The sequence below is a fragment of the Lemur catta genome, chromosome 26 (assembly GCF_020740605.2).
Source record: "Lemur catta isolate mLemCat1 chromosome 26, mLemCat1.pri, whole genome shotgun sequence".
In the NCBI taxonomy this organism is placed as follows: Eukaryota; Metazoa; Chordata; class Mammalia; order Primates; family Lemuridae; genus Lemur; species Lemur catta.
The window spans coordinates 7,405,708-7,477,796 of NC_059153.1; the positions used below are offsets into that span (position 1 = coordinate 7,405,708).

Here is a 72,089-nt window from a genome sequence, read left to right on the forward strand (position 1 = left end):
AGGGCTGGCATTTCACCTCCCTGTGGACTCCTCGTAATCACCAAAAGGAATTTGAGGGCAAATTTAGAAACCTTGCTGAAAATATGTTAGCCCCCATGAAGGAGAAATACGGATTGCTGATACTGTTCTTGTCTAATAAAGAGAGCCCTGGAACAAACGCAAATGCCGCATCAGTGAGCACCGGACTGCCACGATACAGAATCACTGCTATAAAAGTCATCTAATCTGTGGAAGGACAGTTTCTTGCTGAATAAATACACATGTGAAACTGTCACTAAGCTTATAGGCAAAGGCAGTTTAAACAATTGAATAAATATGAAAATGTTTGTCATTTAAAAAATAGATTCTAGAAAAGAATTAAAGGGTACAGATAACAGACATTTCTGGGTGAGTATAAATATTTGATTTTTCTTAGGGATTTGGGCTAGAAGAAGTTTCATTCTTGTTTCTTTTACAAATTATTAGAAAGATACACAATGATACTATTAAGGCTTTTCAAACCAAAATGCTAAAGCAAAAGAAATAAACTGCAGGAGAAGTGCACAAGTTTATGGGAAAAGGCTGAAAGGTCGCACATGGCTTCATCGTAAAGAATTGCATTCAGAGAAAAAAAACCAGAACAAATGGACTCGGTATTTGCGGCCTAAACTTTCAGTTGCAAAGAGAGTTACAAAGCATTGTAGATTATTTGCTTATGAAATTACCCTTACAGGGCTACATGGCAAAACTTTAAAATGACTAGATTTTATCATTCATTCAGCAAATAATTATTGAACACCTGTTCTGGGCCACATACTTTTCTTGGTGGTTGGCATATTCTTGTATCAATGAACAAAACAGAAAAAAAAAATCCCTGATCTTTTGGAGCTTACATGTCAAAGTTTCCGTTAAAAAAATGACAAAGCCTGTAACATTATTCTGCCTCTGAACAAATCTATAGTGAATTTGCAGTCATGTTCTTTAATAAACACATCTTGGAAGATCTAGTGAAAGTCAACTCAAGTATCAGGAAGATTAATTGCCTCTAGATAGAGTTAAAAACTAGTATATCTATTTGGAAAATATTGATAGGTTCAAAGAGAGGGTTAACAAAATCATGGAACATGTTACAGGCACAGCCCCTCCTCTCAAAGGTGACTGCTGTGGCCTGAGTTGTGACCCATGAGAGCATCTACTGTTTTAGGTCGTAAAATACACATACAGCTCTGAGGTGTTTAAATATTTTTAATAAAAGTGAAGAATTAGGGAGGATAATGAGAAAGAGATCGTCTTTAACATGTAAATCTTTTAAAGAGATCTTTTGGAAAGAGTACAGATCCTCTTGGATGGCCAGAGATACAAAGTTGTAAAAAATTAAGAGGCAGTTTAGCGAAATTCTAAAACCAACCAACCAAGCAAACAAAAAACGTGAGAAAACCCAGGTGGGGCATGGAGGGCCCAGCTGAGTGCTAAGAGAGGAGACAGATAGTTCAAAGCAAAAAAATACAAAACAGAAAAAATGAGACACAAAAATAGAAGATCGAGAGAAAAATCCAGAGAAAAGGACACCTGAGAAACACCATGGAAACGGGGGTGGCACCAGCTCAGGGAACAGGTGAGGGACGCATGTTGGAGCAAGGAGACATCCAGGGATGTGCACGTAACACCTGCAGGGGCTGCGGCTTGCAGATGTGCCTGTAGGGCTGGTTGTGACTGAACCGTGTTTTCATTTAAGAGCAAAAGAAGCCAGGCATGGGCCTGTGAGAAAAGAATGTTTCTGTCCTTCTACTTGGAAATGCCATCGTCTGGCAGGAAAACAAGGACTCCAAAGGCCCCGGTTAGAGGAGGGGTCAATGGACTGGGAGAGGCGGTGGTGGCAACTGGCGACTTTGATTAGAGATTTCAACCCACGATTGGGCTCATCACTGAACTGATTTTTTTTTTTTTTTTTTTTTGAGACAGAGTCTCGCTCTGTGGCCCGGGCTAGAGTGAGTGTCATGGTGTCAGCCTCACTCACAGCAACCTTCAGAGTCCTGGGCTCAAGCGATCCTCCTGCCTCAGCCTCCCCAGTAGCTGGGACTACAGGCATGCACCACCATGCCTGGCTAATTTTTTCTCTATGTATTTTTAGCTGTCCAAATCATTTCTTTCTATTTTTAGTAGACACAGGGTTTTGCTCTCACTCAGGCTGGTCTCCAACTCCTGACCTCGAGCGATCCTCCCGCCTCGGCCTCCCAGAGTGCCGGGATCACAGGCGTGAGCCACCGCGCCCGTTCTGAACTGATTTTTATCTCCCCAGCCCCCCACTCAGCTGGAACTGACGGTGTGTGACCAACTGCAGCAGCCAGGGAACAATGGCTCCGAGGAGAGAGAGTCACAACGTCCAGCGGTCAGTGTCCTTTGGTTTCCTCAGGGAACACGGGAGGCCAAGGACACTTAGCTTTGCCAGGTGACGTGAGAGCCGGTCACTGTCAGGGGACCCACCCGAGAGTCCCGCGCAGGCTGCCGTGTTGGGGGAGGGTTGGGACCTGGCCAAGCCCAGAGGGCCCTCGTGGGGGCGGCACATGCTGGGCAAGGGTGAACCTGTGTATAGGCTGGGGGCGACCTGGGAACAGTGTCCCTCTCCAAAAGCCACCGTCACAGGCCGGGCCGTCACCCGGCAACACCGGGATGGCATCTGACACTTCGTTCGCTTGTGCGTCGGGGCGTCGTGAGCACTGTCGGTGGCGTCCTTTACCGCCCCGAATGGACTCAGTGTGCTGCCGGCGGTCCCTCTGGCTCTTGTTCCCACCCAGGTAGGTGACACCAGCCGCACCCGGGACTGCTGAGCGCCGGGTTCACCAGAACAACTGAAGAAGAGTTGTTTTTACAAAGAAGACCCTACGAAAATTGCAAATTCCCTTTTGCATAGTCTCACATTAAGAAGAGGTCACCGGTCGGCCACGGTTTCTCAAAAACCGCGGGGGGCCCGCGGCCGTCTTTATTTAGACCCGATTTCTCAAATCTGTCCCTCGGTCGCACTTGCGAGGCTGCGGGGTTTTCCGCGCCTCTCAGCACCGTTTCTCATGTTGACACAGAGGTTTGGCCGTGGGCAGCTGTCACCGCCGGGCTGCGGGGTCATAAAGAGACCCCCGAGCACACGCGGCCCGGCCAGCAACCAGCTGCCGTCTGTTCCTACGCTAGAAAGATCCGGTTCAGAGAGAACCGGGGCGACACTCCCTGCCGAAGCCATTGATCGCTGATCAGAGAGTCCCTGCCAGCAGTCAGGCACCCTGGCTGGCCTTTCCTCAACAGACATTTTTGTTTGTTTATTTTTATGTAAACTGCCTCAGAGAAACTTTTGTTTGCAGATTCCTGGAACTCCAGCCCAGCCGGCCATCCGAGTCCTCCGTCCGCTCACAAGGCTGTGCTGGAAACTAACCTGTCACGGTGGGACTGAGCCCGAGGGAGGTGCCACAAAGTGAAACTGGCTTCTGGATCTGCCGGGTGAGAGTGAAAGTAAAGGTCACTTTTTGGTAAGCCGCTCTGAGTCTCAGTAAAAGCGGAACCCGGTGCGGGGGAAGAGCGTGGGACTTGAAGGTCAGGGGGAAAATTTGGTGGCTACGGTGACTCCTGTGGCTTGTGAATGGACTCCACGCTGTGTCACCGGACGCTTCGATGAGTCTGGATGGGGAGGGGCAAGAAAGCAGGTTCTGAGGTGTGAGGAAAGTTCAGGAAGCTTGATGATCAGACGTGCCGTGAGAGGACACAGCAGGGTGGCCGTGCCCAGGCTTTAGTTAGTGCCTGGAGGGACCCAGCAGGGTTGGCCACGAAACCACAGGCGCTCCGTGCAGGACGGCCGGGCTCCTGCGGCTCGCGGTGGAACATCTGGTTACGGGGCATCGTTTTGTGTCTCATGTGTTTAAAATTAGTTTCTAAGAATTATGTTGTGTGCCTTTAAGTCAAACAAACTCCCCAAAATAAAAGACAATAGTTATTCTTTTTTTTTTTTTTTTTGACAGAGTCTCACTCTATTGACCGGGCTAGAGTGCCGTGGCATCAGCCTCGCTCACAGCAACCTCAAACTACTGGGCTCAAGCGATCCTCCTGCCTCAGCCTCCTAAGTAGCTCGGATTACAGGCATGCGCCACCATGCCCAGATAATTTTCTTGTATATATTTTAGTTGTTTGGCTAATTTCTTTCTATTTTTAGTAGAGACAGGGTCTCGCTCTTGCTCAGGCTGGTCTCGAACTCCTGACCTCAAGCGATCCTCCCACCTCAGCCTCCCGAGTAGCTGGGACTACAGGCATGCGCCACCATGCCCGGCTCATTTTCTTTTCTATGTAGTTTTAGCTGTCCATATAATTTCTTTCTATTTTTATTAGAGACGGTGTCCGGCTCTTGCTCAGGCTGGTCTCGAACTCCTGACCTCGAGTGATCCTCCTGCCTCAGCCTCTCAGAGTACTAGGATTGTAGGCGTGAGCCACCACGCCTGGCCTCTCTGAGGTTTTTATCAAAGACATTTCCATTGAGGTAAAAACCTGGCCAATTTCCAGTCTCCAGACATACAAATCTCATGCTGGGAGACAATACCAATCCTTCCCAGACAAATGATAAATTGGTTCTTGGGAAAATTCTAATCTGGTCTTTTTTCCAGTGGTATCTCCCAAATACTTCTTAGCATGTGGTTGCAGCTTTAGAAGTGATTGTTGCTTTGAATCCAAGAGCTTATGTAAGCATAAAGTATTAAAAAAAGACATATATGAAGATGGACTCTAGGGATCTTCTTGGGCCTTGTGTCCCAGCCAGGCCTCAGAGAATGGAAAGTCCATTGCATGGATGTTGTTTGCATGGGAGAGGTTTTTCCAGAAGGTGTTTTAGAGAGTGTGGCTGAAGGCACAAGTTTTCCCAAAGTCCCTTGTCTTAAATCTCTGTGGATTTATCAATCCAATAAAAGTTCATTTTGTTTAATATGTTACATATAAACACATGGTTGAGAAGCTACTTTCTTAGTGTGGAAAGAGAAGAAACTTAATTAAGCTGTTGGACAGAAACCCAGGGTGGCTTTGATGTTCTTGTAAGGCTGGTGGCAGGCACCCTCCCCTCCCCAGTGGAAAAAGAAGAGGCCCACCAGACCCAGCAGGAACGATGCCTGCCACCAGCCTTACTCAGGGATGCCTGTCTTTATGAGAAAGCGGCAGACAGCGTTAACTTCCCTGCAAGGTGGACAGTAACTGTGTCCATGGTCCTTTATTCTGCATTTTCAGAATAGCTTACTTTTGGGCAGGTAAGAAGGGGGTTAAAAATAAAGAGGCCAAAAGAATTGTAAAAATGCTGATGATATCACAAAAGAGATCATTTTAGTTTTCGCTTACCGCTTGCGTAGTCCAACAAAAACATCTGCCTGTCACCCCATAAATGTCCCTGCACTTCTCTTCCCTTTATGAGCAAAATAATGGAGCTTTACGGGACTTTTAATAGCCAGCAGCTGTCTGGCTGCTCAGTGCTGCATCTGGGAGGCAGCGTGCTGTTCACACGGAGGGAAAAAAGACAAAACTATTGTTTGGTTTTCTTAAAGGACGCCAGTGGTTTACATAAAGACATTTGAATGGTTTGAATAGGAGGAAAGACACAGGAGCTCCTTATGTGCCCGTGAGAACCGGTATATTGTTAGCAGAAGGCAAGGAGGGAGTGATGTCATTCGCCTGTGTTTAAGAGCAGGTGACCGACTGCCATTGGGAGCGACTTTCATGCCAGGCGACACGGGCACTTCATGAGAACCTGGGTTCATCCTACTCTTCTGAGATGACCTCTACTTCAGGCTAAAATGAATCATAATAGTTTTCCTTCTCATGCCTGTAATCCTGGCACTCTGGGAGGCCGAGGTGGGAGGATCGCTCGAGGTCAGGAGTTCGAGACCAGCCTGAGCAAGAGCGAGACCCCGTCTCTACTAAAAATAGAAAGAAATTAGCTGGACAACTAAAAATATATATAGAAAAAATGAGCTGGGCATGGTGGCACATGCCTGTAGTCCCAGCTACTCGGGAGGCTGAGGCAGGAGGATTGCTTGAGCCCAGGAGTCTGAGGTTGCTGTGAGCTAGGCTGACGCCACGGCACTCACTCTAGCCTGGGCAACAGAGTGAGACTCTGTCTCAAAAAAAAAAAAAAAAAGTTTTACTTCCAAGGTTATAATTGTAATTTTCTGCATGCACGATCATTTTTTTTTTTAAATATACTTCTTAAAAGAATTGTTTGGACAGGGAAACATCTGCTGTCGAGAAATTAAAATGAAGAACTAGGATCATTATAAGAGTACTTCAAACAAAAAAAAAAAAAACGATGACCCCAGGATCATAACAGGTGGAATGGGGCTGCCTTTAAAATGATATGCTTCCAGGCTATGTGAAAGTGAAACATAAAAACTACAAAATACTGTATTTATGTTGATAATCCCCCACGCTGAGAATCAAAGTTGTTTCCTCCACTCCTTGACTTTTCTTATGAAAGCTTGCTTGGGATGACAACCATAATATCAATATATTAATATAATGTGTCAGGAGATGGCAAGTGCTACCCTTGCCGAATCTACAATGTTGCAATTACTGTAAAAAGGTGACTCAGGTGCTCGCCGCTCTGCTCCTGCCATTTCCTCTCATCTGCCCCCTCTCTGCCTTCTCCCCCAGGTCCCCTGAGACCAAGACGCGACGGCAGCTCATCCCTCAGCCCCGCATCCTTCCTTCCGAGCCCCGGATCACGCAGACCTTACAGGTAACTTGAAAGGCATCTTCTGGGCATTTTAGATTACTATCAAAGGCCCCAACTCTCTCTCTCTCCCTTAGAAATACGGGTTTTTGACCACTAGAGAAAAAAGTATGTTACCTACTAAATTCTGTACAATCTTCATCATTAGTAGATACAGAGAATCGGAACATTAATAAGCATCGCCGGGAAGAGGGGGCTGTAAGGTGGGATGCAGGAGCCCGTACAAGTCCCTACGATCCTCTGCACGGAGGGAAGTGGCCGTGGGAGTCCGAGCTTGGGGCGAGGTGACCCCGGCCCCTGGGGAAGCAGGGGTCTCCCCTCGCCCCTCCCTCCCTCCTCTCCCTTTCTTCCTCCTTCCCTTCATTTTTCTCTTTCTTTCTTTTCTTCTCCCTTTCATTCTTTCTTTTTTGAACTATAACATGTAGTCAAACATGTTTTTCTGCTACCAAAGGAGCATGGGGCATCTTCTGTCCTAGAAATTGTTCAACATCATCTATTTTCTATGTTTCCATGATGCTGATGGTATCCTGGAAGTTTTTGATAGAATCAGTTAGTCCTCAGACTGTTCCTGTGAGGCAAATTTGAGTTTTACTGAAGTTTTATAAAAATGTCCACGAGATGGGTCGAGGCCTGTTGCAGACCCACGACGCCCAGGGCTGCCTCGCCGTGTGCTGGCTCTTCCCTCGGGGTGGAGGGAACCGCGTTGAGCCGGGGAGACCCGCAAACACACCGCGCAGAGTCGTGAAGAGCGGCACACGGAGAAATGCTGAGTCGTACACAATTAAAGGCTAAAATGCTTGTTAAAATACTGAATGGAACCGGCTGAGGGGAAAGGGAGAAATCAATATGTCTGTATTTATCCAAGCCCTATTCTTCCACATTGCCAGTCGGTTTCAGACACCATTGCTACGCTAGCCTGTTAGTGACCCCATCCCCAAATCGTAATGGCCTCTCTCGTCCAACCATGATTTTCATATCGGAAATACGCGTGGGTCTCTTTTAATGAAACGATTCTCACAGAGAACCCGAGCAGATGCCCCAGACAGGGTCTGGGAGTCCTAGTTTAAGAAACATTGATGTGTTAATAGAAACCTAATTATTACTTCTTTACATTATCTTTCGCCCAAAAGATGTTGCACGACAGAAGTTCTGTCTTTCTAAACAGAGACGCTGGCCTGTGGACGGCACTCCCGGCCGCTCAGTCCTCACTCGGGATGCCCACCGGACGTCCTTCTTCTGTGCCACAGGCCCGGGGCAGAGGCCGAGGTGGACGGGTCACTGGTCTTTTTTTTTGAGACAGAGTCTCGCTTTGTCACCTGGGCTAGAGTGCCGTGGCGTCAGCCTCGCTCACAGCAACCTCAGACTCCTGGGCTCAAGCGATCCTCCTGCCTCAGCCTCCCCAGTAGCTGGGACTACAGGCATGCACCACCATGCCCGGCTAATTTTTCTATATATATTTGTAGCTGTCCATATAATTTCTTTCTATTTTTAGTAGAGACGGGGGTCTCGCTCTTGCTCAGGCTGGTCTCGAACTCCTGACCTTGAGCGATCCTCCCGCCTCAGCCTCCCAGAGTGCTGGGATGACAGGCGTGAGCCACCGTGCCTGGCCTCGGTCACTGGTCTTGACGCCAGCACTCGACTCTCCTGCCACCACACCTCTGTGCACACTCTGCCTTCAGTCTGGAATACTCTCCCCTTCTCTTATTCCATCTTTCTCCTCATTTTCCCTTTGCCAGAAATTGGGTCCAACAGCTTCTTCTTGCACCCTGTCCTAACCTCTAGCAATCTACTTTCCTCGGATTTCTCAGAGCAGTTTATCTGTGTCTCCCTTATGTGGCAAAACATCCCACTGTATATTGTACTTAGCTGTGTGCATGGCCTTGCGCTTCTAAACTGCAAACAGCTACAGCGTAGGATCCGCATCTGATTCTTCTCCTGCAAGCATGTAGCACGGTATCGTGCACATAAAAGGTGCCAAATAAGAAATCAAAGACATAACTCTGGGGCCCAACAAGTAGAGTGAAGCTTGAGCAAAACCTTGAAAGATTGGAAGAATGTGGAAAGCGGCTGAGGAAGGAATTTTTTCATAAGGAACTTAGTCAACTTCTTGCTCTATATCTGAGCTAAGGATTAAACAAATCAGGAGGAAAGATACAGCTACTTCTTCACCTTATTCCTAAAACAGAGTTGTTTCCTAGGAGAAAATTTGTGCCATTAAAGAGAAATCAAACTAAGTATCAAGGTTTGTCAATGGAAATTTGCCAAAGACTTTATAAATCAAATAACCTTCATTATCTACCATGATTCTTGTCCCTCACTGTCACCTCATCTGTTTCTGTCTTTTCTGCAAGGCTCCACCTGATAGGTGCTCGTCCACTCTAATAAACTCACCATCTTTGTCAGAAAACAGAGGAGCTCTCATTAGAATATCACTATGAGAGGCTTATAACTTCTAAACAAAGTGTTGTTATTACCTTTCAGAGTCTTCATATGGGGTGGTGAACACCACCAGTTTCTCATCTTTGTTCATGAGCTGTCCGCACGGAATCTAAAAGAAAAAAAAAAAATGAAGGACGTGAGGCTCAGACGTGTCTCAAATGAAGTTTACTATGTCAGTCACTGAACGAAAAAACACCTGTTAAATTAATGCATTTTTTTTTTCATCAAAAGCCATGTTTTTATTCTCATGTCTTGTTTTCAGCCCGGCCAGATGCGAGAAGACAGACCACGAGCTCACCTTCTGCCGGGTCCTAATCAAAGGTAAAACACTGGGTGTAAACACAGGCTCGGGGCTTTCAGTTAAGGAAGATGCTCATGACAGGTAGAAATTGTCCAGGAGCAAATGAGAGAAAGCCAGACATTCCAACACAGGGAGTGGAAAAGTTGTCCAAGTTGTCAGATGGATGTGTTTGTAGTTTAATTAACTGCAGGACAGAAATGAGTTCTCCAGAAATGACCCAGGACACCAACAGCCTTCTTTGTGGAAGGCCGTTCACACCAGCTTTTTCTCCAGTAGGAATGAATGATTATTTCCATGATTTTCAGAATAACAAGGGCTCTGGTGATGCGATCATTATAAGAGGAGGAGGAAAAAGTGTGCTTAAGACACAGAATTTTTTCATTTCCCATTTTTTCTATTTGATATAATTTGCAACCTAAGCACTGAACTGTGGACAAACATTACCAAGACAGCACAGCACCTCATGGGACTTCCAGTAGAATCTTGAGGTTGAAGAATTTGAAGATTTGTGTAGGTTTTAAAAGCCAATTCATGCAGGCAATTAACACATTTTAAATGCATCTGGAAACCACTCATTGCTGTGATCCCATTAGAAAATTTAGGGAGTTAGGCTTATGGGAAACATGAAGCCGGCTTGTCTGAGTTTTATGTTTCTGTTTCATTGTAACAGCATCCAAAAAAAAAAAAAAAGAAAGAAAGAAAGAAAGAAGAAAACAACATTTGTTAAAATACTCCAGGAAGGATTCATTTCAGCTATTGGCAAGCTGTCTGTATATAGTGTGGGAGGGTGGCTTTTTTTGTTTTGTTTTCAGCTTGTGACAGCTGTTTGAAAGTCATCTGTTACCACCATGGTCGCCAGTTACGAGATGAAAGCCAGTGTCTGTCAGGACTGTTGTAGGAGGTGGACCACCAACTAGAACAGCTATCTTTTATTAATAACTATGCAGGATTGCAAGACCGCCCAGCCCTTACGTGGCACTCGGGAGGTGGTACACAACTTCACAAATTCGTTGAACAGGAAGGCAAGTGACATGCTGCCTGACAGAGTGACTTCTATTTCTGAAAGATGAAGTTTTAAAAATTGAATTAATAAATGAAATGAAATAAATTTGTAGGAAGGGTTTTTAAATGTCCTCAATTGCTTTATTATTCCTAAAATTACTTTTACAAATGCTAAATTTCCCAGCATATCTGAAAGTATACATGGATCCTAGTGCATCAGGGAATCATAGAATTTAACACTTTAGAGAACACTCCAGGAATCATAACACCATCATTTTACCATAAAGGAGATGTAAGTCCTGAGAGGACAAATGACTGGGCCAATGAACGGCTGAGCTAGGATTAGACACCAAGCCATCTGACTCCTAGTCCATGACTTTCTATGATTGTTCCATAATTAAACATCATACAGATGAAGTTTTAAGTTTGAGGTAAAATGCGATCTATTTTTATACTAATATATTTTAAAGTAATATACAAAACTTTTACATTACAAATACACCTTATGAAAATATATTTCTTAAGCAGTACCATTGCTTTATTTGAACTCTGGTGGTAAACCCTCCAAAAATGCCATGTGGAAAGAGAAATCTCCAGACTTAAAATTTTATAGTTTAAGATGCACAAATAATACCTCCAAGGCACTGGAAACAGACAAGACAGGTACTGCCTCAAAGGTATTAATTATTGTACTAAACATTGTATTTCCTTCCTAATTGCCTTTCCTGGGCTGGAGTTTTACATTTGTTATTATTCTGTCAGGGAGTAACAGTATCAACTGGTGATAATTGGAAAAGCCAACATCTCAGGCATAATGATAATCTCCAATTGATCTATTTTCACCAGAATTCTTTCCATTTCTACTGACAGAAGTGTTTTTCTAACCAAACAGTGACAAAGGACAATATTGGACAAAAGATACTCTGCAATGAAAGGGCTTCTCTTTCAAGTGGAAGCAAATAAATAAAATCAAGCCCACTCTGAGGACACAGGCCTTGTCAATATCATTGCCTCATTTCTTTCAGAGGAAATAAACAACAGAAGGCCAGGATTGAGAAAACATTTGGGTGTGTCTCTAACTTTATCTCCACTAATTATGAGTCAGGGTGGCATCAAACCGTAATATAAAGAATTCTGCTGCAGTTTTCTCTCCTAATTTTCCACTGAGCAGAAGCCCAGAATCAGCCTAGATGCGGGGGTGGGGATGGGGTTGTGTGTCATGCATGTCCTGAATTTTTGCTGGCTGGTGTGGAGACCTGGGAACGGGACCCCTGCTTAGACAAACCAGGACACACCGTGGTCTGGACGCCTTATTCTAGTAGCACACGGCAGTTACCTCTGATTGTGGTTCCTTAATTTCTTTTTTTTTTTTTTGACAGAGTCTCACTTTGTTGCCTGGGCTAGAGTGCAGTGGCATCAGCCTCGCTCACAGCAACCTCAAACTCCTGGGCTCAAGCGATCCTCCTGCCTCAGCCTCCTGAGGAGCTGGGACTACAGGCATGCACCACTATGCCTGGCTAATTTTCTCTCTATATATATTTTTAGTTGGCCTCATAATTTCTTTCTATTTTTAGTAGAGATGGGGTCTCACTCTTGCTCAAGCTGGTTTCGAACTCCTGACCTTGAGCGATCCTCCCACCTTGGCCTCCCAGAGTGCTAGGATTACAGGTGTGAGCCATCGTAAGTCACTCTTTATACCTAAAATAACCAGTGTGTATGTTCAAGAAGCTTTATCCCTAGATCAGTCATTGTATCTCCAAAAATATTAAAAAAGAAAATAATCAATAGGACTCCACTTAGACTAGAAACAGGAACAATGAAGCATATCAGGTGACTATAAGACTAATCTAAACTTACATGTGCGAGGCTAAGATACCATTAAAATATTTTAGATAATTTCTGTGCAAAATTAGCCAAATGTTCAAGGTTTTTGAGAATATGATAATGTCATTAAAAAAAAACATATGTTGTAAGTTTTCATTCATTTATTTCCTCTAGAAAATATCCCTTTATGCCAAAAAGGTACTTAAGGAGTTTGATGGCAGTGTGGAAAAATTGGAGAAGAGGAAAATCAGACACCACGCTCATTTACAGGAAAGGCTCAAGGGCAATTGAGAATGAGAAGGAGATTTTTGGCTACACATTTGGCTAAACCAAAAGAAAGAAATACCCAAAAGAGCTATAGGTTTTTTTTTCCATTTCATATTTCTGAGAAAGGTGTCAAATCAGGGACTTTTATCACCTATTTCCTTCTAAGAAGTCCTTTTGTTTTATAGCAATAAAGCTTTTTCTCCACCACAGATTCTCTGTAGCTCAATCACATCAGGGCACCCGCATTTCTTCTATATGCAAAACTGACATTTGGGCACCGAAACTGGAAAAGTTCTTGAACTAGGAGTCAGGAGACCAAGGCTCTGTCTGTCACCAGGGCTATCACTAAATTCGCTTGTCCCTGAATAAGATGTTTATCACCATCTCTGAAATGGGAACAGATTGGGCATTATCATGGCTAAGAGTCCTTCCAATCCTACATGCTGTGAAAATTGGTCATTTTAGGATTATTGTAATATCGCTCTTGATGCGTGGGTCTTAGAGGCTCAGTGAAATAAATATTACCAACGAGCTATTGTTACCCTGTGCAGAAGATGTTGTTGCCCACAGAATAGTCCCTCATTCTGCAGCAAGACCAACATGTTCTTACTCTGGGTCTGTACTCAGCTCTATTTTGGGAAGTGTTCCTTATTGTGAGTTTCTACTGAAGAATTTTATTAAAGTTCCCCAAATTACAAACTAACTTTTTAAAACATGTCTATTAAAAGGATGATCAGATCCACAGTCAAAAGATGTGGATTCCAATCTATTCCAAGCTCTGTGACTTTGAGCTTAAACACTCTGAGCTTCAGTGTCCTCATCTGCAAAGTGAGGATGATACTTCCCTTCTTCAAAGAAAAAAATACAGCGATTTAGACAAGCAGCTGCATTTAAAAGCAACTTCCAGTTCAACTGCACTACAAGATCATTTTTCTAGTGCTGCCTGGCAAATAGCAAGCTCTAAACACAGGTGATGAAACTGAAATCTTGTTTAATCTTCAAAACTCACTGGAAACCCTGTAGATAAAGTGATTTTTATGGAACATGAATATTATTAGATACATTATTATTTATGAATGTTGGTTGTTCTGCTGAAAAAAATCACAAAATGTGGTATTAAGGATGTGCTTGTTTTATGGGAATATGCTTCAGGTGAAACTTGTTTAAAAAAAAAAAAGGGATCTTTTTCATTTCTTTTAGAGGTGAGCCAGCCTCGGCCATCCTTAGGCTTCTGCTGACTGTCTTCCGGAAGATCCTCACACACTTGAAAGGGTAGTAAAGGCCAACTTCAGCCAATTTATCAGAAATATTTATACACTAGATTTTGTTTCCAAGTAATAAATTTTATTTTACAATTATATATTAATTTTGAATGCATCTTAGCAAGTAAGGGCCAAATTAAGACCTAGTCTTGTACAAAAATAATTCAAACTTTACTGTTGGATTAGCTCTAATTATTTCATGAGAAAGTCAAAAGATGGCTGGGAATACAGGGCACCACAAAGAACTAAAAGAAAAGGTAAATGCCTTGTTATCTCACCTGCATTTCATCATTGCCTTGTAGATTCAGAGGATAAGGCGTGGACATCACAGCTATATCCTAGAATACCTTTCTTAGCTCCTGTACCATCTAGCCCAGCAGGTATCTGCATAATCCTTACACAATTTTTTCTACTCCTGTTACCAAAACACATCATGAGCCACTGCAAGGAAAGACTATAGTGTATTCTGACCTGCACCAAATTTTTAGCAACAGAAGTCATATCAGAAACTATTCCTTCAAAAAGTAATATATCATTATTATTAGTATCAAAGTCAATTAGTTGTGCTAAATCTGAATACCTAGGGCTACACAGACATCGGCTTGTAATATTAACATCCCGGTGATTATCCCAAGATTAAGGAACACAAAAGACTCTGCTGTCTCAATTCCTCAGATGAAAATAAATGACTGTTGAGGTACAATGAGGAGTAGTAACGACCGATCTCAGCTCTGTAATTCTAATTAATACTCTCTGCTGATAATGAAAAGTTGAGATGAGACTTGTCCCTCAGCACTGGATTTCAGATATAGAATCTACCCTTTGACTTTTACCTGCAAAATTCAAGATCCTCTCAAATTAATTCTATTTCAATGTTAATGTTTATGGTTATTTTATTTTTTTTTCTTGTTTTTAAACAAGCATCAGAAATTAGAAATTTTTAATTTCTAATCAAATTAGAAATTAATCTTATCGTTTTGACCCTTATCTAGGCAGGATTAAATTTGTCTACATTAAATACTTTAAAGTTAAGAATCTTTCTACTCATTTTTTCCAGTTAAATGATGTTACATATTTCTTTTCATTATAAATAAAATTTGATTGTCTTGATACTGTTTCTATATTTTGTTTCTCTCTACAAGAAAAAATTAAAAAGGATATACATTTTCCAGTTAAGCTGAACAAATGTTCTTATTTTAATATCTACAGTTGTTTTGCCTTTTGTAATTAAAAAAATGTAAGCTATCTTTCCAGAAGATTTTTGAACTTTGTAAGTAAAGAGTTTGTGAAAAATGGCAATGTATTCTGTAATATTGAAGAAAACAAGTGAATATGGCAACATACTGAAGAGTGGGCTGAATGTAGTAGCTAAGCACACACTCTGAGTCCCATCTGGCCATAACCTCGTCTTTATCTACATTTATTGACACCAAAAGGAAACATTTCAACATATTTGCAATTTAAGATATAACTTATGGCTGGGCGCAGTGGCTCACACCTGCAATCCTAACACTCTGGGAGGCCGAAGCAGGAGGATCGCTCGAGGTCAGGAGTTCGAGACCAGCAAGAGCGAGACCCCGTCTCTACTAAAAATAGAAAGAAATTATCTGGACAACTAAAAATATATAGAGAAAAAATTAGCCAGGCATGGTGGCACATGCCTGTAGTCCCAGCTACTCGGGAGGCTGAGGCAGGAGGATCGCTTGAGCCCAGGAGTTTGAGGTTGCTGTGAGCGAGGCTGACGCCACGGCACTCACTCCAGCCTGGGCAATAGAGTGAGACTCTGTCTCAAAAAAAAAAAAAAAAGGATATAACTTATGACTGTGAAAGGGGTCATTTACTTTCAAATGCATTTTATCAATTATGCTACTTAATACTACATTACAGATGATGCCCTTTCTTCTTGCAGAACACATGTCATGTTAGCAAAGGCAGAGGATGGTTAATTTTGATTACTTAACACAATAATCTATTAACTGTGTACTAACTGCCCCAGTGTGGCAGTTTCTCTGTTATCCAAGGTTTTCTACATTCTTAGATCAATCAAAGGATTCATTTGTTTGGACTGTGCGTTGCAACCACCAGAACAATTTTCTCCATATGGTGTTTTTATTTTAAAACCCTAGGGATATTTAATCTTGGCCATGTTTTCAAATAAAATTGATTTTTTACTCATGCTCTGCACAATTTCAGTAGAAAGACATTTTTTATCCTTGCTTTTTTCAAGAGTTGAGGACATGTGTGTGAAAAGTGAGTTTCTTTTGTTCTACAGCCTCATCGCTCAGGAAACAAATCTTTGAAAGAGCTAAATTGTCACAACTCCAAACAGATAGGAAAACAACTAACAGGTTTTCCTCTGAGAATTGTTTATTATCTAATCTTAATGAGAGATCGATGTTTAGAAATTAATAGTTAAAGAGCTAAAGAGTAAAGCATTATAAAGTAATTTTTGAAAACAGTTAAAGTGAGGCCTAAGGTTTTATCTTGGCAAGAAGTATTGAGCTGGCAAAAAACTGCGCAAGTGTCTTTGCCTCCCCTCTGCCCACCTCCTTCAGCCCCGTCCCCACCGCCTGGATAAAGAGACCCACAGGCCTGTTAAGGAATGAGAGACCTCTATTGACTAAGCTTTGATTGATTGATTGATTAAGTACCGGGGACTCTTGTCTTCCTCTTCCAACTGTTCCACAGGGCTCTTTGGCTGCTCTGTGTTTTAGGTTCCTTTAACAGCAGGAGCTGAGTTTAACGTTCAATTTCCCATGTTTAAAAATTATTATTTTTCTTCATTCATGCCTCATTAACTGCAGTAAAATTGGGAACTGGGGCAGTGGCTGCAAATATCCATGGGCAAGTCGTACCGGCAGCCGATGACGTATTAATTAGATGTACAGTTGGTGGAGAGAGAGCAAGTGGAGGGGAGACAGAGACACGGAGGGACAGAGAGAGACAGGGACAGGGACCGAGAGTGAAAGGAAGAGGAGAAAATCAGGAGGTATATTTTCTTTTATCTCCTGGACTTTAAAAATCTATTACAATTAAAAATTGTAAATTAAAAAAAGCCTCAAAATATTAAGAAGACCATCTCTGAAAATAGTCTGTTAACCATGATCTATTCCACCAATAGTGTCTTCCTGCCCCTATGGGGAGGCCCCACGCAGCGTCCACCCTGGGGACAGGTCTGGACACTCTGGGCATCTCTGGGACAGGACGGTGCCTGAGATCCCCGAGAGGGATGAAGTCATCAGGGCCCGAAACTGACTGTCGCCGTCCTAACGGGGCATCATCGCTGTGCCCCTTATCATCCAGCCTGCCTTTGTCTTCTGCTGGCTTTGACAACTCAGCTCCCTTGGAGGACGGTTTGACTGCTTACACTTAAATTCTTCCTCGGGAAGTTTATTTTCCAATCTCCTTTGGAAAATTTGACTATTTAAATAAAATAGTCCAGTAGCTTTACATTTAGAAATACATGCTTTACACTGTTTCACGGTCCCCATCCGCATGATTACGTGGTTACCACGAAGAATACAATGAAAATATCCCACAATAGACACACGGGGTGAATGCTCACCCCGCTTATCACTCCATCAAGATTATTAGGCACCACAGTATCCTGAGAGGGCAAGCATACTAAATACTCTCGAGTACTTATTGTTTACAGAATTTTTAGAAATAATAAAGCACATAGGATAAGATGCATACAGTCAAATGTCAAAAGCCTGGTTTCTCAGATGTCACAGAGAGCTAACCAGCAACAGTTCTAAAATAAATACTTTTAAAGGACACATCACAGGTTTTTACATTTACACCAACTTCTAGCTCCTTTCCCAGCTGCAACATATAAAACCCCATCTTAATTGCCAATAGGACTGAGTTCATAATCAATCACACCTGTCTTTTTAATACGGGCACTTTAGCCATTTGAAAAAGAAATCCAAGCTATGGCGAACTCTGGCAAGTGAGCAAAATGAAAGCAAAGGACGGAGGCATCGTGTTACTCACCGTGCTGTGCACCGCAAGTCCCTCTTGGGTCTAGGCGAGCGCACTACGAGGTCTCTGTCGGACGCAGACCTGTCTTTCTGACTCTGAATCAAACAGTAACTCAGTGGTTTGAGCATAAACACGTATTTTGAAAGGTTAATCCGCCCATACACAGGGAAACCCCTTTTTAAAGAAAATCACTCTGCTGCCAAGAGGCTATTAATATTCAGCGCTCAGATACGAACATGACTCAGATAAAAGACTCACAGCCTGTGTGAGAGACCACAGAGGATTCCCTGGGTCTCTGTGCTGCAATGGAAACACGAGAAAACAATCCCCGGCTTCAGGCTACTACAGGAAACCCACCTGCCCACTTAGTGGAAAAGTTATATGAGCTTCATAGGCCAAAACACACCAACATAAATTTAGAATTAGTCTAATTTACTGTAAGGACCTCAGAGGTCACGCACTCATTTCTAGGAATCTTCCTGTGTTTCGCCTTCCTATATCTTTCCCTGCGAGAGCTAGAGCCAGGTCACCATCTCAACAGGCCCCCTTGAAAGTCATTTAGAAATCAGCCCGTTACCTTTTAAACAGTTGCTGAGTGTTTTCTTGCTTAGAGGGGAAACTGTATTTATAGTCTCCGTGTTGCTTCACTAGCACCATAAAATCAGGGATTAGGTGTATTTTTCTTGTCATACTAGAAAACTGTCTGAAAATCTCCCCAAAGTAATAAATTCATACCAGTTCAGGAACGAAATGTTAGCTGACAAAGTGGCCGATAGTGATTGTTATTGGTTATTCACACCACTTGTTTATGTTGGAGCATTCCTTTTCCAGAGAGGCCTGGTGAGTAGCAGGCCAGCACATTGGTGACGTGGGGCAGACGGATGGCTACCGTGTGCTCTACCAGAGCTCTGATCACAGCAGAGGTGGCTACTTCAGAAAAGCAGACTGACACCGCTAGTTAGCCAACGATGGTCTGTCCTCTTCTGTGATTCCACTTCCACACAAACACACTCTGGGAAGTCAAGAAATCTCAAAGGGAACTTTAACATTGTGGTTTTTTTTTTATTACAAAATGTTATAAGCATCACTCCTGGGTGCTGAAGTCATGAGGGTTTGTGATATTTTTCTTTATGCTTTTCTGTATTTTCAAAAATTTTCAAGAGCAAAAATAGTCCATAACACAATGTAGCTTGCACATGCAATCAACTGAAAAAAAAAAAATCAAAACAGAACTTAGAAAATAAACAGTTGGTACTTACCCTGAGCTATTAAAGTTTGATAGGAAAATACAACATCCATTTGACATGAAAATATCAATCATTGTTTCAAGATCTTCTCAAGTATTTTCAATATGGCTCTTTAAAAGTCTTTTGAATTTACACAAAATGATATTTACCCTATTAGTTTCTTTCCGTTGAGAAAAATAATAGCTTAATGTTGCACAAGAATATGCCATTTTGTGTCATATCAAAAGAGCAAGGGGAAATTCATCAGCCAACAGCAAGAAGGTTGAAAGTTAAGCCATCCTTACAGGCTGAAATCTTTAGGCCTAAATAATAACTTCCTTTTCTGAAAGTACTTTTAATATTACGGAGTGCTATGCAAATGCACAGTGTGATCACCGTTATTAGAACTGACATGTTCCCAGAGTGTGCTGAGGGCCATCTCACCTCAAGCCACGCGTCTTTATTTGATGATCGCATTGAAAAGGTGCAGGGAAATCACAGAGGCGTATTTCAGAGTCTGCCTATCCAGGCAGTAAGGTTGTTTCCATTAAAAACTGTGGGATGGGGCTGGGCGCGGTGGCTCACGCCTGTAATCCCAGCACTCTGGGAGGCTGAGGTAGGAGGATCATTCAAGGTCAGAAGTTCGAGATCAGCCTGAGCAAGAGTGAGATACCATCTCTACTAAAAATAGAAATTATCTGGCCAACTAAAAAATATATAGAGAAAAAATTAGCCGAGCATGGTGGCGCATGCCTGTAGTCCCAGCTACTCGGGAGGCTGAGGCAGGAGGATCGCTTGAGCCCAGGAGTCTGAGGTTGCTGTGAGCGAGGCTGACGCCACGGCACTCTAGCCCGGGCGACAGAGTGAGACTCTGTCTCAGAAAACAAACAAACAAACAAACAGAAAACCTGTGGGATGGAAATAACCATGCCGGTCAGTGGGATGTGGACCAAGACGCCACTTCTGTTCACCGCGTAGAAATGGTGCTGGTGAAGGGGGAGAGTCTCTAAAACAGCGGGGCCGACCCTGTTATCGCTGCTTCCCACCATTCGGGGTGTAAAGGGGAGCAGGACCCTCTGGGCCACCGTGACCTGTGCCCCCGTCACCGGCTCATGGGACACTGGGCTGCTTCTTGCGTCCATCCAACCACTGAGCCTCAACTGTGTGCAGGAACCGGCCGCGGGCCGACTAAATGATTTAAACTGTTCTCCGAAGAGCGTTTTGTTTACAGATTTACCTTCAGGGAAGAATAAGGAAATGAGTTAGAAAAAAAGTTAGTAAAACTGGAAGACCAAGTGCCTGAAGTGATCGATCCGAAATTAATCTCACACGTCTGGGGGTGCGAGCGGCTGAAGGAAGGGGGGGAGGGAGAAAATGAAAGTGGTTTAGTAAGACAAGGCCGTTTTCAGTTGCATCTGGGAAAAAGAAAACAGTCACATTTAATGTTTCCTCTATTCCAGCCAGAGTGTTAAAGAGTCTGAGATAAGGAAGTTGCCAAGCTTCCTTGGGCCTGGGAAAGGGCAGGCCCGGCTTGTGTGTAGCGATGAGCTGGACACGTCGCTCAACGGTGAGTCCCCTTGGACCTTGGGGTGTCTCGCGAGTCGGCGACCGCAGGGCTGGGCCAGGTGACGGCCAGGAGCGTCCACACCTGCTTCCTGGAGCGATGCCAGGCACTCCCCTCTCTGCCACGGACTCGGGGTCCTTCCCGCTCAGCTCCCCGTACCCAGACTCCAAACCACGAGTGACAAATGGGGGCTGAGCGGAGGTAATGAACGTGCTTGTCACAGTCGGGGAATTTACTTTCAAAGCCTTTGCCCTCATAAAGTTTTCCTTAAAAGTGTGATAAGGCCAACCTGGCAATGTTTGTCCCGTTCAAGTAGTTTCCTCGGGGGGTGTTCCAACTAGATGCCGTCTGTGAGGTGACAGCTTTCTGTGGCTTGGTGACATTCGACAGCCCTGCAGAGTCACTGAGGAGGGAGGCCCTGGCCTCTTGCTAGACTTTGCTCCACACTGTTTTGCTGAGAGTCAAACTGGGGAGCACATTCCCATTACAGCCTCAGAGCCTCACCTGTGATATTACTGCAAGGACAGAGATGGCTGTGCCAGGGCTGGATTTCAAACTGGAAGGGCGATACTTTGGGCATTTGCTCTACTGTTTCCTAGCCCAGTGTGTTAGGAGAAAACCTCGGTGTTCACTTGGGCCTTTCACTGTCATAAAAAAGAATGGCGTTCTTTTTCCTCTCAGATTCAAACTCCCATGACAATTAGAAGTCTGTCTAGCTGATTTCAGTATTTGATGGCTATTATTTTAGAAAAATGGGCAGTTAATGTATTTTTGATGGATTCTCCCCCTTTATTGTGTGTGTGCTTTTTATTTATTTTTTTTAAATTCTCGTATAGACAGCACATGATTTAAACCATGAAAATATCACAGTTCTGCTTTTTCCTAAGGACAGGAACCAAATTTTATTCTGGAAAATTCTGCCTAAAGGAGGATAAATCATACAAACAATTGGGTCAGGGGATGGGCATAAATCTGCTTTGCGAAGAGGATGAAAGGATGGAGATGAAACGCGGATGTAGATTAAATCAGAAATGCAGCTGTTTGGGACCAAAGTCCAGTTATCACTGCAAGCCAGGCCCCGAAGATGTGTTGGTCTTTACAAGGCAAGTCCAGGTGTTGACAGAGTAGAGAAGCCCTGGGGACTCTTTGACACTCCACCCTTTGCCTTTGACCCTCCCCACAACTGTGTGCCTTCCTGTTTTCAATACACAAGAACATACTTTCTCGTCCGACTTCAGGAATCATACCTGTTTTCAACATTAAATCTGCCTCCCATCATTCCTGTCTTACCACCCAAAGAACGTTAACTTAGAAATCAGGCATTTTGGACCAAATTCTGTAAGACCGACATTGAATAATTTAAACATCCTCCATCCATTGGAAAGCAGACTGGGTATTAGAAGCCCTATACACTGTATTTGATGGGACCTCTTTCTATAGCATTGTCTGGTTTTCAACTGAAAAACTAAAATGGAGGCCAGGCGCAGTGGCTCATGCCTGTCATCTAGCACTCTGGGAGGCCGAGGTGGGAGGATTGTTTGAGCTTAGGAGTTCCAGACCAGCCTGAGCAAGAGCGAGATCCTGTCTCTACTAAAAATAGAAAGAAATTATATGGACAGCTAAAAATATATATATATAGAAAAATTAGCCGGGCATGGTGGCACATGCCTGTAGTCCCAGCTCCTCAGGAGGCTGAAGCAGGAGGATTGCTTGAGCCCAGGAGTTTGAGGTTGTTGTGAACTAGCCTGATGCACGGCACTCTAGCCCGGGCAACAGAGCGAGACTCTGCCTCAAAAAAAAAAAAAAGAAAAAAACTAAAACGGAAAAATAACTTCTGATATTAAGCTGTGATTTCCACCTTCCATGACCCTCATTTACAGGCCGCTGTTTGCATGTGATATTCAGATCTTAACTCCAACTCTGGTATTGTGGGGTTCATGCGCTCAGAAATAGACAGGAACTTTAGAACTGTGAAAACAGTTACTAAAATGGTTAAGTTTATGGCTATTTTAAGGGAAAGTCATTTACTAAGCTGAAGTTTGGGAGAGGCCCTCACTGTTTTATCCCAAAGGACTCAGAAGATTACATAACAAATGTAAAATTTTACCTCCAGCACATGGAAACTCACAGAATAATTTTAAAGCTTGTATGGAAAGTCGTTTTATTCATCTAGGAGAGAAATCTGTTTACAGAAGTTTAATTTAAACCAGTGCATTATTCTCCAGGCATTTGTTCGAACACCCTCATTACACATCAGATTCATTTAACTCCTGGAGGCTTCAGTTCCTTTATCTAAAAACGAGATTGGTCTAGATAATGCTTAAAAGCCCCTTCAAAGCCAAAGAGTCTATAATTTGATATCATCCCAAATAGCAAACAACATATTTCCATTTTGATTGGTTTTTATGTCATGAAATCAATAGTCTTTTTAAGGTACCTATAATAGAATAATTGGGAAAAATATTCCAAAAATATGATTCTTACATTGTTCTACATTGTTGTACTCTGACTTGATGCTACTCACGGAATTATATTAACCAGTTCTGCTATTAAGCCAAAGTATCAAAGACCGAGACCGGTTGGACTCCCAGTGCAATTAAAAAGTTATATTCCTTAATGTCAAATTTATTGCCAAGGAGTAATTAGGTCTTACGAAAAACTGTCTTATTGTGTATTTCACTGTGCTGTAAAAATATTTGACATTAAGAAGAATCACTTCAACTTTAAAGAAAATTTTCTCTATTTTACAAAGATGCTAGGATGCCAGAAAGTCAAAGGTAGCCAAAGATCCAAAATAATAATTTTTCTTTAACTTTTTAAATTACAAATGCCAAACATAAAAATTATGCCAAATTTAAGGAGTACAAAACTGTACTATATGAAAAGAAAAAAAATAGAGAAGCAACTTCTAGTATTAGGCTGTGATTTCCAAAGATGACAATGATTTTCAGAAAATTTGAAAATTTTCCTCTAATTTTTTTCTTCTCTAGTCACATAATAACTGGTATCATACTAAACACAATATTTTGTTACTGGATAAAGCTAATAAGTATTTCTATTGGAAATAATATGTCTAGTTGAGTGAAACAGAATATCTCATGCAATTTAATAACACAGTCTCTCATCTACTATGATGCAGAAAGACAATGAAAATGTCATAAATTCAAGAGGCTTTCGTGATCATTCTCTCTGGTTTTTTCAATATAGATATTAAAAATGGTGTAATATAAAGAATAAACACATTTGGACAGAGTTGACTGCTGAATTAAGTTGTTTATAATAAGGTTAGCTTGTACAATTTAATAAAATTATCACTGTTGTGTAGCATAATAAGTAACTATAAATGGAAGCAATTCACATATATGAGTTTGATGATGGTGATGATTGGAAACAATGATTAGTGATGGGTGTAGTGGGTGGACCTGTGGTTCTAGCTACTCAGGAGGCTGCAGCGGGAGCATCACTTGAGTCCAGGAGTTGGAGACCAGCCTGGTGATATAGCAAGACCACACCTCAACTGGGAAAGAAAGAAAGAAAGAAAGAAAGAAAGAAAGAAAGAAAGAAAGAAAGAAAGAAAGAAAGAAAGAAAGAAAGAAAGAAAGAAAGAAAGAAAGAGAAAGAAAGAAAGAAAGAAAGAAGCAAAGGAAGGAAGGAAGAAAGAGAAAGAGAGAGAGAGAGAAAGAAAGACAGGAAAGGGCCGGGCACGGTGGCTCACACCTGTAATCCCAGCACTCTGGGAGGCCAAGGCGGGTGGATCTCTTGAGATTGGGAGTTCGAGACCAGCCTGAGCAAGAGTGAGTCCCCTGTCTCTACTAAAAATAGAAAGAAATTAGCTGGACAGCTAAAAATATATATAGAAAAAATTAGCCAGGCATGGTGGGGCATGCCTGTAGTCCCAGCTACTGGGGAGGCTGAGGGAGGAGGATCGCTTGAGCCCAGGAGTTTGAGGTTGCTGTGAGCGAGGCTGACACCACGACACTCTAGCTCGGGCAACAGAGAGAGACTTTGTCTCAAAAAAATAAAGGACTGTAAACTGCTTTTGACAGCATTGTGTTGGATTTGAGAGAGAGACAGAACAGACCAACTGAGGAACTAGAAAGCAGCTGGTGATGCTGAGGCTGGAGGAGCCGGGTCTCCCCCATAAGGCGTCCCGACACCTACAGCTTCCCACGCGGATCGTAGCCGGCCCGCACCCCTACCTGCGTGGGAGTTTATCTTTCCCAGCTATCACTGTGGGCAGGGTAAGAACTACTTTTATAAAAATTACCTTCATGGTTACTGAAAACTGAGGAGGAATACTCCACTAATCATGGGCCGTGACTCATAGTTTAAAGACTTGACTAGTAAGCGCCTGTAAGATTTCTTTGAGGCTAAATTTTCTCATCGTACCAAGATTGCTTTCATTTCGTTTCATCCACCTCATAGTGGCACTTTCTGGATGAAGCGCTTCCATGAACTCTCCGAATTCAGCGCTTCGAAGAGGCACAGAGAACTCTGAGGACGATTTCTTCATGCTTCCTCTAAAAAAAGTAATTTTTTAAAAAAAGTCTCTCAAGATTAACAACCGTATGCAAAAAACTCCAAAGTGTTTATAGAGAGTTTAAAAGTAACAGAAGACAGTGAGCAGACAGAAACGAAAATACATAATCCACTTCAGCTGCATGTAAAGTGGATCACGTATCAAGGACAGTTCTAGAACTTTGGGAACTTGGACAAGGCTGTGAGACTCCCATTTTGAGGCATGAAAGAATTAAGAATGGATGATGATTTTGTGGGAAACTTTCTAACTGCTTTTCTAACTATTTCATGTGGGCAATTTCATAAAAGCCTGGTGGTTCACTCTGACACTCTCTCTCTACCTGTCCTTGGAAGGACAAGGAAGCTCCCGGGTGTGGGTCTCACAGTGTAAACTCTTGCTGAGCTTAGAGCCCACCCTGAACACGGCCATGGAAAAACAAACACACTCTCATGTGAACTTCCCCCCACTCTACCCCTTTTTGTACAAATTTATGCTAAAAAGCTTCATTAAGCTTTTTAAGTACATTATCCTTATGAGTAGATTGAGTAAAACATCAATTTCTACAACTTCTAGGAGACAGGGCAAAAATATTTAAAGGAAAATGAGGGGTGGAAATCCTATTAACCAAATTAGGAAGACAAAGGAAATCTGAACACTACAGAAAAAAATCATTTCAACAAAAAACATCCCAAACCCCATTGTAGTCTATCACTTATTTTTGTTACTATAATCACCATTCTTCAATGATTTAGTGTCAATAAATTATAACTAAAAATCTTGTGTATCCTTAATATTTTATATTTCAGCTTCTTTCTTAGGGACTGTAAACAAGTTTATTGGTGCTCATGTTTATAGAAGCAGCATGTATAAATGTAGTGTAAATTGTGAACTGTGTGATAATAGCATGGAGTGTGTGTGTGTCTGTGCAGAAGGAGTTGTGTACGTAAAAAGCCGCTGTGTGTCTGTTTAATTAAGACGGTTGGCCAGGCGCGGTGGCTCACGCCTGTAATCCCAGCACTCTGGGAGGCCGAGGCGGGAGAATCGCTCGAGGTCAGGAGTTCTAGATCAGCCTGAGTAAGAGCGAGACCCCATCTCTATTAAAAATAGAAAGGAATTAGGCAAACAACTAAAAATAGAAAAAAATTAGCCGGGCCTGGTGGCGCATGCCTGTAGTCCCAGCTACTCGGGAGGCTGAGGCAGGAGGATTGCTTGAGCCCAGGAGTTTGAGGTTGCTGTGAGTGAGGCTGACACCACGGCATCTAGCCCGGGCGACAGAGTGAGACTCTGTCTTCAAAAATTAAATAAATAAATAAATGTTTGCTTTGACTTTTACATTCCTCAAATGTGGTTTTCTTCCAAATTTTTAATAATCATCCTATATTTTTAAACTTTTAATTTACATTTAAGCTTCTTAACTTAATGTACCGCTTAATACACTGGCCTCCTCCTCCAGCCCTGACCCTGCCGGCCCAGCCACCCCCCCAGCCCTCCCTGGGGACTGCCCGGCCGTGCCTGTCTCTCCGGCCCTGCCCAGGGTCCTGGGTTTGCACTTTCGCCCTCTGCCGCCTGCTCACAGCGGCCGCGGATTCCCGCGGACACCAGCGCTTTGCTCTGCCTCTCTCCTTCCCGCGGTTCTCCCTCTCGTGGCTGCTTCCGACACTGACCAAATTGCTCTCCGCTGCAAAGGCGGGAGATTGTTTCACTGCAGGTGGCAGAAATTCAAGCCAAACCAACCTAAATGCAAACCACTGGTTTATGTAATTCACAGTCTCAGAGGTTGCAGGTACTTCAGGCACCATGTGTTCACGTCCTTGCTCCCTGCCCAGCCCAGGCTGGCACACACTGGGTATGGCCCCTGTCTTTAAAATACTATGAATATTTATTCTTAAGAAATCTAACCTCTTTTTCTATCCATGCAAATTATGGGAAATGTGGGGTCTTAGGTAAAGAAGAGATTCTCCAGCTTGAAAATCACATTATTGAAATCCCTTCTCATCTCCCAGGTAATCTCTTCTTCTACTGACAGCTACTTTCAGCTTATACTGACCTTAAAGCTGGATTCAGGACTTCAGCTTTTTCCAGCAGGAATTCTTCCCTGTAGAGCGTAAGTGAGCAACACCAACTTTAATGACTCTGTGGAGGACAATGAGGGAACATGCCTCACACGACACATGGCATCTCACTCCAAAGTGACAAAACATTTTTCTTGATCTCTCATCTCCATCACCAGGCTGTGGTTCTCCCTCTATCCGCCCTTCCCTGTGAAGTCTCAGCTCTCTCTTCTTCTAAGCAGGTAGCAGAGCTGTCTCTCATCCCGCCAAATCTGTCTCAGGTGCCGGCCAACCTGCAGCCCTGCAGACTCCAAATAGGCTTGTTAAAGCTTTAACTCCATTCTGTTCTGTTCTGAGGAGCATGTTAAAAAAAAAAAAAATTAACTTCAAAGCTGACTCTTCCCCAAGTAGAAACTCTTGGAATTTGGGTAAGCAATTTTTTTTTCTTTGTTATTTACATTTATATTGATGTCTGCAAGTCAACTTCCAAATAGAATTTTTTTTAAATTCCTTGTATAAAACCAAGATATAAATACTTGTTATCTCATTTGAAAAAGAACTTTCAGTTAAGGCTGGTAGACACCTACAATCACTAAGGTACCCAGCTACCCCTGAAGATACAGGCAGGAATCTCGTGGAAGCTTTTCCAAACAGCAGCTCTGTATCACAAACAACATGGGGACCTCACATAAACAATGTTTTTCTGCTTTTACTTCAGGAACAACTCTTGAGGCAACAGAGAGCAGTTTTATGATTATATTTTATGGTGATTAGGAAAATAGTTTACTGGGTCAACAGTGAGTGGAATATTCAAGGGTTGGTATGAAAAATGCAGTTTTCTCCCAGCCACAAAAGTGATAGGAGACAGAAAAAGAATTGCTTTTTCTGTGGTTCAAGATTTTTACTATGGGAAACAAAACAGGGGAGAAACTTTTTATATAACTTTGCATATTTTATTAATATTTACCTCTCAGCATAATTTGATAAAAAAGAGGTCAGAGCAAATGAGCAGAAGGATGTGGGTTTGCATAGAATTTAAATTTATAATTAGTGGTCTTTCTGTATCTGGTAAGGATATTTTTAGCCACATTTAGCCTTATTCATGCTGTATCTACTCTGTTGTGTGTGTTCCTAAATCCACACACTATACATTTACCGTAAGAAGGCAAAAATGAGAATCCAGCAATAGACGGCCATCCCGAGTGGCCGTGACTCCTCTCAGAGGGCCATGCAGGGGAACATAGAGGACCCACAGCTTTTTCAGGGGACAAAACTTGTAGGGCAAGTTCGACAGTTTATAAAAAGTAGTCTTTCAACTTTTTTCCCTGTATTTACACCACATTTCGAACTTTTATCACATTAAGGAGACTTTAATTGCATGTTTGTGTCTGCTGAAAACAAAGCAAGCTGGAAGTGTGGGGGAAACTAAACGCACGTTGGCTATGAGTGGAGTGATGCTGCGTGTCAGGTGTCAGCCAGCCTGCTCACTGAGACTGCACACCAGGCATTCCCAGACTGCGGCAGCCACACTGCCCCTGAGCCCCGCTGTCATCCAAGTGTGTCAGAATAGAAACGTCACCGTGATCACGGCCTGGAACGCCCGCAGGACACAATGCCACAGATGCCCTCATTCCTCACCAACAAAATAGAAACCCTGACAAGGCCACTTGGATTTACAATTAAAATGCTGGGAGATCAACCTGCTTACCACAAAATGTTCATGTAATTTGGAAAGATGTTCATTTTCTAAAATTCACTTTTGTCTGCGTTAAAAAATTTTTAAGGCCGGCACGGTGGCTCACGCCTGTGATCTTAGCACTCTGGGAGGCCGAGGCGGGAGGATCCCTCGAGGTCAGGAGTTCGAGACCAGCCTGAGCAAGAGCGAGACCCCGTCTCTACTAAAAATAGAAAGAAATGATCTGGCCAATTAAACATATATATAGAAAAAATTAGCCGTGCATGGTGGCACATGCCTGTAGTCCCAGCTACTTGGGAGGCTGAGGCAGGAGGATCGCTTGAGCCCAGGACTCTGAGGTTCCTGTGAGCGAGGCTGACGCCACGGCACTCTAGCTCGGGCAACAGAGAGAGACTCTGTCTCAAAAAGAAAAAAAAAAAATTAAAAAGTATTGTTAGCGTCTTGGTCTGTCTCCATTCCTTATAACTATAATCAAGTAGAGCTGACAACTGAAACTCTGTAATAGATCAATATAAAGTGCTGTCTGGTTTTCACATAAATGAGCATTATTGAAAGTTCATCTGGGCTATAAGAGCCATAGTTTATTTATGACGGTAAAATCTTGCCACAACTGCTTGGGTGGGGTTTTGCAAAGTCGGGGTTAAAATGCAAGGTTGCATTGTGCGAGGTTAATGAGTCGCCGGCTGGGTCTACGCGTCCTGGAGGCCTAAGGCGAATCCGCTCTGGTTCCAGCTGCAGTTTGGCGCCACCTGGTGGCGACCGTCCCTACAGCTCTGCTCTGTGAAGGGGCGTTTCCAGGACAGGCCCAGCGAGTGGGGCGCTGGCTATGTGACCCCCATTGCACTGGCTCCCCGGGGAGAGGGGCCAGCAGGATGCTGAGGATGCAGGAGCTTCTCTTCGCTGTAGCAGCCGCCTCGCTGCACAATCTTGCAGTCCGTGTGACCAGAAACCGTGTGGTTGTGTGTCCCTGCTCACAACCACACAAGCAGGCTCAGAAGTGGATCCTCCAGCCCTGGCTCACTGCGTCCTCCAGAGGGACCCTGGGCCAGGACCTCCCAGCTGAGCTGCCTCTGAATTGTTGAGCACAGAAACTAGGAGAATAAATACGTGTTGTTTTAAGCCACTAAATTTTCATATAATTTGTCCCATGGAACCTGACAACTGATAGAGTAAGTCACGCAGAGAAGGAGGGAAAGCCGGGGTAGGAATGAGTTGGTCACTTCTATGGTCACCTGACACTCCCCCCAGAACCTTCTGAGGAGTCTCAGAAAATGTGTGCTTGGACTGTCCCTCCAGGGTGTCACGTGGCCCGTCCTTCACTGGCCAGGTGTGGTCCCGGGTCTCAGGGCTTTGGCATCTCCATGTGCCAGGCAGGGGAGCAGCACGTGGGCTCTGTGGGCTGCCCGGGCCATGCCGTGAGGTCTGTGAAAAGCGAGACTGTCACACGGTGCTGGTGCACACTCAGCTGAAGCTGCTTCCAACCACAGCGACAGGCGTGGACGAAAAGTACCTGCTAGAACTACGCCTGTCACAAAATACTCCCCATGATTTTCCTTTGCATAAATTCATACTACACTTTCCACGTTCAACATAGCCATTCCCTTTTGGAGTTTTTCAAAATATTGAAACTGAGTATGTTTGCCACAGTTAACTTTTTACTTCATGGGATAAGTCATAGTTTGTTGTTAATGTGTCTATTGACTAATTCGATGTGAACTTGTTATTCTTTTTAATTAAGAAAATTATCTTTCTTATTAATTTGAAATATACTAAATTCATAAAAGGTTATATAGTACAGTCAATAGAATCGAAAGGAAGAAAAACAATTTCAAATCTCCATATTATTAATCCACATCTCCCGGCTCCCTTTAGAGTCTACGATTACGTGAAGCAAGAGAAATTTAGTACATTGGGGCCCATTATGAACGGAAATGAATCACTACTTCCTTTTGCAAATCAGAAATTACAGTTGGATTCAACCATGAGGGATGTTGAAATGTTGGTATTTTTCTTTTAGCTTGTATTCAAATTTTCTTTGATCATGTGACTTTCCAAAATTTCCTTCCTATTTCTTTTTTTTTCTTTTCTTTTCTTTTCTTTCTTTTTTTTTTTTTTTTGAGACAGAGTCTCACTTTGTTGCCCAGGCTAGAGTGAGTGCCGTGGCATCAGCTTAGCTCACAGCAACCTCAGACTCCTCAGCTTAAGTGATCTTCCTGCCTCAGCCTCCCAAGTAGCTGGGACTACAGGCATGCGCCACCATGCCTGGCTAATTTTTTCTATCTACATTTTTAGTTGGCCATATAATTTCTTTCTATTTTTAGTAGAGAAGGGGTCTTGCACTTGCTCAGGCTGGTCTTGAATTCCGGACCTCGAGCAATCCACCCGCCTCAGCCTCCCAGAGTGCTAGGATTACAGGCGTGAGCCACCACGCCTGGCCCCCTATTTCTTTGATGTTGACCTTAAATCTATGGGGTATTATACCTGCACCAGGGAAAGTAAGATACTACTTAAACGGGGCACCCTGCCTTTGTGCATCTTTCTGTTCTGAAACTGCATGGAGAAATCTGTTGGTAGAAATGGCCTTTAAAATAAAGGCAGTGACTCAACTTCTGAAGCCAAGCCAGGTTCTCAGGCTGCAGGGTGCCGGGGTGGGCAGAAAGAGAATTCATTTCAGCAGAGTTCAGGAAGTTACTTGGCACTGCTTGTGAGTCAGGAGAGAGGAGAGCTGGTTATGACTAAACTCTCTTATCTATAACTCTCTATCTATAGTTTAATATGTGTGTTCAGAACATATAGTTGTGTACTTTTATTCATCTGTTTTCTATGTTTTGCTTTGATAGGAAACCCCCACCTCCGTCTTTTCTCTGAGTCTTCAGTCCCATAGTAATGAGTCACCACCACCCGTTGCTTTGAAAGTAAGGACTTTCTAGGTCAGAGATGTTTTTTTTTTAATATTGCTATGGGCCGGGCACAGTGTTTCACGCCTGTTATCCCAGCACTCTGGGTGGCTGAGGAGGGAGGATCGCTCGAGGTCAGGAGTTTGAGACCAGCCTGAGCAAGAGCGAGACCCTGTCTCTACTAAAAAATAGAAAGAAATGATCTGGACAGCTAAAAATATATAGAAAAAATCAGCCGGGCATGGTGGCGCATGCCTGTAGTCCCAGCTACTTAGGAGGCTGAGGCAGGAGGATCGCTTGAGCCCAGGAGTTTGAGGTTGCTGTGAGCTGGGGTGATGCCACAGTACTCTAGCCTGGGCAACAGAGCAAGACTGTGTCTCAAAAAAAAAAAGAAAAAAAAAAAAAGAAAGGAAAGAAATAAAGAAAGAAAATATTGCTATGCATTCCCCTTTATTCAGTGCCTTTAGTGGGATCCTATATGAGGGCCGGTGGTTCAGAGAATGCTTGATTGGAGAAGGGAAAAGATAATTTGTGCTCACAGCACATCTGCTACGTGCTAGGCACTTTATACACTGCCTGACTTAATCCATAACCGGGTGGTGTGCTTCACTCTGAAACATCAGAAAATGGAACTAGGAGGTTCATCATGTTAAGGGACCACCTGAACATAAACTTGGAAGTGGCAGAACTGGAATCGGACCAAAGTTTGCCCCTTCACATAAGCTCTGATTTTTCCACCACACTATCCTTCCTGCAACCCTCACGCTCCTGGCCTTTGGCGAGCTCCAGTCCTGTGGCATCGGCCCAGTCACTACCTCTCTGTGTGGCCGTTTCTTCTGGAAACTGTGGTGCTTAGGAAGAACTCTGAAACACAGTCTAGTTCAAACATTCTAAGAGTCTTCAAGTGACTGACCAGGTACATTGGGTTAATTTAATTTGACTTAGTTTAATTTAATTTGTGTTAGGGGCTCTCAGGGTCTGGCCACTGATACAAGTGCTGACTGATACTCATAAGCCAAGTTGGAGACCACCAGGACCGTCCCCTTTCAGACACTGATTTTCACCCCATTGTTCAGAGATTTGCTCACTGGCTTGGATGTCTAGAAATCCTTTCCATAGGCAGAGAGGCCTGGACACCTGCACTTGGTTGGGAATGAAGTTAGGGCCTCTGTCTGGCTGTGGGCCTTCCCTTGTGGTCGGGCCAAAATGTCTTGGGAAAATTTTAGAAAATCCTGCTACATATAACTATTCGACTCGTGAGAACCAGGGAGGATCGGGGGCTTCTAGCCTCTCCTTCTGTCTTCAGGAGGAAAAAGGAATTGGCAAACAGCAGAAAAAAGCAGGATACCATCTCAACACACATAGCGCCGTCACTGTACCTATAAATCGCTCCACTCTAACCGATAAAAGGGGCTTACACATGCAGAAGTTGGGTGATATTTTTGGCAATTTTAAGATAAGTTGTTTTTGTTGGGGGTGGTCTTTGATACAGTATTAAAATGCTTCCAGATGCCCTTATGACTTTAAAAGGACTTTAAACTCAATTCTGCTTTCCTTCCCAGAACAGAAAGAACTCAGCTTTCAAGAGGCATCTTAAGTCTCTTGAAGACTCAGAATGTTTGAACTTTTTTCTAAATACGTATCTGTTATCATGTAGTAGTTAGTATAATGATTTTATTTATTAAAAATCTCTTCTCTCTAGGTAAAATTGAGATGGCTGTTGAGATAACAGTAGTTAACCCTCTAATTGGTTGAGAATTAGGACTTAATTTTGGCAAAATATAGGAGAAATGGGATAGGCTGTCTTTATTTAAATCAGTCCCAAAAGAATCCTGTAACACAGAGCAAAGGAATAATCAGAGGGCCACAGCATAAAAAATAAGCAGAGTTGCTACAACAACTGCTGCTCATGATATTACGGCTACTAATCATAAAAATGACAATCAGGCGTCCCCAACCACGCGTCAGACACTGTGAGTGGTGAAGTATTGTTTCCTGGTAGTGTCCGTTTTCTCCCTATGCCGTGTGTCCCAGTGTGTGCTTTTGGTGGCATCGCAGGTTAGCCTGGTCCTCACTGCAGCTGGCATGCCTAGTGATGTCACACTCACTGGACATGTCACTATTAATGACATTTGAAATACTCACATTCATCTGAAACTTATATGTATCACAGGTGTAGAGATAACACGTATGAAAGGAACACTTAGGTTTTACATTTGTAGCTACATGGATGCCAAACTCTAGAATCATGGGAGTTTTTAATAAGAGAAAACATAAGTAAATTTTTAGACAACAATACAAATTCTAGCTCTATTTAAATGATTATTTAATAATTATTTTATCGAAATGTATGATATTCATTAATATTAGCTTATAGTTTAATGCTCATTATTTTGCATATTTAGAAGAAAACTAACATTTATAACATATAGCATAACTTAACATTTATGAAAATAATTTTAATGTTTTTATTTTTTACACCATCATTTATACATGTATAAAAATCTACTGAAATATTTGCACACTCTGAAAACATGTGGGCTTGGCAAGGTTAAGTGACAGGCCAGTCCTCACAGACAGCAGGCGAGGTGCTGGGCGGGCCACCATCCCTGACACAAGGCCGCGGCCTCTCAGTCCACGTGCCTGTCACTCAGCTGCTTCTCTCTCTCCGTTGCCTGAAAGATTAGGGCACAGACATCATCTGCGAGGGACGGTACCTCCTAATCTCAACAGTGCGCTAGAAATGACATCATCGTGTTCAACTATCCACTTAATATTCAAGAAAGACGATAACATTTTAAAGTTATCTCCTCATCCAATTTAGCAATACATTGAAAGTCACATTATATTGACTGCATGGGAGGAAAACTGCTAGAAAGAACATTAATTTCTCTACAACACTTTTAAAAAATTCGCATTAATAATCTCCAAGTATACGTTACTGATTTTTCACAATTTTGTTTTCATGTGTCTTCGTGGCATTTTTTTAATGGAAAAAATGATGTGTTTTCTTCTTGTCATCATTTTAAGAATTAAAAAAAACTCTTCGACCTTTGCTCAAAATAATTTTCTCTTCAGATTACAATGGATATTAATTGTAAGATATCATTGCAATTAATGCCCACTGCCTGAAGCAGAATTCTCAGAGAGTTCAGCACTAAAGATGTCCTTTCAGCATTTTTTCTCCTCTGGCTGTTCACACAATTTGGCTTCAATGTTGCCATCACTGAATGCTTCTCCTTTGGTCTCCTCTACTGGGTTCTCTCTCCCGGCAAAGTCTGCCTTCTTCTGCATCATTGTAATTCCTGAATTTCCATGCCTTCCGGCTGGAGAGAAGTTTTTTTTTACTCTGCAATAGCAAACTGCAGACAAAACATTTTTTTTTGAAGTTTTTGTTCATAAATGCATAGACAATGGGATTACACATAGAGTTGGAAAATCCAATGATTTGCACTGTAGCAAAAATCATCTTGATTATGACATCATCATATTTCTTTTCAAAATTACCTGAAATAAAGTAATACTTTAGAATGCATATTTATTTCAATCAGCATACAACTTCTGTTTATCCTCTGTCTTTATCAAAGACTTACACATGTAAAAGTCGTCAAAGTTGTGAAAAGTTCCCAAGACCACTTTGGGAGAGGCATCTTATGTCTGTCATCACAAAATAAGCTTTGTAATGAGTCTCCGTTGTAAAGGAATCTAGGCTTACAAACAGCCCAGTGCCCAGCGCATATGAGGGAGCTCATAGCGTTTAAACTTGATGACTCCAAGCTTCATGGGAACTGGAAGCAACAGTTACCCTCAAATGTCCACTTGCAACAGTTACCCTCAAATGTCCACTTGCAACAGTTACCCTCAAATGTCCACTTGCAACAGTTACCCTCAAATGTTCACTTGCAACAGTTACCCCAAATATTCACTTGCAACAGTTACCCCAAGTGTCCACTTGCATTACAGAAACCAAATCATACTGAGAACTACGTTAAGTACTGGGTTTTCAGAGAGAATATACTGAAAATCCGACTGAAACCCTAGGTATCATTAAATTCATACCACACAAGTCAGGATTTTAAATAGGGAATACTTATAGGATGTCACCCTGTCCCAGCATTCAAATAGCTTAGAGAGAACAGAGGAATAACGTGGGAGATGAATCTCCAGACCTCTCCTTCCGCTTCATAATTATTAAAGATTTGGTCATCGTCATACACAATTACCTACCACATAATGGCCTGGTGATCTTGAAAATAGGAAATAAAGATATGGAATGTTTGATATCTGATGACCCATGTGTATAGCAAAAATGTCAATGATTCATTGTCTATTCCAGCAGGAAATGAACCAGAATGTCTATCAGATGAGAACAACAAGCACTCACTGTACTCGGTCATCATGTGAACGACGTGGAAAGGTGCCCAGCACACACCAAGGAGAGCCACCACCTTCACCATCATCATGACAGCTCGCTTCTTCTCCCTAAACCCACTGAGAAACACTGTATCGGTTAACTTCTCCTTGGCAAATGTGTCAGATTGCTGGCAAAGCTATTAAATAAAGCTGGGACCTCGTCCACTCCACCAAAATTTTTCAAGTGAGTTCCCTAAAGGTTATTGTGGGCTGATTATCATCTTTTTGCATCGACATTATCATCATCCGTGTATTTTTTTTTTTTTTTTGAGACAGAGTCTCGCTGTGTTGCCCGGGCTAGAGTGAGTGCCGTGGTGTCAGCCTCGCTCACAGCAACCTCAAACTCCTGGGCTCAAGCGATCCTCCTGCCTCAGCCTCCCCAGTAGCTGGGACTACAGGTATGCGCCACCATGCCCGGCTAATTTTTTCTACATATATATTTTAGTTGGCCAGATAATTTCTTTCTATTTTTAGTAGAGATGGGGTCTCACTCTTGCTGAGGCTGGTCTTGAACTCCTGACCTCCAGCAATCCTCCCGCCTCGGCCTCCCAGAGTGCCAGGATTACAGGCGTGAGCCACCGCCCCCGGCCCATCCATGTATTTCTCACATCATCCATATCCTTCTGGTGCCTGGCACTTACAGACGGTTGGCACAGATTACGTAATTAATCTTCCCACTGAGCCATTTGACAATTACAGAAACTGAGGCACAAAAAAGGTTAAGTTACTTGCAGATGGCTCGTAAAAGATGTATTTTAGATGGGAATTTAGGCAGTCTAACTTTAGTGACTAAGCTCTTATTGACTTTATATTAAAAAGCTTCATGCCTGTGGCAAAAAATAATCAGTATTTATGAAATAAGGGAAGCTGTAAGGATAGAATTAAATTGAACACTTTCTTATATATCTAAATAATCTGATTAAGCCAGAGATTCAGACTAAGTTTCTCCATTACTCCTGTAAAGGAGATTTACACCGACTAGAGATCGACACATTTGCATGGTGCTTTAAGTTTAGAAAAATCCATACTTGGGCCGGGCACGGTGGCTCATGTCTGCAATCCTAGCATGCTGGGAGGCCGAGGCGGGAGGATCCCTCGAGGTCAGGAGTTCGAGACCAGCCTGAGCAAGAGTGAGACCCCATCTCTACTAAAAATAGAAAGAAATTATCTGGCCAACTAAAAATATATATATAGAAAAAATTAGCCGGGCGTGGTGGCGCATGCCTGTAGTCCCAGCTACTCAGGAGGCTGAGGCAGGAGGATCGCTTGAGCCTCAGAGTTTGAGGTTGCTGTGAGCAAGGCTGACACCATGGCACTCTAGCCCGGGCAACAGAGTGAGACTCTGTCTCAGAAAGAAAAAAAAAAAAAAAAAAAAACCTCCAGAGAGCCAGTGCTGTAAATGTGAATTCCAGTGATGCTCTGGCAAAATTACCTAGGGGCCCTGAGGTCCCCGGCAGCTGTCCCTTCTAGCACAACTACTTACAAATATTTTGAAGAGAGGTGACTATTTCAGGAAACGGACCTGACTATTTTGGACATTTCTGTCCCATGAATAGTTCAAAGCATGGAACCCTCCCCCACTCTTCTCTTTATCCAAAGTTCGTAGCCGATTTTGCTGTACAGGACAAGCGTCAGCATCAGAGGCGGGAGGAAGAGGATGACCAGGATGAAGGTGCTGTAGATCTGCTGGTGCGCGGGGCTGGTCCGCTCTTCCAAGCAGCAGCTGTGCTCTTTCTCATACAGGAGATCATGCTTGACCTTTACAGTAAGAACAATTCAGTTAAAATAACCCGTAGTCAGTATCAAAAGAACAGACAGCAGCCAAGTATTCCTGTTACGCAACATTAAGCTCTTTCTAATTTGCCACCGGTACATATTTCAGATGAGATACAATTTTAATTGTTCTCTTGTTGTGAAATGTGGTTTTTCTATGAATACTTAACTGCTGAAGGTCTTAAGACTTTTAAACTATCTTTCCCATTTTAAATGGAATTGAGCTTCATTTTTTTGTCTTTCTCAACTTTTATTTTCACTAGTCACAAGTTTTCAATTGGCTGAAAAAGCATTGCACTTACCCAAATACATATTGAAAAATATTTTGCGTATCATGTCAGCTACTTTAATGTTAAATTATTTTGCTTCTTCAGTTGTTGAAGAGAGAGATTAGACAAGGCTTCAGACTTCTAGTTGGAAAGGACTGAAAGCCATTTCTTGTTACTGCAATTTCGTATTACAATGATCAGACTGCTTGGAAAGATATTCAAAAGTCAACTGGTAGCTTTTAAATTCTGAGATGAATGAAAAATTGGGATTCAAACTATTGCCAATCTACAAATATTCAGATTGTATTTGTTTGCTGATTTCTTCATACTATTTCCAATAATAATAATAGAAACTGCTAAAAACGGATCATTTCAAGGACAATCCAAACCTTTAAAGCATATTCAAAATTCACTTCTCTGGGTAACAGGAGCAAAAATGAATTTATGAAAACAACTGTCATTTTAGTCACTCTGGAGCTTTCTAGATGAATACTTAGATCTTAAGGCATATTTCTGTCTACATTCCCAGCAAATTTTATCAGCAATGTTCAATGTCAGTTGAATGGGGGAAAAGAAGCTTTTTGGTTACTCATCAGCGGTAAGAAAAAAGCTTATACTTCTGTAAAATTCTCCTAATACAGCACCTGAGGCTGGGGTGTCATGCTGGGCCCACATTCCCATTTCCTCTTTCATAATCATCCTTCTCCCAGCTTATGCAAGTTACATGTCTCACCCAATCCAAATCTTACTATGGGGCACCAAAAAGAAAAAAAAAAAAAGAGAGAGAGAGAATTCAGATTACTGATGTCAATGAAGCCACCTTGATCAAGGGGTCATAAACCCATGGTAGGGCTCTGTGCTTTGGCCTGTCTTAAATATTATACATTTCTTTTCAGAGTAAAGCCTGGCATAGGAAAAAAGGTATTTGGACAGGGACATCGTGAATTCACATTTTTCATACAGTGAGGAGGCAGAAGTGACGACTGTATTAATTTCACCACCTCCTTGTTTCTCTCACTTGAAATTTGCTAAATACATCACTCTTGAGAAGAGCCCAGTGGGAGAGAAACAGCCGTGGGTGAGAAATGTGGATGGCCTTGGTGCTTTGCAGCAGCCAGGTGAGAAATTCAGGCTCTCTGCGAGCTCAACCACGGCTCTCAGAGAACTCAGGTGTGAGAGGGTGGCCGTGGGATTGCATATGAATACTTTTATGTGACCTGAAAAATGAAATCAGACTTTTTCCTGACAGGAAGTAAATCTGATTTAGCTCATCCGTCTAACAGTGAGGACTGAGTTTTGACAATTAGATTATATGCATTTTCTACAAACAAAATGAGTTGTAGATTTAAAATATATTTAGAGTATATAATAAAACAATTTTATTTTTCAAAATTGACAAATCTGTTTTCTATGTGCCAGAAATGGAGCCCACAATTTGGAACTAGACTGAGTCACTTATAAAAGGGCTCTGCCCCGTGGGCTTCCCGCTGCTCGGCAGAAAGGCTGCAGGTGTGGGAGCTCAGAGGTCGTTCTGCGCTGCTGGCCCGAGGACACAGCAGGGTCGGAAGCCTCAGTGATGTTGTCTCTGAGAAATTCATGAGGTCAAGAATCAATGCTGAGCAACAGCCATGCCCAGAGGGCACTGAGCCCTGTGACCGGCTGCTCAACACCAGCATAGTGTCCCCTCTGCTGTGACTCCCCGTGCCTGGCTGGGCCATCTGACAGAGGTGTAGGGAAAGGAGAGAGGTTGGGTAAGATGATCCCCAACATGCTTCCAAGTAGAATTTCAATTTGTTAATGAATAGGAGGCCGACAAGAAAAGACTTATGAAGGGGAATCCACTAATAAGTAGAAAATCTATTACAATTTTTTACATGACTTGAAAATAAAAGAAAAACCTAGAGCAATCATTGAACTCTTCAAATGTAACAACACAATTGAGAACACTAGGAAAAGCATGCTCAGCTTGCAGGAAAATGTAGAAAGTGACGTTGGTACTTTTTTAAAATTTCATTTTAAGCATTAAAGTGTTAACATAGTATCAATGAGAACTAAATAAAACAGAGAAAAAAATCTTAAAACAAATTATTTTCTGGCCAGGCGAGGTGGCTCATGCCTGTCATCCCAGCACTCTGGGAGGCCGAGGCGGCAGGATGGCTCGAGGTCAGGAGTTCAAGACCAGCCTGAGTAAGAGCGAGACCCTGTCTCTACTAAAAATAGAAAGAAATTATATAGACAGCTAAAAATATATATATAGAGAAAAAAATTAGCTGGGCATGGTGTCACATGCCTGTAGTCCCAGCTCCTTGGGAGGCTGAGGCAGGAGGATTGCTTAAGCCCAGGAGTTTGAGGTTGCTGTGAGCTAGGCTGATGCCACAGCACTCACTCTAGCCCGGGCAACAGAGTGAGACTCTGTCTCAAAAGAAAAAAAAAAAAAAAAATTAAAATTGTTAACGGTAAGTTGACCCAAAAAGCTAAAATCCCAAGGACTTATTATTTACAGATATGATACTGCAGAAAGTCAAAACATATCAATGTACTGTAAGAGTTGCCCATTCTGTACCATGGGCTTCTATTTAATGATCTTACTTTGTAACACTGCTCTACTCTAATAGTACCTTATTAGTGAGACTATTTTGGATAATGAAAATACCCCGTACAAATACTTTTCCCCAAAACAGTGCTTATCTTGTGATTCTACCCAAGGTCGTGAACCAGAGTCACATTTATTCTTTTATACCTGATGTCAGCAAGAGCAACAGTAATGGCTAAAATTCAATGAGCATTTACTATGTTCCAGATATTATTTATAAATGTTAAATAATTTAATCTTCATAACAGTTCTATGGGGTAGGTTACTATCATATCCTGTTTTTAGAGATGAGAAAACTGAGGCACAGAGAGGGAAACTAAGTTACCCACTACCACAGAGCTGGCCTGAAGCTGTGGAACCAGAATCCCAAGCCACTGTACTCCCCTGCCTGTCAGAAAGTATGATTCAGTATGGTAGTGTGCATTTTGAAAAAATGCTGCTGGAATCATCTTTATTTATTAGGTCATTAAATATAAAATGTCTGTTATAGAATCAAAAGTGTCATTTATTATATCTCAAACAAGAAGCAGTACAATTAATCAAAGTATCCACCTAAACTATAGACCCAGTTTTGCTATGTTAATGGTACCTTGTTTATGTCAGCAGCGAAGAGCCTAGAGAGAGAGTGGCTGTGAAATTGTGAAAGGTGGTTTCCACAGCTTGTTGAGTATTGAATATTTTTCCTTGCAAGAAGTGATCCAAAGCCTGAAAGAAGCGGTAGCCAGTTGGTACAAGGTCTTGTGAATATGGTAGATGACAGAGAGTTTCCAAGTCCAGCCTCTGTAGTTTGAGCAGCTTTGTGTGACACGTGGTCAAGCGTTGTCTTGCAAGACGATTGGGCTGTCTCTATTGAACCAGTGTCAGCTGCTTTATTGCAAGCATCCTCATCATTTCATCCAATTGGCTGCAGTGAACATCTGTTATAATCAATCCACCAGGTTTCATGAAGCCGTAGTGGATAATACTAGTGCTGGACCACCCAACAGACACCATTAACTTTTTTTTTAATGAATATTCAGTTTTGGCTTGTGTTTTAGCACTTCATCTTTATCCAACCATTGTGTTAAATGCTTGTGATTGTCATAAAGAATCCATTTTTCATCACACATAACAATACAGTGTAGAAACGGTTTATCTTTATGTCGTGACAGCAAAGAAAGGCAAGCTTCAAGATGATTTCTCTTCTGATGCTCGTTTAATTCATGCAGTACCCATCTATCCAGCTTCTTTAGCTTGCTGATTTGTTTCCAATGCTCCAATATTGTTGGAATAGTAATGTCAAACCTTGCTGCTAATTCATGTTTCTCAATAGATTAATATTGCTATATTAGAGACAGAAATGATCTCAGGAGTTTTGCAGGGCTTTGCCCTGAAGGAATATGTGAACGTGTTAATTCACAAACCAAAAGCTGCCTTGCCTCAGGAGCGCATCTCAAAGGTCAGTGGCAGCTGCTTTCCAAGGTGACACTGCAGTCTCAAACCTGTGGTTTTCACCTGCTTTGTAGGACAAAGCAGGTTTGCAAGGAGCCATGGGATGACAGCTGATCACAGAGTGCCTGCCGGACAGACAGACACCTGTGGCTAAAAGCAATTAGCCCAAGGGACAGTTCCTGCTCTACTCCTGACTACCTGTCTTAATCCTCAATAACTAGATAAAGAAATATAGAGCCACTATATCTCTGTTTCTCCTTTCTGTTAAAGTGGTAGCTTTATCTTAGAACTTAGAAATTTGTCGTAGGAAGATTTTGTAACCTTTTGCTCACATAGATAGAGTTACTTAAACAATCTCTAGAAGCTTTTTAGGAGACTTTGAACCTAAAATGAACTACCTGTTATTATGTAAATCTGTTACCCCTGGCCACCGATCACTGTACCTATAAATACTGATGTGAAACTTTACTGGTGGCCTCACAGTTCACAGGAACGCAGTGGGTTCTCCCAAGACTGCCCCTTTTTTCATAAATCTATTTTTCATAAAACTGTACTTTTGTGTCTGCGTATTCTTTTATTACCATATTCTATTATTTTCTATTTTCTATTATTTCCTTATCTTTTGTGACGACCCCTGCCTGAGGGACCCAATTTTTTGCTGGGAGCGTAGCTAACTCCCTGCAAATTCACATGTAGGTTCACATGGATTTGCCTCCACTACAGCTTTCAGCTCATCATTAACCACTTTGGTCTCAGGTCACCCATGTGGCTCATTTTTGAGATTAAAATCACCAGAACAGAACTTCTGAAACCATCCACGTACCAAGTGTTCATCAGCCACATCCTTCCCAAACACTCTGGTGATATTTCAAGCTGTCTGCACTGCATTGGTTTGACAACAGAACTCATATTCAAAAATAACACAAATTTTTGACACAGCCATGGTTTCGTAAAAATTGATCTAAAAACAATTTGAAAGATAATCATAAGCCAAAATGTGTGTTTGAAAGGCTAAGGATGTACCTTTACCATAAGCATAAAACAAGAAGTTCAGAGTGAAATGTCAGAGATATCAATTGTCAGACTTAGTACTTAAGGAAATCAGACATTTCCTACTTAATAAACTAATACATAGCTCCACTGTGCCCTATGTAGTTACAAAAATAAAACTAGAATGAATCGTCACTTGAAAACAGATATGTTCTCTAAGCAATAGCATGGACATGTGGCCCTTCCCTTGCGCTAGCTGGTCATAAAAATTCTCAAAGACCTTAGCAGGTTTTGCTGACAATAATGACCAGCCACAGACTTAGAATCCCCCCAGCACAGACCAGCAGGGTCAAGTCTGCAAGCACAACAGAAGCCCCCTTGGGCTCTGACAGTTACCAGAAACAAAGTCCACAACTCCCGGGCTCAGAGGCAGTTGTCACTCAGCGCATTTAGCCCCCTGGGCATCAGGTAGAGAACTGGATGCCATCTGAAGTGGAGGGTCACCTGTTCACCTGCACATCCTTGGCTCTGATGTGCATTTTCCCTTCCATCCTTGGCGCCAGCCAGCCTATATTCCAATCACCTGGCTCGTATCAGGTTTTCTCAACTTAGATTGAGAAATCTCATTTACTAAATGGAACATTTAGTATAAAAATAAAATGACTGTCTGTATACTGCACCAGTGTCAGTAGAAACTTAAAGGAAGTTAAAAATTTTATGAGTTTAGCTTTTGAAATTGTTAGGAGTAATGATGAAAGGCTAAGAAACTTTTTGAGAGGTATGTACTTAAACTCTTTAGGTAGTGGCCCTTCTTAAACAAGAAAATTTGCTTAGTGCAAAGTCTTTGCTTTATTACTATAGGAGACAAGTAATAATACCATCTTGAACATTCCATTCCAGATACAAATCATTTTTTTAAAATTTTCTTGAGAGTAGAAGTGACTTTAGACTCAACGTGAAATCTATCTAAGAGACACTGAGTTGTTCACATATACCAAATGGACACAATATTTTGTATGTTGTAATCACTAAGCAAAAAGTTTACTCTTCAAAGAAACTGGAAGCAGGAAAATAGTTGCTATGTTTTTTGTTTTTCTTCTTTGAAATTAAGGGAAAGGTGGCCTTGTTCACAACCTACCTGCAGGAGGAAAATAAACTATCAAACAGAAAAAAGAGGAATAAAGTCACAACACATAATGGCCCCGCTGAAGAGAAAACTTACAGCACAGCGGGCGCTTTGCTTTGTTTCATTAAATACCTGGAACTCAACTCACAGTCCTCAAGCCTAACTCGTTATCTCTGAGAGTTTCTTTCCCAGCCCTGAAGAGCCCTAAACAGACAACAGGGCTGCAGACTCTTTGCCTCAGTTCCTGCCAGGACAGCTTTCAAGGACTCAGATAAAGCCAGCCTCACAGAGAAGTGGCAAAAAAAAAAAAAAAAAAATTTGGAAAAAGCAAACACCTTGGCTCCACAGCTGCTTCTGTTATCCATGTGCAGCTAAGGAAACAAGAAGCCATTTTTACCCTTTAAAAACACCAAGCCCCTTTTCCTCGGCTGCCAGCACTTTCCACCCTCCTTCTTGCTGTGCCATTTTCCTTCTTTCTCTCCTTCTTTCTTTTTCAGAAAAGTAAATAAACTTTTTACTTCTATATACCCTAAACTTTGCATGAGAAATCTTTCTGTGCCCATGCTGGGAGCACCTGGTGAATTCACCACTCTTACATTAACATTTGAATATTATCATATGAACTGAATGTCTGTGCACCTCCCCAAATTCAGATGTTGAAGTTCTAACACCCAATGTGATAGTATTAGGAAGTGGGTCTTTGAGATTAGGGAATGTGGGTGGAGCCCTTATCAACTGTACTACTGCCTTTACTAAAGAGACTCCGAAGACCTCCCTTGTCCCTTCAGCCCATGAGGACGTACCAAGAAGAATACCATCTATAAACCAGGAGGCAGGTCCTGTCCTTACCAGACACAGAAGCTGCTAATGCCTTGATCTTGGATTGCCCAGCCTCCAGAATGGTGAGAAATAAATTTCTACTGTTTATAAGCTACCCAGTTTACAGTCATTTGCTATAGCAAGCCTAATTGACTAAGATAGATACTAAATTATATTTATCTTGATTTTATTTTCCACTTTTTGGTTAAAGCGCTTAAAGTCCTATAATATAAAATGGTGCTTATAAATTAAATTTATGTTCCTGTGTTTACTGTTGAAGAAATGTTAATCAATTTTATTCAATTTGCATTTGAAACTTATTTTGGCACAAATGCATGCTCCAATTGTGCAGAAATTAAGAACTCAACAATAATGGCTATAATTAAAAAAATAAACCTGTCAACAAATGTTGAGGATATGGAGAAAATGGAGCCCTCACATATACCTGGTGGGAATGAAAATGGTGCAGCCACTTTGGAACAAAATCTAGCAGTTCCTTAACCATTTGAGAATGGTTAAACACAGAGTTACGGTACGATCCAGCAATTTCATTCCCATGTATGTATACAGAAAACAGCATGATCCAGCAATTTCATTCCAACGTATGTACACAAACACAAAACTAAGTTTTCTATCTCTCCCACTCACTACTCAACACAGAACACTTCTACAACCAAAATGTGAGGGGTCTGAACCCACCAACAACTACTTCTCTGGTGAACACTGACTGGGCATACCACAATTTAACACAATTCTGACACTAACTGCAGTTAGGAGAGACCCCACAGATTGAGGGCTCAGTTCCACAAGATGGTACCCCCCAACCACTTGGGGCAACAACTGCAACCCCTGGGTTGTGACCTGTACTTCTGACAGACTGTGTATAAGTCAGGGTTCCCATGACCCCTCCTCAGGTTCAATAATCTCCTAGGATGCCTCATAGAACTTACGGAAATACTTATGCTCATTGGTTTATTATATCAATGAACGAGATGACAGCCAGCTGGAGATACGTAGGGCAAGGGTCAGCAAGGTTCATAAGCACAGGAGCTTCTGTCCCTGTGGAGCCGGGGTGTATGACCTCCCAGCACAAGGGTGTGTTCACTAACTGAGAAGCTCTACAAACCCCACAGGGGGTCAGGGATTTTCATGGAGACTTTATCACGTAGGCATGATGGATTGTGAACTCCATTTCCTGCCCCTCCCCCCTCTCCAGAGCATGGTGGGTCAGGGTAGGGGGCTGAAAGTTTCAAGCTTCTAATCATGGCTTGGTCTTTCTGGTGACCAGCCCCCATCCAGAATCTCAATAAGAGTCTCCTCATTAGAACAAAATACGCTCGTAACATCCAGGAAATTCCAAGAGATTTAGGAGGTCTGTGTCAGTAACCAGGGGCAGAGACCAATATACATGTATTTCTCGTTATTTCACAAAAACAAATGAAAATGTATATCTCTACAAAAACTTGTACATGAACAGAAGCATTATGCACAATAGCTAGGGTGGAAACAACCCAGATGTCCATCGTCAACACAAGAATGGATAAAGAAAATGAGGTGTATCCATAAAATAGTATTCAGCCTTAGAAAGGAAGAAAATTCTGATATGTGTTACAACATGGATGAATCTTGAAAACATTAGGCAAGTGGAATAAGCCAGACACAAATAATAAAATATTGTATGATTTGACTTATGTGGGGTATGTGGAATAGGAAAATTTATATAGACATAAAGTAGAATACCGGTTACCAGGGCCTCAGGGGGAGGAAAGATGGAGAGTTATTTTTTGATGGGTACAGAGTGTTAATTTAGGATGATGTAAAATCACCAGAAATGAACAGTGGTGAGGGTTGGACAACAATATGCATGTACTTAACATGACTAAATTTATACCCAAAAAGGGTTAAAATGGTAAATTTTATGTTAGAAATATTGTACCACTATAATAAAACCTTAGAATAGCTTCATAGATATAAAACTTATAATTTTAGTGCATCTACAGATCTTAATTTAGATTAATTTTAGTTAGTAAATTGTTGACTGGGAAAAACATGAAGTACTGATACAAACTGTAACAGGGATGAACTTTGAAAACATACTGAGCGAAAGTAGCTAGTCATAGAGGACCATAGATTGCATGACTCCGTTTTGATGAAATGTCCGGAAAGGACAAATCTATACAGAAAAAGTAGATCACTGGTTGCCTAGGGCTGGAGGGGATGGAAGGTTGGAGGATTATGTCTACAAGGGGTGAGATTTTTTTTTTTTTTTAGAGTAAGAAAAATGTTCTAATGTGAGTTGTATTGATAAATATAAAACTTTACAAATACACAAAATGTCATTCAACTGCACAATTTAAACAGGTGAATTACATCTCAAAGGTATTTTTTATAAAGAAATACAGAAACTCTACAAGTATGTTAAATCTACTGATATCTAATTTGCTACAACTATTATAACATAGAAATGTTACTGACAAATGGTTGGTAGAAACTATGGGCAGCTGTACCCATTTGTCCTCTCCTGTCATGATGATGCTTTGGGACAACCACACCCCCCAACCCTCCCAACTCCCCTGGCCCGAAACAATGAGCTCACAGGCCTGCACGTCCACACTCTGGCTCAGCAATGCTCTCCTCTCACTGGGGTCTCTTACCTGTCCAGAGAAGCTGCTGCTGGATGGTCCAGGATGGCCCCATCTGGAATGATTCACCTCACACCTCATCCCTCAGCCAGAGCCCAGGCACACGCTCGTAACAGTGGCACAGAAAAACACAAGTCTGTCCTGAGCCTCCTCAGGTGTCACATCAGCAGGCATCCCATTGACCAGAACAAGTCACATGGCCTGACTCAGAGTCAAGGGTCCAGAGAGGCAGCGCTGTCTCTTCAATGGAAGGAACTGAGGAGTCTCCACGTGGAGAAGGGGATGCATCTGCGGAGGGTGAAGAATGGGGACCCCCGACACAGGAGCCTCCTGCAGCAGCTTATGTGACCGGCACAGGGTGTGCTCTGTAAAACGTTAAAGAGAACGGACATAAACATTTCCCAGTGTTACCCTCTTCCCGTTTTCACTTAAAGTTTCCCAAGAGACTTTAAAACATCTTGCTTTTTCAGTTTAATGATAGATAATAAATGATGGAAACATTTCATATTTTTATATTTTAGTTTGAATGGTTGCATAATTCAAGCAGTTTTAAAAGCAAGTAATGTCTAATTTGTAATGGCAAATTCTGGTATAAATGCCAGTGGGTAATACTGTGTGACATGAGCTTCATGACTTCCTTTTTAATTGTAAGAACTTTTAGGTTTTGCGAAGATACTTTTTAAAATGCTTTTCTAGATTTTCTACTTTTATCACAGAAATACATGCTTCCATTTAAAAGCATAAATTGGCATAAGGAAATGTTAACAACTACCCCCTATACACACAATTCCATTCTCCATTGATTTCTCCTTGATGTTTGTCTTTCTTCATGTTCATACACATAATCACAGGACTAAGATGAATATAATTATAGTATGATCTTGTTCTTCACTGTGCACTAGGTTAACATTTTTGATTTGCATTTTTCATTTCCAGAGAGTGGAAATGGCATCCTATTTTGCCTGTCTAAAATCAGTTTGAATCCTAAATGGCTCTTGTAAGGCACGGCCTTGAAGACAGGCTTTTTGTTGCAATTGTCTCCACCCCATGGACTGTGAGTATGGCTTATGTTAATTAAATAACAAGGGCTCACCTGACAGCGTTGGCCTTCTATCCACAGACATAAATCGAAAGGAAGGAAATTTACTTTATCGGAGTTATTTTTTTCCAAGTGGTTGCTGTGGTTGATTTTTCGAGGGATTTGAAAGTGGTGGCTTGAAGTGGGGAACTGAAGCCCCTTCTAGCTAAATGCCTTAAGAAAAAGAAATAAAAGATATGTAGGTTGGGAAAGAAGAAATAAAATGCTCTTTGCTTACAGATAACTCAATTTTCTATGCAGAAAAATCCCAAAGAACCAACAAAGTTTTCCTCTATATAAGGAAAACTACAAAGCCATTGAAAGGAATCAAAATCTAAATAAACGAAGAGATTTTTCATGTTCATAGATAGGAGAACTAAATGTTAAGATGACAATTCTCTTACTTGATCTATAAATTCAAAACAATTCCAGTCAAAACATCAGCAAGTTATTTTGACAACTTGAAAGTGACAAACTCATTCTAAAGTTTATATGGAAAAGGTAAAAGACCCACAGTAGCCAACAATATCAGAGGGGAGGAACAAAGTTGAAGGACTTGCAAATTGATCAACCAAACAGAACAGAGAAGGCAGAAATAAAAGCACAGAAACATAGTCAATTGACCTTTTAGAAAAAGGCAAAGGCAGTGTAATGGAGGAAGGACAGCCTTTTCAAAAATGATGGTGGAACCCCTGCATATCTATATGCCAACAAAAGAAAAAAAGAAAAGCAAAAGAAAGAATCGAGACACAGTCCTTCCTCCTCAAAAATTAACTGAAAGTGAATCTTAGACCTAATGTTACAACTCATGTTATTTTTATTTGACAAACCCTCATAGTATACATGTATGGGGTGAACTGTCATGTTCTGATACATGTATACAGTGTGGAATAATTGAACCAAGGTTGTTAACACATCCATCGGCCCACTCACCTATCATTTTTGTGGTGACACATCTGAAGTTACTATCTTAGCTATTTGGAAATCTACAATACGCTGTTACTGACTACAGTCACCCTGCTGCGCAACGGATGTCACAACCGGGTCCTTCTGTGTGCACCCGGGTACCTGAGGCCCAACCCCGCCCCAACATCCCTCGGGCAATCATCATTCTACCCTCCCATTCCACGGCTCAACTGCTCAGACCTCAGTTAAAATACAAAATGTAAAACTTCCATAAAACACCACAGGAGAGAATACTGCTAGGTAACCTTGGGTTTGGCAATGACTTTTTAGATAACGCCACCAAAGTAAAATCCACGGAAGAAAACACTGGTACGTCTTTGCTAGTATCAAAAACTTCTGCCTGAGAAGGAAAGTATTAACAGAAGGGAGAAGCAAGCGAGGCATGGACTGGGAGTCAGTATTTGCAAGACACGCACCTTGCCGGAGACAGGCACTTAAGGGCGGTGGTGTGGACGCCCGCCAGCTGGGAGCGCAGCTGCAGCCACACACTCCTTCGCTGTCGCTGAAAACCCAGGGAGGCGCCGGCGCACAGAGAAGGCGCAGGCGGTGTCAGGGGTGCACAGGCCGTGCCAGGGAGGCACAGGCGGTGCCAGGGCGCAGGCGCACAGAGGGCTGCGCAGGTGGCGTCAGGGAGGCGCAGGCGGCGCCAGGGCGCAGGCCCACAGAGGAGGCGCGGGCGGCCCCAGGGCACAGGCGGCGCCAGGGCGCAGGCCCACAGAGGAGGCACGGGCGGCGCCAGGACACAGGTGGCGCCAGGGTGCAGGCGCAGGGAGGAGGCGCGGGCGGCCCCAGGGCACAGGCGGCGCCAGGGCGCAGGTGCATAGAGGAGGCGCGGGCGGCCCCAGGGCACAGGTACACGGAGGAGGCGCGGGCGGCCCCAGGGCGCAGGTACACGGAGGAGGCGCGGGGGGGCCCCAGGGCACGGGCGGCCCCAGGGCACAGGCGCACGGAGGAGGCGCAGGCGGCCCCAGGGCACAGGCGGCGCCAGGGCACAGGCAGACGGAGGAGGCGCGGGCGGCCCCAGGGCACAGGTGCATAGAGGAGGCGCAGGCGGCCCCAGGACGCAGGTACACGGAGGAGGCGCGGGCAGCCCCAGGGCACAGGTGCATAGAGGAGGCGCAGGCGGCCCCAGGGCGCAGGTACACGGAGGAGGCGCGGGCGGCCCCAGGGCACAGGCGGCCCCAGGGCGCAGGCGCACGGAGGAGGCGAGGGCGGCCCCAGGGCGCAGGCGCACGGACGAGGCCTCACTTAATATTAGCAAATAACAGCTCCCTGTTTAAAGGAGAAGAGCTGCAATAACATAGAAATCTTTCAGTTATTCTGAATCTTAAAGAATTTGCTGAAATAAGTTGTAAAACAAAATTGTAAGTCTTAGATAGCATCAGATCATCAAGGCTGACTTGATTGTAATTGTCTCCAAATTCTGATTTGGGGAGATGGAATTGATGTGACAATTTATGTCACTTTAAAGACTATAATGTATCATCTGTACTAAAAATTATACCTAGTTTTTGTCATTGTATTTTCTCACCAGTACAATGTAGCTCTTCACATTTATGCTGATTTTCATATATACAAATATATACACACACACTCAGACACATATATCACCATGATGAACAAGTGTGTATTATTTTCTCCATTTTTGAAAGTTCTTAATGACCGAAAGTGCACATGGCACATCATATAGATAACTTGTTATTCTTATTTTTATATATGAGATGACTGTAATTAAAAGTTTTATTTTTACTATAATTTTTGGTAATTTAAGAATGACTTCCTAAAGATGATTCACCTAAACACACAGAAATTTACTGAGATATTTGTATCACCAGAATAAATTAGAATTATCCTTCATGTGAATGTAATTTTCCAAAAAAGTGAGAAATGATTTGAATAGCTTTCATGATTTAAGAACTCTCATGCTGAAGAAAGAACATCACTTTAAAAAATAGAAGGGAATATCCTTTGTCTTGTGCAATTGCAAAGAAAAGAAAAATTGCTGCATACAGTGCTGAATTTCTCATACTAGCTCTGGAGCAAACAACCGCAGGAACAGGAAAATTGGATGGTTTTACAATTTAATAGGTCCAATTCACCAATAAGCACCTTGACAAAAGAATAGTCATAGATTTTTTTTTTAACACAAAATCACAGACGATTATTTCCTTCTTCAAAAATTTTAGATATCAAAGAAAGTAGTATCTGTCTGCCTTTGGAAAACAATGCTGTGATCATCTTTCTGAATGAAACCACAGAACAAAAATATTCCAAAAGCAGTTTGCAGTATTAATACAGCTATACTTTGTGAAACTTTTTGCAAAACAGGTCAAGTATGTAAATGATATAAGAGATGGTTAAACTTCTACCTTTCTCAAATTATTTACATACACATTTTACTAGTATGCTTAAGATTTTACTGAGGAAAAATTTCTCAGTACAATACTGTAGTGAGAATTGTAAATACTTCCTTTTCTGTGTCTTATGTTACATTGCAATCTCTTGTCCTTTCAGTTTATTTTCTTCTTGCAACCTTCCACTATGTAATTGAATAAACTTATTAGATATACACTTTTTATCTGCTCTCTCTTTTCAATTCTCTTGTAGATAATCTTGATCTAATCACTCATCATGCCTAAACTGCTGATAATTTCATTGTGATCTCATCTCTATATCCTTTTATTTCTAATCCACCTAATATTTTCTATCAAAATTATCAGTCATATGTAGTATTAGTGTATATCCCCATTTACCATCAGTCCTGGCTTATAACTCTTGTCCAGGCAAAATTACTAATAGTGTCATGTTTCATTTTCAAAATTTTTCCATTTTTCTGGATAAATTTATGATCACCCAAATTCATAAGCAAGTATATTGCTCCCAAACCAGACTTACGATTGTTTTCAAAATACACTTGAGGAAATGTACCCTTTCGCTCAATTTAGTTTTCTAATTGTATTTTAATAGTGGGCTGGAGCTGGCCAATATTGGCTTGAAAAATCTAATTTTCACATTGGTAGCTTGAAATTAGCTACAGTGGGAATATTTACACTATGTTGATTGGCAAATACTACAAATTAGAACTTTTTTAACCAAAGAGTTGATAAACTAGTATACCACTGATGATATCACCAATCTTTCTCACTTTCCGTCTAACTGTTTTATTTTTTATAATGATAGCAAATTTGAGTTAGCTGTTGTCTTGTCATTGGAACTCTGCTGCCTTTCTTCCCTGCCTTTTCCCCTTCCTTCCTCCCTTCCTTCTTCCATTTCCTTCTTCATCCTTTCTTCCATTCCTCTCCTTCCCTTTCTAATTTACTATTTTTTGTAGTCATAACTATTTTTATTATAGTGAGTGTGTATCTATAACATGCATAAATATACATACTTATGAAATATTCATTGTATATTCCTGAAATAAGAATGATAGGTAATAAAATTCATCTCTTTGCAGATACTAATAGTCCCAAACAGTGATGGGCACTGGAAGTTGACATTTTGAACACTTTTATCTTTTAAGCAACCAAGACTAACAGCATAGTACAGTAGTTAAAAGCACATATTCTGGAGGTTTCAAATCACAGTCCTTTCATTTATTATTAGAGTGACATAAGGAAAGTTATGTAACCTTTTTGTGTCCCATTTCCTAATGTGCAAAATGGAAATAATAGTACTTAGTTCATGGGGTTGTTATAAGGATTAATGAAGAAACTGAGTATCTATCAAGCATTTAGAATAATGCCTGACACATGGTGAGCTCTATATAAAGATTTGGTAAATAAAACTAATATGGCAATGCACATTAAAATTATGATAATAAACTGTGTAAATTATTTATCTGCTTTATGTGACAATATGTTTATTTTGGATGAGATGTGTACGTACCCCACACAAATACATAAACTTAACAAGTTTGATAAACTATACCTTTCATTCATTTTTTTCTTCTAAACCTATCATTTTTATTTTCTTTATCATGTTCAGAGGGGGCAATTGCAACTATTTTAAAGTTGCTTAAATCATATAGGCCAATCTAAGAACAAGTAAAACTGAGGTTTTAGAACATTATCAGAAGTTTGGGGATAGTACTATAATAAAAAAAAATGACCATGGAGATATTAAATTGATATTTAAAAAGAAAATAAGGAAACTAAGAAATAGCAGCATTTGATAGGGAAAATCCACAGTCCCTAAGACCCCAGAACTACTGTGCAAACCTATGGGGGCAGTGGCTGGGAGCAAGAATACCTGAACAGAAATTTTCTACCTGTCTATCCAAATTTGGGTTCAGGGGATAGGGGACTTACAGGCAGAAATAAAGTTGAGTTATACAAGATTAAAAAAAAAAAAACCAATATATTAAACCTAATGAGATCCACTTTTAATTATAATAATAATTTTACAGTTCATCAGGCAAATCATTTCAAATTATCAATTTTCATTGATTATAGTAGACAGAAGATTGGTCTAAATCTTGGTTAATTATAAACCTCAAATTTTTAAAATTTACCTTTACAGATACTCTAGGGTTTAGCCAAATGGGAAAACCCTAGCTAAATGACAGTGATAGCAGTTTGAATTTCAAAGCTCTAATTCACTATTAGAGAAATACCTCCATGACTGTTTTTTCTAGGCACATATATGGGAGGTGGAATTGCTGAGTTCTACAAGGTGCTACATTAGGCTTTAACACGCCTAGCTCTAGAGTGGCTGGCTCTATAATACATTTCTGGAAAGTTAGTTTATACAGAATTCCCTGGCAAAGTTGTGCTTTCGCCATAAGAAAAGCAATCACTTTACTGGAGAAAGCCTTTTAGACTTTGGCCCACCCTCCCCTGCTCACAACATTTTTTTTTTGTTGTTGTTTTTGGTTAGGATAGAAGCTATCAAATTTATAGTTTATTTTGGGGAGAATTGACATCATAACAATATGGAATCTTCTAGTCTGTGAACATGGACTGTATCTCCACTTAAATAAAGCTTTAGTTTCTCTCAGCTATATTTTACATTTTTCAAGATGGAGTCTTCTATGTCTTTTGTGTTATATATTTTTTATTTTTTTATTGATGCATAATAATTGTACATATTCATGGAGTACATGTTACATCTTGATACAAGCACACAACATACAATGACCAAATCAGGGCAACTGGGACATGATTCACCTGAAATGTTCATCATTGCTTTATGTTGGGAGCATTTGAAAACTTCTAGCTATTCTGAAATACAATAAACTATTGTCAACTATAGTTGCCCCATTGTACCACTGAACATCAGAACTTCTTCCTTCTATTAAACAGAATTACCCCTTCACCAACATCTCTTCATTACCCCTTCCCACCACCCTTACCAATCTCTAGTAGCCACCATTCTATTCACTATTTCCTTGAGATCAATTTTTTTTTAGGTCCCATATATGAGTATGAAAATGAAATATTTGTCTTTCTGTGCCTGGTTTATTTCACTTAAAATAATGTCCTCCAGATCTATACATGTTTCTGCAAATGATGAAATTTCGTTTTTTTCATGGCTAAGTAATATTCCATTGTGTACATTGTATACATACACCACATCATTTTTATCCATTCATCCCTTGATAAACCCTTAAGCTGATTCCATATTTTAGCCATTGAGAATAATGCTGCAATAAACACTGAAGTGCAAATATCTTCTGGTTACATTTTATGTCTTTGCCTCACTCAAGCGAGGTTTAGAGGCATGCCCTTCCCCTCTACAATGCTCACCATGTCTGTGACCCTTAGTTGTGAGTTTGTACCCCTGATCCCCCTAATCCCTGGAGAATATTACTACCATGTGAGCACCATAGTGTTGATCAGTTAGTACCAATTTGATGGCGAGTACATGTGGAGGATATTCCTCCGATCTTGTGATACCTCACTGAGGATAATGGGCTCAAGCTCAACCCAGGAAAATATAAGAGGTGCTAGATCACTGTCATTTGTTATAATTGAGTAACATTCCATTGTATACATATACCAAATTTTAGTAATCCACTCATGAATTGACAGGCACTTGGGTTGTTTCCACATCCTTGCAATAGTGAATTGTGCTGCCATGAACACAACATTTTTAATCTCTGGTCTGTGGACATGGTTATCTTCATTACAGCAGTGAATTTACAACCATGAGAAAACAATAATATGGTAACAGCCAAAATCCTAAAGATATCAGACTTGAAAGATGAAAAACATCTAAAATCTAGGTTGTCATTGAGGCTCTATAACAGCTTTTGATGCATATATTTGGTTTACTTTTTTGCATGAGAAAAACCCATTCTTTTTTTTTAAAAAAACTACAATTTGTAGGTTGACTAGTATTAGCAACCAAAATGATTTCTAACTACCAGTTGAATTTGTGTGTGGCTGAAAATGCATATATAAGAACAATAGATTTAAGCTTTCTTGAAGAATTATTAACCACTAAACTAGGAAAACCAATTGCATTTTCTTTCTACAACCGATGGGGGGACAATTACTCTTTGAAAATATTTTCTCATCTGTATTACTTTCTCCCACAGTATTTTATTTACCAAAGCATTAAATAAAATAACAGTGTTCTCTTTAATGAACTTAATTTAAAGATAAGCTTATTTACTTTTCCTTCATGGTTTTTAATAATTTGTAAACTGTTGATTTTAATACAAAAGAATAAAACTCACAGCAATTTTTTAAGTGGAAAGTCACCTCTGGAACACTACTGATGTTTCCTTCTATATGGCAGGAATGACTTTAATTGCAATAACAGGTCTGTCTTCACACTATCATTCTGATTGTTGACTCTGAAGGTAGAACAGGAAATTCCTAAGGTGAATTCCTTCCTTTCTCCTTTATTTTGTAAGTAAATCTGTCTACAGAAAGTATTTTTCTGATCTATTTTAGGAGTAATCGCCTTGCATGGAAGGCCACCTCTGCACAGCACTGCCTCCACTTTGTGGCATGGTGTAGTCTTCTGGATGCTCACCGATGTCTAGCTTTTCTTCCATTAGAGATGACGATGTGAATGCATTTTTTGTAAGGAAAGGTGAAAGAAATTGATATACAATCTTACAGCCCATCCCCTACCCCTTAAAAAAGTGCAAAACAAAACAAAGAAACTTCCATATGCTCTTTTCTATGCTGGATGACAAGGAGATGATGAGGAGGACAATTTGGAAGCTGAGTGTTGAAGACAATATCATTCTATAAACCTGACTGCCTAAATACATGCCTGGAAGAAGGTGGCCTCACCCATCTGTGCATCTGCTCTCCTGCTGTAGGAACACAAAATGAACTCACTATGTGCCAGAGCCATGGTATATTTCTGTTCTTGGAACAGCAGGTAGGCTGTCTAAATTGATAAAGGGGGTAAGTTTATCTAAATTAGGATTTGATGTTAGAATAGGCAAATGCTAATGACTATAAAATATTTATCTTATGCTTCAATCGTGTCTTACTAAAGGCAGATTGAGATTACGTCTTTGGAATTTACACCCTGACTTTATTCTTCCCTGGGTTTAGTACCAGAATGGAGAAAGTAGGTGCTATTTATTGACCTCACTGCAAGATCCCAAGAGCCGCATGGTATATTATTAGTTTATGTTCAAGGAATAAAGTTACCTTTGTTTACCAGTAGGTGTTAGACTTCCAGTCATCAGTGTTATTAAAAATAATGTTCTGGCCGGGCGCGGTGGCTCACGCCTGTAATCCTAGCCCTCTGGGAGGCCAAGGCAGGTGGATAGCTCGAGGTCAGGAGTTCGAGACCAGCCTGAGCGAGACCTTGTCTCTACTAGAAATAGAAATAAATTATCTGGACAACTAAAAAAAAGTGTATATAGAAAAAATGAGCCGGGCATGGTGGCGCATGCCTGTAGTCCCAGCTACTCGGGAGGCTGAGGCAGTAGGATCGCTTAAGCCCGGGAGTTTGAGGTTGCTGGGAGCTAGGCTGACGCCACAGTGCTCACTCTAGCCCGGGCAACAAAGTGAGACTCTGTCTCAAAAAATAATAATAATAATGTTCTTATGTTCATATGACTTTTTAAAAAGTTAGAGATATTACATATAACCATATAATAGTATTCAAACAATTAAAAGAATATTGAGCCTCTGCTGTATACTAGCATAAAGTAGAGACATTAAAACTGTAAATGTGATTGATATTTACAACAGATATCAAATTCTTATTTGTAATTTGGCTTAGCTGACATTTTTGTGAAAATAATATTAAATTAGATAAAATGGTAATGAAAAATGTTGCAATATCAAGATCAAAACACATACTTCAAGAAAACAAGATTGAATCCTACATATATTAAATATAAGAAAACAGCTTGCCAGAAATTTTTAAATATTAGGATATTATTATCATAAAAATAATTTTCTAACCATCAGTCTGACTTCCATTTTTTCATTATTTGACTTTGAAAATTAATATTTTGTGCCTAAAAAACCTGAGAAATTATACATTTCAAAAAAGAACATATCAAACACACTTAATGCAAAATAATCCATTATAATATTTGCCATATATAAATAAACATTTAATAAAATATAGATTCAATTTCAAATTCTATTCCCTTCATGAATCCCTTTTTTTCCTACTTCCTCCAGAGGCAATCAGTAATGTGATATTTTTAATTCTTTCAAAGTATATCTTTTCGGGGGAGGGTGCAAAGCCAAGACAGCCAACTAGAGACGTTGCTTTTCGGATTATCCCTGCTGCAGGTAGAATATCGGGCTGAGGAAGGCGGAAAGCAGTTGCAGCTCAGGTGTGGATCACAGGAAGAGACAACAGAGGTATCTGGGGACCCAACTGAGAAAAACTGCGAAGCTGAGAAAGAAGAAGAGAGAGGAGAGCAGACAGCGGCATGGCCCAAACCCAGAGAGGCTGGGCGCGGGCGCGTCCCCTACCCCACGTCGGCACCCTCGGTGAGCATCGGTATGTGAACCGGTTTCGAGGTGCTTTCAGCCCCCACAAGCCCGGGCACGGCGGCCGTGTGGGGTTAGCGCGGTAAATCACCGACCCCTGGGAGTTGCTGCTGCACAGGAGCGGCCACCGGAGAGTGCCACAAGCGCCTGGACCTTCTGCCCGCTCCCACCACAGCACTGGAAATCGCGATTTTAGCTCTCGGGCCGGCTGGCAGCCCCGGCCCCTGTTGCGGTGGCCTAGGACCGTCGCGGTGCCCCAGGGGGATGGCTGGCGCAGTGGCGTCTGCGGGCGCGGCTGTTTCCCAAATGGCGCGGCCGTTCCCAGGGCAGGAGGAACTGCGGTCCCCGCGGGCGGAACCCGCTCCAGGACCGTCCGACCTGCTGGAAAACTGGCCTGGCCACACTCCCAAGATTTATGGCCCTATTTTGTTTTAGGCTAGAAAAAGCTTTACTGAGGATGACACGCACCCCAACATCTTAATCTTTATCGGTGATCTTTAAAGCTCGCCTGAGTCGTGTAGCTGGTCATCGCAATCTGGCATCTTCAGAACTTGTTTGCCTGTGGGATACCTATAGAGCGTTTGCTTGTATGATTTAAAATGACCTTTTGTTCTTAGAATAAATAAATAGTGGTGAGGAATTACTCTCGGGACTCTTGGTCTGGAAAGCCATGAGTCCCCAGCCCCCTCTTTCTCCTCTGTTGTCGCCTTTCGCAGTCCCTCCCGCGCGACGCCCTGGTGGCGGCCCTGGGGGCGGGGGACTCTCCGACAGGCCGCACCCGCCGCCGCCAGGGTGCGCTGAACCGCCGTGTCGCCCTGGCCGTGGCGTCCCCAGCAGGGCCTGCCACCGAGAGGGGCCACGCGCTGTGACAGCCTCCTGCCCACGGCATTTCGCCGGATCCGGTTCGACAGCTCAGACAGGCGGGCGGGACCGGTGCCCCCGGCGGGGAGCGCTGCAGGGAGACACCGGAGAGGGGTCTGGGTCCCAGACATAGGTGGCCAGGAAGCCCTCACGGCCATGTGCAATGGGGCAGCGGACGGTGCTGAGGAACGGGGACCTAGAGCACACCCGTCCCCACCCCCACTGCAGAAGCGCCCTGCAGGACAGGGGTGCGCGCTCGGAGCCAAAGTGGCCCCTGGTTCCCCTGACAGCCAAACGCCTTCCAGCGCCCGGGAGCGGGAGCAGCTCCGCCCGCTCCTTACGGCGGGGACGCAGCCTGAGCCGAGGACCTGTCAGCGGCCGCTCCTCCCAGGCGGGAGCAAGGCCCCCGCCAGGCCCCCGCAGGCAGGTAGGCCTACCGCTCTCCCCTGCGGGTCTTCTGGTGGCACCGGTGTGCGCACTGGGGAGGCCCCGCCTGCCAGCGTCCCGTGGACATGCGCACTAGCGGGTCAGACGCGCATGCTGGGGGCAGTCTGGCGGCTGGTCTCCGGGGGGGCGAGGGGATGCACGTGAGTCACCTGATGGAGCCACAGGGAGCGAATAGCGAAGGCGCCCATCCCACCCCTCAGAGAAACTGTGCTAGTAGACAGGAACCAAAAGAGCCCGGTCTGAAGCTTTACCTCTCAAGACATGAGACCCCTCCCTCAGGAAAAGCCCACCCAGTTTGGAGAGACTGCCCTGAACTTCATAGCAGCAGCTCCACCTCCTGGCCAGGTAAGCAACCTCTGCGACATGTCCAGGACTGGCAAAACCTCTTGGGCTCTCCAATCTGGCCCCAATTTGTCTTGCTTCTCCCCCCACTTCAGAGGGAGTAGAGATCAAGCAAACTCCTGGGAGCTATAGGTCCTTTCTAAAGCTTGGGGGATGCGTACGCCCCACCTGGGGGAACAGAACTTACCACAAGCACAAAAGCCTATCTTGGCAGCTGCCTATTCCACACAAATACCAATCAATGCCAGAAGGGGGAGGGAAGCCCCATAGCTAAACAGAGGGCCTTCCAACTCACAAACACAGAGTGGCTGGTTTGTACTCACAAGTACCACACACCATCACTAAGATTAAGCTGGGGGAACACACTTTTGGGGAGAGGCGAAGTGCACAGTTCAGAGGTAACCTGAAAGGTATATCTAACCTGCTAAAACACCCCCTAGGCAACTCAAGACCAGCACTCCTCTCCCTAGCATGCTCAAGGATTGATCTCTGGGGATCTGGAGGCAGGGCTGTAAGCCAGGCCTAGTATCACCAGGTCTCAACCAAGAGGCCAGATTAGAAGGAATCAGCGAAAGAACTCGGGGCACATGAAAAATCAGAGCAAAAGGATGGTTGGTATCCACTGGTAAGGATACCAACCAAAATGAAAAGATTGGAATGACAGTGAAGAATTTTGAATATGGGTTGTAAGGAAACTCAATGAAATATAAGAAAAAATAGACTTACGTGGAACTCTAGAATAAATGGGCCTAACGGACATTTATAGAACATTCTACCCCAAAACCATTGAATATCTGTTCTTCTCGTCAGCTCATGGAACATTCTCTAAGACTGATCAAATATTAGGCCACAAAACATGTCTCAACAAATTTTTTAAAAAATAGAAATTATACCATGCATCTTCTCAGACCATAGTGAAATAAAATTAGAAATCAATTCCAACAGAAACACTCAACTCTACACAAAGTCATGGAAATTAAACAACCTACCGCTCAATCATTATCAGGCCAAGGAGGAAGCTGTTAAGATGGAAATCAAAAGATTCTTTGAACTAAAGGGCAAAGGGGACACAAGTTATCAAAATCTGTGGAATTAAGCAAAAGCAGTCATAAGAGGAACTTTCATAGTCCTAAATGCCTACATCCAAAAGACTGAAAGATCAAGAAACAACAATCTAATGAATAGTTTCAAGGAATTGGAAAAGGAAGAGCAAACCAATGCCAAACCTAGCAGAGAAAAAGAAACTAAGGTCAAAGCAGAACTAAATAAAATTGATAATAAAAGAATTTTATAGAAGATTTTTTAAAATTTGTCAAGGCATGTTTTGTGGCCTAGGATGTGCTCAGTCTTAGAGAATGTTCCATGAGCTAGCTGATGAAAAGAATGCATATTCAGTGGTTTTTCAGCAGAATGTTCTGTAAATGTCTGGTAGGCCCATTTGTTCTAGAGTTCCATTTAAGTCCTTCATTTCTAGGCTTATTTTCTGCCTGGAGGATCTGCCCTGTTCTGTCAGTGGAGTGTTAAAGTCCCCAGCTATTATGATGCTACTGTTTGTCATCTTCTTTAGATCAAGTAGGGATTGCTTTATGAATCTAGGTATACCTGTGTTAAGTAAACAAATATTTAGGATTGTTATGTTTTCTTGTTGAATTGTTTCCTTCACCATTATATAATGATCATCTTTGTCTTTCTTTACTTTTGCTGATTTGAAGTATATGTTATCTGATATGAGAATGGCTATGCCAGCTTTCTTTTGGTTTCCATTTGCATGGAATATTGTTTTCCATCACTTCATATTGAGTCTGAATGAGTCTTTGTGGGTTAGGTGTGTTTCCTAGAGGTGACAGATACTTGGCTTGTATTTTTTTATCCATTCAGCCAGCCTGCACCTCTTGAGTGGAGAGTTCAATCATTCACCTTTACTGAAAGAATTGTTAAGTGGGGTAGATTTCTGTTCATCCTGTTAAGTCAAATGTTATTGCTTTGTTTTACCTTTGAACCATTCAGGTTCTAACCTTTAGCTTTTGGGTGGTTTTACACTGATGGTTGTCTATTATACTGATCCATGTATAATGCAGGTCTGAGTACGTCCTGCAGGGCAGGCATGCTCTTGACAAATTCCCTCAGTGTTTGCTTTTCTGAGAAAGACTTTATTTCTCCCTCATAAAAGAAACTCGTTCAGCATACAGAATTCTAGCCTGGGCATTATTCCATTTGAGAAGACTGAGAATGGAGCCCAATGCCTTCTGGCTTCTAATGTCTCAGTTGAGAAGTCTGCACTTAGTCTGATGGATTTTCCTTGCACGTTACCTGCTCCTCACCTGACAGCTCATAGAAGCACCACTTTTGTGTTTGCTTTGGTCAGTCTAATGACTGTGTATCATGGTGATTGGCTCTTCACGGTCAATCTCCCAGGAGACTTTGAGCTTCTTGAACCTGGAAATCTGTATTTCTAGAACAGAAGATTAAGGAAACAAAAAGTTGGTTCTTTGAAAAGACAAACAAAATTGACAGGCCTCTCACTAGATTAACTAGACACAAAAAAGAAAGGACTCTAATAAGACCAATCAGAAATGGAAAAGGAGAAATTACAACTGATACCACAGAAATACAAAATATCATCTCTGAATACTATAAAAATATCTATGCACATAAACATGAAAATGTCTATAAAATCGACAAATTCTTGAAAACACACAACCTCCATAGGCTCAATCAGGAAGAAATAGAACTCTTGAACAGACCAATATCAAGCAACAAAATTGAAGCAGCAATAAAAAAATCTCCCAACAAAAAAAGTCCTGGACCAGGTGTTTTCACAGCCAAATTTTACCAGAACTACAAAGAACTGGTACCTATGCTACTGAAATCATTTCATAACATGAAGTAGGTAGGAATCCTCTCCAACTCATTCTATGCGGCCAATATCACCTTGATACCAAAGCAAGGAAAGGACACAACAAGAAAAGAAAACTACAGACCAATATTCTTTATCAATAAAGATGCAAAAATTCTCAATAAAGTCCTAACAACCTGAATTCAGCTACACATCAAAAAAAAATAAATAATCCACTGTGATCAAGCTGGCTTCATCCCAGAGATGTAAGGGTGGTTCAACATACACAAATCTATAAATGTGGTTAACCATATGAATAGAAGCAGAAATGAAGAAGACCATATGATCCTCTCAAAAAATGCAGAAAAAACATTTGAAAACATTCAGCACCCTTTTATGTTAAAAACTCTTAACAAAATAGGTAGAAATGGAATATACCTCAATATTTGAAACCCATATATGACAGACACACAGCCAACATCATACTGAATGGGAAAAATTGAAAGCATTCCCACTTAGAACTGGAACCACATAAGCTTGCCCACCATCACCACTCTGTTCAACATAGTGCTGGAAATCCTAGCCAGAGCAATCAGGCAGGAGAAGGAAATCAAGGGTATCCACATGGGGAAAGAAGAGGTCAAAATATTGCTCTTTGCTGGTGATATGATCTTATATCTAGAAAACCCCAAAAATTCTGCCAAGAGACTCCTGTAATTGATAAATAAATTCAGTAAAGTCTCAAGTTACAAAATCAGTGTCCACAAATCATCAGCATCTCTATACACCAACAACAGCCAATCTGAGAATCAAATCAAAGACCCAATACCTTTCACAATAGTAACAAAGAAAATAAAATACCTAGGAATATATTTAACCAAGGAGGTGAAATTTCTCTACATGGGAATTACAAAACTCTGAAGAAGGAAATTGCAGAGGATATATACAAATGGAAAAACATATGCCCATGTATCGGCAGAATCAACATTGTTAAAATGTATGTACTACTCAAAGTGATTTACAGATTCAATGCAATCCCCATAAAATACCAGCATAATTTTTAGAAGATCAATAAGAAATAATTCTATGTTTTGTATGGAGCCAGAAAAAACTTCAAAAAGCCAAAGCAGCCTTAATCAAAAAGAACAAATTGAGAGACATCTCCTTACCAGAGTTCAAGCTATACTACAAGGCTACAGTAATCAAAATAGCATGGTACTGGCACAAGAAGATAGACATAGACCAATGGATCAGAACAGAAAACACAGATATAAAACCTTCCTCATATGGTCACCTGATCTTTGACAAAACAGACAAAAACATACACTGGGGAAAAGAATCCTTATTCAGTAAATGGTGCTGGGAAAATTGGATAGCCACATGTAGAAGACTGAAACAATGTTTGCACTTCTCATCATTCACAAAAATTAGTGCACAGTGGAAAACAGACTTAAACCTAATGCATGAAAGTATAAGAATTCTGGAAGAAGAGACTGGAAAACTCTTACAGATATCAACATAGGCAAAGAATTTATGAAATAGACTCCAAAGCCAATCACAGCAACAACAAAAACAAAGGGAACCTGATTAAATTAAAAGGCTTCTGCACAGCCAAAGAAACAATCAATAGAGCAAATAGACAACCTACAGAATGGGGGAAAATATGCACATGCTATACATCTTATAATGGTTGATAACTAGAATCTACAAAGAACTCAAGAAAAATCAGCAAGAAAAGATCAAACAGCCCCATTAAAAATAGTGATAAAGACCTAAAACAGAAGTTTTTCAAAGGAAGATAGATTACTGGCCAAAAAAATATGAAAAAATGTTCAACATCTCTAATCATCAGAGAAATCAAATCATTTGCAAATGATAACCATAATGAGATAATTACCTAACTCTACTCAGAATGGCTTTAATCAAAAAGTCCCAAAACAACAGATGCTGGCATGGATGCAGAGAGAAAGGAGCACTGACACACTGTTGGTGGGACTGCAAAAAGTATAACCTCTATAGAAAGCAGCATGGAGATACCTCAAAGAACTAAAAGGGGGCCTACCATTTGATCCTTTGGTGTTTACTCAAAGGAAAAAAAAGATACTTTGCAAAAAAGATACTTGCACTAGAATGTTTATATTAATAGCAGCACGATTCACAATTGCAAAGATTTTCAAACAGCCCAATTGCCCATCAATACATAAGTGGATTAATAAAATGTGGTATATGTATACCATAGAGTATTACTCAGCCATAAAAAAAAATGGTGAACTAATACCTTTTGTATCAGTAACAACCTGGATGGAACTGGAGACCATCCTTCTAAGTGAAGGATCATAAGAATGAATAAACAAACACCACATGCACTCACTATTAAATTGGAATTAATTGATCAACACATCTGTGCACATATGGTAGTAAAATTCAATACAAATCAAGCAGATGGGAGGGGGAAGAGGAGATGATGAAATCATATCTAATGGGTACAATGCACACTGTCTGGGTGATGGACACACTTATAAGTTTGACTCAAACTGTACAAAAGCAATTCATGTAAACAAAATGTTTGTACCTCCATAATATGTACTTAAATAAAAATATACATTTTCTTAAATATGATTTGGAATTTTATTTATCTTAAATATGGCATTAGAGAATATCATTATTTAAATTTAACTTTTACTGATATTTTACTTTTGAAGTCAGCATACACATATTCATTTGGATTGTTTTACAATAGATCATCACATGATATAATAATGTTTATCTATTTCCCATTTTCAGATTTTAAATTCTTGTTTGTATTTTCCTGTTAAAGGTTTGGTAAACATTCTCATACATAATTATTTGGTATTTTTAATATTTCTAAATTTTTCTTGTATTTTTAAATGACACAAAATTATACATAATTATGGGATACAATATGATGTTTTAATACATATATATTATGTGATGATCAAATCAGGATAATTATTATATTCACCACCTCAAACATTTGTGATTTCTTTGTAGTGAGAAAATTCAAAATCCTCTCTTAGCTATTTTGAAGTATACAGTACATTACTGTTGAGTATAGTCTCCTTATCATGCAATAGAACACCAGAACTTACTCTTCCTATCTGTGACTTTGTACCCATTGACCAATCTCTTTTCATCTTCCTCTCCCCTCTACTCTTCCTAGCTCCTTATAACCACTATTCAACTCTCCACATCTATGAGATCAACCATATGATTCGATAATCCTACTAATATATATATATATATATATATATATATATATATCCCAAAGAGATGACATTAGTATGTCGAGATATCTGCACCCTCAGGGCTATTGCATCACTGTTCACAATAGCCAAGGTATGGAATGAAACTATGTGCCGTCAATGGATGATTGAACTGAAAAACATGGCATATATACACAATGGAATGTTATTAGCCATAAAAAAACCCCAAAATTCTGTCATTTGCATAAACATGCATGAACCTAGAGGACATTGTATTAAGTATAATGAGCCAAGCACAGAACAATTGTTGCCTGAGATCACTCATATGTGGAATCAATATTTTTTAATCTTATTTAGGTATTTTTATCCTAATAAGAATTTCATTTGCCACAAAAAACCCTGGGAGTTTTATTGACTGTGTATAAATTATATTGTAGATAGTTAGCATCATTAACATCCATATAATATTGAGTCTTATCAAATATGAACATCATAAATTTCTACATTTGTCAAGTTTTCTTTTTATAATCTATAACATATTTTCTCTATAAAGTTCTTATATGTTTTGCTATATGCCTAAACTATTGTTGTACTATATTCCTAATTAAAAATTGCTGTGTCCAAAAGGGCTATTTATATTTAAATATTTATTTTATTTTCAAAAACTTTGTAGAAATTGCTTTTTTGGTTCTGTTCTTAAATTATATTTTCTGTGATATTTACACATACTATTACAAGTCTTCAAATATTAATAACCTCTTATCAAGCTTCCAAATTTTAATATTTCTTTGTTATTCTTTCCTTCTTTTTCCAGATAGACCTCTGTTACAATGTTTTATGGTAGTACTATGCTAGTCAACGTTATTAAAATTTTAATTTACATGAATCAGAGCAACTTGAATGATATCTATAAAGTTAAGACAATATATACATAAGTTGAAATTCATATACAAAACCAAAAATATTAAATCATCAGTAACAAAATTTATATTTTAAAGTATTTGTAGTAATGATAAAAGGCAAATATACATGAAACAAAACAGACATGTAGTAAATACTCAACATATAGTAGCAAAACTTAGAAATATGTATTTTATGGCTACAATAGACTTTCATATAATCAAATTTTTAAATGGTAAATATGAATCTGTAATCTGTAAAACAGTGTCTCATTTGGGCTGAAGAGAATCTTTAGTGAGAGAAGTAAAAGACAAATGTGAGCTTCATCATGGAACTTCCAAAATTTTGATACTAACTAGTTCTCTAAGGCCAGAAAGTATAAGGTAGAAATTTTAACTAATTTATATTTTATCCTATTTGTCATTTATACTTTGTATGCATGAATCTTTATAATATATGAAATCCAAGTACTTTATCAGTGTTATAAAACACTTATTTGAATCTATAACTTGATTTTTCCATGTATTAAAATTCCATTCAATAATTGGCCAATGCACAATGAATTGTGAATCAATTACTGTAACGAAGTTTAAAGGTACTGAAACATAATCAGTGTATTCATAAAATGAGTAGTTATAGATTGATTAAAAATATAGATAGCTAAATGTGATTCAAATTATTCAGTTTAACATGAAGTAAGTTAGACTTCACTATTAGGTATTAGCTCTACAGGTTTAATTTACACCACCTTTAAGGACTTTCTCACATTCTCCCTGGTAAAATAATTATTTTCATACTGGTCTTCTTTTATTCCTATTAGACTGGGCACCAACTTGAATACATTACCAAGGGCCTAATTCATGTTTGCATATTGTTGAACATAATAGCCCTTAAGAAGTGTTTGTAGAATAAATTAGTAACCACTATTTAATTTTTAAGAAAAATGTCAATAACATTACATAGTTGTTAATATAAAAATATAAATTAAAAAGCAAAAATAGCACTTGAATTAATTGTTGCATCAGATTTGTTAGTGCTACATTGATCAATGTTTTCATTACAAGTTTTTAAAATTATCAAGATAACTGACTAAAATAAGTTCAAGTAATAATGTAATTAGCTAACTTGCATTAGAGCATATATTCAGTGTTCTCATCTTTACAGTATTTCTTTCAGATTAATTTTTCTTGTATTGATGCATGTTGGTAATTCAAGTCAGTGGTTTTATTGCCTCCTTGCTTCCAATAAAACTCTAGAGGTCACATGAATATAGATTGAGTGAATATAATTTTAAACTATTATGTGCAGTCATATTAAAAAGCAGGAGATAAGAGAAAAGTGTTGATAATTGTACTCCACCCATTACAAAATTTAAATTGATTTGACTTCAAGGTGAAGGCTAAAAGCACATTCAATATACTAAAAGCACAAATCTATACTATATTGTTCAGCACACTGTTATTACTACTAGTACATCAGTTCACTTGAGACTTTCACTGCAAAAAGTTTTAAGAAAATGATTGCTGTCAATCCTTTAATAACTTGAATGTATTTCTTCTTAACTCTAATAACTATATCCCAGGGAAATATATTTAGTCTTTCTTTGCCTCATTTTCCTTATGTATAAAGATAACAATTTTAACTAGATCTATAGTTCAACACTTTTTTCTTTTTTCCATAGTTATACCCTCACAATTAACAAGTACTGGTAGAGAAGAAAATGGAGGCAAATGGATACAAATCCACCACATTACTACCATGTCCATTTCAAACCAAGATGTTCTTGACTATTGTTTAATTACAAGCCCATGTAAGATTTATTGAAAGTAGTGGTTTTTTTGGAAATAAGGGAAAAGAAGAAAAACGAGCAAAAGAAGATGGAAATTTAAACCACTAAAATGAAATCTAAATTTATCCCAGATTTGTTATTATTATATAATTAATAACAAATTAGCAAATTTAATTTTGCTTATACTTCCCAAGCTAATAGTCAAGAAATTACTCTTATACATAATTGAGAATTTGTAACATCAGAAGCTTTTTAATTTAATCAAGTGCCATTTATTTATAATATTTTTGTTACTGTGATTGCCATTGGGATCTGCTTCATAAATTCTTTGCCTAGGCTGATATCTAGAAGAGTTTTTCCAACATTTTCTTCTAGCATTCTTATGGTTTCATTCCTTGGATTTAAGTCTTTTATCCACTGTGAATTAGTTTTTGTGAGTGGTGAGAGATATGGATCCTGTTTCATTCTTCTGCATGTGGCTATTCAGTTCTCTCAGGACCATTTATTGAATAGGGCTTCTTTTTCCCAGTTTATTGTTGTCTGCTTTGTCAAAGATTAGCTGGCTATATGTGGACAGTTTTATATCCCGGTTCTCTGCTCTGTTCCATTTGTCTACGTCCCCATTGTTTTGATTACTATGGTCTTTTAGTATAGTTTGCAGTCTGGTAATGTGATGCTTCACAATTTGTTCTTTTTGCTTAAGATTGGTTTAGATATTTGGGCTCTTTTCAGGTTCCAAAGAAAGAATAGAGTTATTTTTTCCAGATCTGTAAAATATGACATTGGTATTTTGATGGGTATTGCATTGAATCTATAAGTCACTTTGGGTAGCATGGTCATTTTAAAAATATTGATTCTACAGATCTATGAGCATGATATGTTTTTCCATTTATTTGTGTCATCTGCAATTTCTTTCCTCAGTATTTTGTAATTCTCTTTGTAGAGAGCTTTCACCTCCTTGGTTAAATATGTTCCTGGGTATTTTATTTTCTTTGGGGCCCTTGTGAAAAGTATTGAGTCTTTGATTTGACTCTCAGCTTGACTGTTTTTCAAGTATAGGAATGTTACTGATTTGTGGACATTGATTTTGTAACCTGATACTTTGCTGAACTTATTTGTCAATTTCAGGAGTTTCTTGTGGAATCTTTAGGGTTTTCTAGATATATGATAATATCATCAGCAAAAAGTGATAGTTTGACTTCCTCTTTCTTGATTTGGATTCCCTTTGTTTCTTTCTCTTGCCTGATTGCTCTGGCTAGGACTTCTAGTACTGTGTTGAATAGAAGTGGTGACAGTGGTCACCATTGTCTTGCTACAGTTTGCTTCTGCACAGCTAAGAACATAATCAACAGAGCAAATAGACAACCTACAGAATGGGAGAAAATATTTGCAAGCTATACATCTGATAAAGGGCTAATAACCAGAATCTACAAAAAACTCAGGGATCTCAGCAAGAAAAAAACAAACAACCTCATTAACAAGTGGGGAAAAGATATGAACAGAAGCTTTTCAAAAGAAGACACACAAATGGTTAATAAATATATTTAAAAATGATCAATGCCATTAATCATCAGAGAAATACAAATTAAAACCACAATGATATATCATCTTACCCAAGTTATTAATAGAATGTCTTTTATTAAAAAGTCCAAAAACAATAGGTGCTGATGTGGATGCAGAGAAAAGGAAGTGCTTACACATTGTTGCTGGGACTGCAAATTAGTACAACTTCTATGGAAAAAAGTATGGATAATCTTCAAATAACTAAAAATAGACCTGCAATTTGATCCAGCAATCCCACTACTGGGTATTTACTAAAAGGAAAATAAATCATTTTATCAAAACCACACCTGCACTCAAATGTTTATAGCAGCATAATTTACAATTGCAAACGTGGAATCTACCCAAGTGTGGATTAACAAAATGTGGTATATGTATACTATGAAATACTACTTAGCCATGAAGAAGGATGAATTAAGGCCTTTTGAGACAATTTGGTGTGGAACTGATGATCATTATCCTAAGTGAAATATCTAAAGAATGAAAAAACAAATACCACATGTACTCAGTATTAAATTATAACTAACTGATAAGTACACACGTGCACAGAGGGAAGTAAAATTCAGTGGAAATCAAACAGGGGGGAGGAGGGAGGATCTGGGTGAAAACCTACCTAACGGGTACAATGAACACTGTCTGGGTGATGGGTACACTTATAATGCTGACTCAGGCATAACAAAAGTGATCCATGTAACCAAAAACATTGGTACCCCCATAGTGGTTTGAAATAATAATTAAAAAAATTAGATATCATATTAAGTGAGATAAGCCAATCACAGAAGCATAAATACTGTATACCCCTTATATGAGGTACTAAAGTTGTCAAATTCACAAAGACAGAAAGTAGAATGGTCATTTCCAGGGGTTGAGGAGAGAGGACAATAGGCAATTAATGTTTATAACAATGTGGCTGTACTTAATGACACTGAACTGTACACTTAAATATGGTTAAAATATGAAATTTGATGTTATGTTTTTTACCACAATAAAAAAACAAATGAATAAAAAAAGAATTCTTAACATCACAAAAATATATTTTATACTTTAGTAATTATCACCATAAAAAAGAGTGAACCAATACACATCATATTTGTTTTAGGTATTCTATATATTGGCCTGGAATTGTTAAATGTCATAAATATCAAGATGCTGTTAAAATTGGGTAACATTTCCAGTTAATGTTTGAACCCATAAGCTTTACCCACTGTTGTCTTGTTTTAGGGGGAAGAAGAAGAAATTTATACAATTATCTGATATTTAACTGTGATTCTTAAAATTAATTTTATTTATAGTCCTTTTCTTCCACTCACATATGCCAAAAGAAACACATGCAAACACATACATATATGTTTT

At 40.7% G+C, this 72,089-nt stretch overlaps 1 protein-coding gene and 2 long non-coding RNA genes across 4 annotated transcripts; 2 read left to right on the plus strand and 1 right to left on the minus strand.

Annotated features, from left to right (window-relative positions):
• Nucleotides 1–2,227: 2,227 nt before the first annotated feature.
• Nucleotides 2,228–6,807, plus strand: LOC123627674. Of its 2 annotated transcripts, none has more exons than XR_006731415.1 (3): nucleotides 2,228–2,428; nucleotides 3,330–3,494; nucleotides 6,643–6,807. It is a non-coding gene; the product is annotated as an uncharacterized LOC123627674 (long non-coding RNA). The 2 variants fall into 2 exon arrangements; XR_006731416.1 differs by having other exon boundaries at nucleotides 2,228–2,368.
• Nucleotides 6,808–9,250: 2,443 nt separating this feature from the next.
• LOC123627675 lies at nucleotides 9,251–10,643 on the plus strand. The gene is made up of 3 exons (XR_006731417.1): nucleotides 9,251–9,332; nucleotides 9,432–9,481; nucleotides 10,274–10,643. It is a non-coding gene; the product is annotated as an uncharacterized LOC123627675 (long non-coding RNA).
• Nucleotides 10,644–34,810: 24,167 nt separating this feature from the next.
• On the minus strand, nucleotides 34,811–38,870 carry QRFPR (pyroglutamylated RFamide peptide receptor). Its single transcript, XM_045537315.1, is given in 5 exon segments — nucleotides 34,811–35,137; nucleotides 35,139–35,260; nucleotides 36,138–36,235; nucleotides 37,689–37,924; nucleotides 38,853–38,870. Coding segments are annotated over 5 exon segments (744 nt in total). The 3' UTR covers nucleotides 34,811–34,867.
• Nucleotides 38,871–72,089: the final 33,219 nt, after the last annotated feature.